At 38.7% G+C, this 72,089-nt stretch overlaps 1 protein-coding gene, 1 long non-coding RNA gene and 2 pseudogenes across 4 annotated transcripts; 1 reads left to right on the top strand and 3 right to left on the bottom strand.

The window, feature by feature from the left end:
- Window positions 1-10,138: 10,138 nt before the first annotated feature.
- On the top strand, window positions 10,139-11,025 carry LOC137210192 (ferritin light chain pseudogene; annotated as a pseudogene).
- Window positions 11,026-15,373: 4,348 nt separating this feature from the next.
- Window positions 15,374-23,292, bottom strand: LOC137210190 (endogenous retrovirus group K member 5 Gag polyprotein-like). 3 transcript variants are annotated; one of them, XR_010936326.1, is made up of 3 exons: window positions 22,350-23,292; window positions 17,826-22,148; window positions 15,374-17,205 (listed from the first exon to the last, which is right to left on the bottom strand). XR_010936326.1 is itself a non-coding variant. In XM_067711818.1 (2 exons), the coding sequence occupies exon 2, from the start codon at window positions 21,518-21,520 to the stop codon at window positions 20,525-20,527; it is 996 nt and encodes a 331-aa protein (XP_067567919.1). In that variant the 5' UTR covers window positions 21,521-22,148; window positions 22,350-23,292; the 3' UTR covers window positions 15,374-20,524. The 3 variants fall into 3 exon arrangements, 1 of the variants encoding a protein (XP_067567919.1); XR_010936325.1 differs by having other exon boundaries at window positions 15,374-18,149; window positions 18,310-22,148; XM_067711818.1 differs by having other exon boundaries at window positions 15,374-22,148.
- A 924-nt stretch (window positions 23,293-24,216) lies between these two features.
- Window positions 24,217-27,390, bottom strand: LOC137210189 (UDP-N-acetylglucosamine--peptide N-acetylglucosaminyltransferase 110 kDa subunit pseudogene; annotated as a pseudogene).
- Window positions 27,391-60,829: 33,439 nt separating this feature from the next.
- LOC137210187 (uncharacterized) lies at window positions 60,830-69,473 on the bottom strand. The gene is made up of 2 exons (XR_010936323.1): window positions 68,942-69,473; window positions 60,830-61,078 (listed from the first exon to the last, which is right to left on the bottom strand). It is a non-coding gene; the product is annotated as an uncharacterized lncRNA (long non-coding RNA).
- Between the last annotated feature and the right edge of the window lie 2,616 nt (window positions 69,474-72,089).

The following is a 72,089-nucleotide window of genomic DNA, read 5'->3' as shown; positions in this document are numbered from 1 at the left end:
GCATTTAAGAGATCTTTGACCTAAGGAGGACGTGAGATTAACAATCTATCCCAATGTGCATGAATTATTCTCCTCAGTGCTATCAGAAATCAGATGGCATCCTAGAGCAGGGGTCAGCAGATCTTTTTTGTAAAGGGTCAGATAGTAAATATTTTGGATTTTCTGTACCATACGTCTCCATTGCAACTGCCCATCTGCTGCTGTAGCACAGAAACAGCCATGCACAATACGTTAATGAATGAGTGCGGCTGGGTTCAAGCAAAACGTTATGTACAAAACCAGGAGTCAAGCGAGATCTGAACAGTGGGCCAGAGTGTGCGGACGCCAGTTCTGGGTCAGTGTTCACGGCTGAATGAGTCATGAGGCCTTAAGTTCCAGTTCTCATTGTACTACTTTCTACCTGGGTGAACTTGGGTTCGTCCTTTTATTTATATGGGCCACTGTATTAGTCAAGGTTCTCCAGAAAAACAGAACCAACAGCATGTGTATACAATGTGCCCATATATACTGACAGATATAGATCTAGATATCGATATTGATACCTAGATCTATATCCATATCTATATAAAGATAGAGAAAGAGAGAGAGATTTTAAACAATTGGTTCACACAATAATAGAGGCTTGGTAAATTCAAAATCTGCAGGTTAGGCTGTCTAGAGACTCTCGGAAGAGTTGCAGTTCAATTTCTGTAAGTCTTCTGGCAGAATTCCTTTTTGCGACAGGGAGGTCAGTCTTTATTAAGAGCTTCAACTGATTGGATGAGGCCCATGCATATTATGGAGGATAATCTGCTTTACTCAAAGTCCACCACAAATTTAATTATGAATTTCATCCAAAAACACCATCACAGGGACTACCCTGCTGGCACAGTGGTTAAGAATCCGCCTGCCCATGCAGGGGACATGGGTTTGAGCCCTGGTCTGGGAAGATCTCACATGCCGTGGAGCAACTAAGCCCATGCACCACAGCTACTGAGCCCGTGCACCTAGCGCCCATGCTCTGCAACAAGAGAAGCCACCGCAATGAGAAGCCCGCACACCACAACAAAGAGTAGCCCTCGCTTGCTGCAAATAGAGAAAGCCCACGTGCAGCAACGAAGACCCAATGCAGCCAAAAATTATAAATAAATAAAACATAAAAATTTTAAAAAACACAAAAACACCATCACAGAAATATCCAGAATAATATTTGACCAAATAACTGGGCATGGTGGCCCAGACAAATTGACATGGAAAATTCACCACCTAAGCCATAGTTTTGTCACCTTTTACTGAGAAATATGACTTATCTGAGCTATTTTGATACCTAGAAGATACCTTCTAGAGGTAACACCCTCAGTATTTTACATGGTAGGCAGTAGAGGGAATGAGCCCATTTGCCCAGTCATATGACACCTAAAGGATAAAATTCTGTCTTCTCTCTCCAACCCACAAGGATGAATGCCAAAAATACATCACTTATATCTGCTTTAGCTAACATAGGATAGGTCTGGAACAGACCTATGCTCCCAGTAAGTCTCATGAAATGCTGTTTCATTAAGGAGAGACTTTACTTGCTAAGATTAGAAGCAAAAGAGGGTGGTGGATGAAAAACTGCCCGAGGATATAAGCTCATGCAAGGAAGCAGGAGAGAGAATGGGTATCCGAAGATGTGCGCTCTGAGCCAACACTAATTCCACAGCATCAGGTTATAATTCAGGCAGCCCAACCGCTGGGTTTTTTTTCCCCTTCTTTTCCCCCAAAGAGGGACAAGCATACTGACAAAGGAAGAGCATCAGTCACCACAGATAAATTGCTTTTTAGAGGTGATCTCGCAAATGATTTGGCTCAGTGTAGACTATGATTTGGCTCCCCAAACCATAAGCTAGAGCATTTCATTCCAGGTCCCTCCTCAAATATCCATGATAGGTAAAACTCTGGCATCAAGTAGGTCTTGAAATCTCCCCAGGTGATTATAATATGCAACCAGGGCTGAGAATCTGGAGATGTAGAGCAAATTTAAATTGAACTTTAGTTAAACAGTAAAACAAGCTCTGACTCTACTGGCTGGAGCTAGACAAGGGATATGGATTTAGTGGGATGAGAAGATAAAGGACACCAGGGAGTAAATCAAATGCTTTACACCTGTGCTTAGCTAATTGTTACTCAGATAATTCAGACAATCTTACAGCACCTGAACCCTGAAATTCCTCAGTTCTGTTTAAAAAAAAGTAACTCTTCAAGTAACTGAACTCTGAGAATCATGCCAATCATAAAGAAAAAGAAGAAATCTTATTTTTTGAATTAGTTGATTTCATATATACTGTTTCACTTTCATGATATTAACTAGTTATCTTTCCTTCCATTTTATGTTTGAGGAAAGTAAGGCTTTAAAGTCTCAGTAATTTTCTCAAGGTCACTTGTTAAGGGTGTGGTAGGCAGCATAATGGCTCCTAAAAATGCCCTCACCCTAATCCCTAGAACCCAATAATATGTTACCTTACATGGTAAAGAGGACGTTGCAGATATGACTGAAGTTATAGGCCTTGAGATAGAAAGATTATCCTGGATTACCTCATGGAACAAATCTAAATGCATGAGTCCTTAAAAGCAGAAAACCATTCCCAACTGTAGAAAGAGAAAGAGAGAGATGTCCTAATAGAAGCAGAATCAGAGAGATGCAACATTTTGGGGTTTGTAGGTGGAGAAAGGGGACTCTGAGTCAAGGACTACAAGTGACCACTGGAAGCGGATAAAGTCCAGGGAACAGAAACACCCCTAAGAGCCTCCAGAAAAGAATGTAGCTCTGCCAACACTTTTTTTTTTTTTTTAACCATCTTTATTGGAGTATAATTGCTTTACAATGGCGTGTTAGTTTCTGCTTCATAACAAAGTGAATCAGCTATACATACACATATATCCCCATATCTCCTCCCTCTTGCATCTCCCTCCCACCCTCCCTTCCCTATCCCACACATCTAGGTGGACACAAAGCACAGAGCTGATCTCCCTGTGCTTTGTGGCTGCTTCCCACTAGCTAGCTCTTTTACATTTGGTAGTGTATATATGTCCATGCCACTCTCTCACTTCATCCCAGATTACACTTCCCCGTCCCTGTGTCCTCAAGTCCACTCTCTATGGCTGCGTCTTTATTCCTGCCCTGCCCCTAGGTTCTTCATAACCATTTTTTCTTTTTTTTTTTAGATTCCATATATATGTGTTAGCATATGGTATTTGTTTTCCTCTTTCTGACTTACTTCACTCTGTATGACAGTCTCTAGGTCAATCCACCTCACTACAAATAACTCAATTTCATTTCTTTTTATGGCTGAGTAATATTCCATTGTATATATGTGCCACATCTTTATCCATTCATCTGTCGATCCTGCCAACACTTTTACTTAATTGAGACCAATGTCAGACTTGTAAGGTAATAAATTTACGTTGTTTTGAGTCACTAAATTTGGGATAATTTAAATAAAAGCAATAAAAAAAAATACAGAGGTCCTACAAGAGCCAGGCTATATATTTATACTTAAGTATTTCTGAAATGAATTTAACCTTGTGATTGACAGCAGCAGCAGCAGCAGCTTCCAAGGGATCCCACCACACATCTGAGGCAAAAGGAGCCTAATACAAAGCAGTGACAGCAGCAGGTCACTGCCCCACACTTGGGGTAGAGGGGGACTTGATCTACTGTAGCAGCAGCATAGCCTGAATGGGAACCCATCCTCCTGTGGCACTAGTCCCATCAACATTAGTCTAATCTGCTAGCATCTGCTGTGCCAACAGGCCCAACATATACAAACCCTCCAACTCAGTAGCATTAAGTGAGCCAGGCTCAGTGTTTCCTGAAACTCATATCCAGTTGCACTGGAAATCCAAGATATCACCTACTGTTATGAAAACATAAACAATAACAGAAGACTGGGAACTTCAGAAAGAAAAGGGGAATAATGGAATGGGTGAAAACAAATGGGGTAAATATAAGAGACTATCATTAGCCTCATGAGTTTCTTAAATTCTATATGATGGTCAAAGCAAAAATGATGACACCATCTGATGGGGTTCTCAATGTAGAGAAAGGAAATACTACAGAAAATCATACTTTAACTTCACCTGAAGTAATGAAACACTGATTCCAGTAGGCTATGATGTTACATATGTATACTGTAATGCCAAAAGCAACCACTAAGAAAACTATACAAACAGTATACACAAATGATTATAAATGAATTAAATTAAAATGGACTTATTAAAAAATGTTTAAGTAACCCACAAGAAGGAAAAATAAGGGAAACACAGGATTGAGAAACTAAGGTAAAAGACAAAACAAAAAATAACATGGTAGACCAAATCTTTGACATGGCAATAATTACATTAACGGTAAATGATCTAAATAACCAAGTCAAAGACAGAGATTGGAAGAGTAGATTAAAAAATCGCAAGCATGGTCCAACTATATACTGTCTATAAGAAGCTTACTTTCAACATCATGATATAGGTAGTTCAAAGTAAAAGGATGAAAATGATATATCATGTGAACATTAATCAGAAAAAGCAGAAATGGCTATATTAATATCAGATAAAGTAGACTTCAGAGCAAAGGAAATTATTAGGGGCAAAGAGGGTCATTACATAAAGATAACAGGAATAATCCACCTAGATGACCTAGTGATACTAAATGTGTGTGCACCAAACAACAGAACTTCAAAATGCATGAAGCAAACACTGAAAAAGGTAAAAGGAGAAAGTTTTAAATCCACAATTATTATTTGAGACTTCAACACAGCAATTTATACAACTACCAGAGAGAAAAATCAGCAAGGATATGGAAGAACTGAAAACATCATCAATCAACAGGATATAACTGACATTTAAAGAACACACTCAGTAAGAGCAGAATACATATTCAAGTGTCCATGGAACATTCACTCATATACCATATACTGGTGATAAAAAACCATTAGCAGATTTAAAAGAATTAAAATCATAGAGAGTATGTTCTCTAGCCATAATGGAATCAGACTAGAAATCAATAAGAGAAAGACAACAGGAAAATCTTCAATCACATGAAAACTAAACATGACAATTCCAAATAACTCATGGGTAAAAAAGACAGCATCAAGGAAAAAATTTTTAAATGCATAGAATAAAAGAAAATGGAGATATAACAGATCAAAGTTTGTGGAATGAAGTGAAAGCAATGCTGAAACGGAAGTTTATAGCACTAAATTGGGAAAGAAAATATTTCAAAGCAATAATCTAATTTTCTATATTAAAATAGTAAAAAAGGAAGAGGAAAAACACTAAACAAGCAGAAAGAAGGAAATAATAAAGATGAAACAGAAATCCATGAAACTGAAAACAGGAAAATAGGGGGGAAAATCAATGAAACAAAAGGCTGGTTCTTTGAAATAAGCAATCTAACCAATAAAGATCTAGAAAGACTGATAAAGATTAAACAGAGAGATGGCACAAATCACAGATATCAGAAATGCAACCAGGGATACCATGACATATCCTGCAGGTTAATGAGGGACAAGTTACTATGAACAAGTCTACACTATAAATTCAAAAATGTAGATGAAATGGGCCAATGTTTCTACACCCAAAACTACCAAAACTCAGCCAAGATGAAATAGATAATCTCAATTTTCCTGTAACCATTAGAAACACTGGTTTTTCATTTAAAAACTCCCAAAAGAAATATTCAGGCTTAGATGTTTCACTTTTACCCAAGACTTAAAGAATTAACACCAATTTTACATGATTTGATAAGAAATAGAAGTAGAGGGAACAGTTTCTAATTAATTTTATGAAGCCAGTATTACCTTGATACCAAAACCAGACAGGGATAGTATAGAAAGAAGAAACCTACAGACCAATATTTTTTATGAAATTGGCTGAAAAACCCTCAGCCAAATATTAGCAAATTAAATCCAGAAATATATGAAAAGAATAATATACCATGACCAAGTGGGATTTATTCCAGTTATGCAAAGTTGGTTAAATATTTGAAAATTAAACAGTGTAATCCACCATATCCAATAGATTAAGGGGGAAAAGTCATGTGATCCTATCCATTAATGCAGAGAAAGCATTTGACAAAATCCAATCCCATTCATGATTTTAAGAAAAGAAGAAAAAAAACTCCAAGCAAACTAGGAATAGAAAAGGAGCATACTGAAACTCATAAAGATGATCTACAAACAACCTATACCGACATGATATTTAACTGTGAAAGACTGGATGCTTTCTCTGTAAGATCAGAAACAAGGCACCGATATCTGCTCTCACCACTTTTATTAAATATATCACTGGAGGTTCTAGTAAGAAAATAAAGCAAAAATAAATAAATACATAAATTTAAAAGTTAAATTTTTAAAAAGTTTATTTAAAAGATAAAAGGACTATTCCTACTACGTTGCATAGGAAGGAACATATCCTACTGAATGTTGAATAGTAATATATCCTATTATACTGAATAAGGAAAAGTAAAACTGTCTGTATCTGAAGATGAGATGATAATCTAAATGGAGAAAATACCAAGGAATCCACAAAAAGCTTGAGAAATAATATTAGTTTGTAAATGATTTAGAGTACAAGATCACCACAATTTTATCAAATTATATATTAATAACAAATGTGTAGAAGCTTAAATAAAACTATGTGATGCCATTTACAACTGACCTAAATAAATACTTAAATATAAGCCCAATAAGACATTTATAGGACCTCTAGACTGAAAATTACAAAATGCTGATGAAGAAAAATTTTTAAGTCGCAAACAAATAGGGAGACATACCTTGTTCATGGATTAGAAAACACAACATGATAAAGATGTCAATTCTCCCCAAGTTAAGAGGCTTAACACAATTACTCTTAAAATGCCCTCAAGGTTTTTGTGGATATAGACAAGCTTATTCTAAGATTTATATGGTAAGAAGAGGCTGAAGAATAGCTAATACAACTTGTAAAGGAAGATGAAAATGGGAGGAATTAATCTACCCAATTTCAAGAGTTTGCAGTAATGATGGAGGGTAGATACATAGATCAATGGAATGGAATAGAGAACCCAGAAATAGACTGACATCAATACATATAACTTGTTTTTGACAGCAGTGCAAAAGCTATCAAGGAAGAATAGACTTTTCAAAAAATGGTACTGAAACAGTTGGACATCCCTCGACAAAAACAAACAAAAAATGAACCTTAACCTCCACACCTTACACAAAAATTAAATCAAAGTGGATCATCATCTTAAATGTAAAAGCAGGACATTTTTAGAAAAAAAATAGGAGAAAATGTTTGTTATCTAGAACTAGGGGAATAATTCTTAGACTTGACACCAAAAGTATGATCAATAAAGGCAAAAACTGATAAATTGGATCTCATCAAAATGAGTTAAAAATGCTTCATAGAAGATCCTTTTAAGTGGATGAAAACTCAAATTACACAGTAGGAAAACATATTTGAAAATCCCATATGAGACAAATGACTTGTATCTATAATATACAAAGAACTCTCCAAACAACTTAAAAAAATCCAACTAGAAAACAGGCAGAAGACAGGAACAGACATTTCATGGAAGAGAATATACACATGGCAAAGGAGCACATGAAAAGATGCTCAGCATCATTAGCCATTAGGGAAATGCCAATTAAGACCATAATGAGATGTCAGAGAGTAACTAAAATTAAAGTATAGTGACAACATCAAATGCTGGCGAGTACATAGAAAAATTATATCACATCACTGGTGGGAAAATAAAATGGTTTAGCCACTCTGATCAACAGCTTGACAGTCTCTTTTAATCCTAAAAGTAGATTCACCCTGCAACGCAGTAATTGTACTCTTGAGCATTTATCCAAAAGAAACAAAAACTTAATTAAGTTCCCACAGAAACTTACACATAAATGTTCATAGCAGTTTTATTTATAATAGCCAAAAACTGGCAACTACCCAAATGTCTTTCAGTGGATGAATGTTGAAACAAATTGTGATAAAACCTTATGATAGAATACTACCGAGCAACAAAAAGGAACAAATTATTAATATACGCAAAAATTGAAATGAACTTCAAGGGAATGATGCCGAGGGAAAAATTTTGAAAAGCCGATCTCCGAAGATTAAGTAATTCATGATTATGTTTACATATTATTCTTAAAATAACAAAACCGTGGAGATGGAGAACAGATTAGAAGTTGCCAAGGGTTAGAGATGGGGGTAGAAGGTACAGCGGGGGAACTCTGTGAGGTTTTTGTGGTTCCAGTACAAATAATACAGCAATCTTGGTTTTAATCCCTAAAGATTTCTAAAAGCAATTCCTAATAAGAGGTGTCCAGATATTTAGCAATGGCAGATTAGAGGTATAGCTCCCCAACATAACAACTTCAAAAGAGAACATACTAATTCAATGCATATGTTAATTTCAAAAAAAAAGGCCAGTCACAATACTTAAATGGTATATATCTTAACTATATTATTCTAAGTATCCAGCTATACCAGACGGACTAGCAAGATTTTCTGTACATTCAACCTTATTTAAGACAGTAAATCTTATAATAAGACAGTTAGAAAAAGAAAAAAAAAACAAACCTCAACTACAGTTGGATATTCTCATAGGAAGATGAGGTGAAAATATGCAGCAGCGGTTCAAAAGCTTAAGCAGTGGCACCTAAATTTGGTTGTGCATTAGAATCATCTGAAGCACTTTTTAAAAACCCTCACACTGACGGTTGGTCATCGTAGACCAATAAAATCATTTTAAATCTCCTCAGACGATGCCAATGTCTAGCCAGACCTGAGAACCAGCGGACTAAGCAGAAGGGGATGTTTCTACAAAGATCTCTTAACAATAAGTCCTTTCACCCAATCAGATTTACCTCCCCGCAAAGGGCTAAAGATCGCTAGTGTTGTCCATACTTGCTTAGCTTTAATTAGCACTTGTGACTTGCCCAAAACCTAGATCATGTTTCCCCTAAATTTCATGTTATTCCCTATGTTTTTCAAACCCAGGGCTAAGGGGTTTGCCAGGATGAGATTTTAAGTGCTCACACAGGGCAAGTCCCTGGCAAACCAGGACAGCGGTCCCTCTACATTGAAATGTAAAGCATCCTAAATAACCCTGCCACTGCTCCCAGATCCTAGTCTGTGCCAACCAGTGGAGAAAAGGCATTCTCCATTACCACCACGGCAAATGCTGCTGTACTTGCCTTGGCTGGTCCCTATCTTTTCCAGGCACCACTCCCCTTCACCTGCTGGTGGACGCTTTGGCCAGCTGACAATGCAGATATTTTCAAACTTTAAGGTGAATAAAAATCATCTGGAGGGCCTGTTATAACAGAGATCACTGAGCCCCACCAGAGTTGCTGATTTCATAGGGCTGGGACAGGGCCCTAAAACTTGAATATCTGACACATTATCAGGGGACGCTGGTAAAACTGGTCAGGTTGTTACCGAATGCAGGTTCGTGTGTCTGAAGCACAGTGAGGCCAAACAAACCTAAAGGTTGGAGTCTGGAGCAGAGAAAGGTTTATTGCAGGATCGAGCAAGGAGAGGGGTGGCCCGAGTTCCAAAACACCCTGAAATCTCCAAAGGATTTCAGCAAAGCATGTTTAAAGGCCAGGTGAGGGAGGGACGTCCAAGGGAATGTGATCAGCTCGTGCACAATCCTCTGATTGGTTGATGTGGAGGCCACAGGGCAGGTAACATTATCCATCCTTAGGTGCCAGAAGGTCTGGGGGCTACATGCTCATGATCATCAAGGAGTTAATTTCTTCCATTGGGTGGTGGTTTTTAGCATCTGAAAACTCAAGAAATATGCCTGAGATACTATTATCTGAGTACTTCAGAGAGGAACTACAGCAGAGGATATGGGGGATGGGTCTGTCCTAGGAAGGCCCCATAGGGTACTGCTTGGTTACAAGGTGACCATACTTTGAGAACCACTGCTCTAGTGGCTTGGAATGTTCAGAAAGTAATGGAAGAATCCCTTCCCAGGTCTAGATTCTAGTATCGCCAGCTATTTTGGTGGGGGGAAGGGTAAGTTTTGTCCTTGTTTGGACTTCTTGTTCATTTATAGCAAAGCCTATTTGAGGCAGTGCGCTCGGCAGTCCTGCAGTTCTGTCTTTTGCTTCAACAGTGTTTGGAATGAACAGACCCAGGGACGCTCCTTGCTCCAGCCCCCGACCACCCTCCAACCTTTCTTCCTGTCGCAACCTTTGGAATCAGCCACTCAGCTATCCTCAGCCTCCAGGACAGGCCAACACCGTTTTTTGAGCTTAGCTCCTTATCACTGATCAACCACGAGTTCCCAGGTTCGTCAGAATTATTCCATCGAGGTGGAGGCCGCCGTCCACCGCCTGTTCAACATGCATCTGGGGACACTTACCTCTCTCTGAGCTTCTATTTCGACAGCAACAATGGGACTCTGGACAGTGTGGGCCACAGTTTTCGCCAACTGGCTGAGGAGAAGTGTGAGGGCGCCCAGCGTCTCTTGAAAATGCAAAACCAGTGCTGTGGCCGCGCCCTCTTCCAGGATGCGCGGAAGCCTTCTCAAGATGAGTGGGGTAAAACCCAGGACGCTGTGGAAGCCGCCATTCTTAGGGAGAAGAGCCTGCACCAGGCACTATCAGATCTGCACGCCCTGGGTTCCGCCCGCGCAGACTCCCACCTCTGTGATTTCCTGGAGAGCCGCTTCCTGGAGGAGCAGGTGAAACTCATCAAGAAGATGGGCGACCACCTGACCAACCTCCGCAGGCTGGCTGGTCCGCAGGCTGTGCTGGGCGAGTATCTCTTTGAAAGGCTCACCGTCGAGCACAAACAGCAGTCTCTGAAGTCCAGCGGCCTCTGAGGAGCCCCTCTGGCATCAGAGCTTCTGCCTGAAGCCCTGCTCTGCAGCTACTAGGCAGCTCTGTAACCGCCCTGGAGCCCTCTCCCAAGCCTTGGACCAAATGGAAACAATAACGCTTTTTGCAGAAGGAAAAAAAAAAAGCCTATTTGAAACACAAACAGAATAAAGAGGAAAAAAAGAAATATATATATATGTATATATATATATTCATGTTTTTTTTCCTTTTTTTAAAAATTTATTTTACTGAAGTATAGTTGATATACAATGTTGTGTTAGTTTATGCTGTACAACAAAGTGATTCAGTTATACGTATATATAATTTTTCATATTCTTTTCCATTATGGTTAATTACAGGACATTGACTATAGTTCCCTGTACTATACAGTAGGACCTTGTTGTTTATCCATCATATATATAATAGGTTACCTCTGCTAATCCCAAACTCCCAATCCATCACTCCCCCACCTCCCCCTTCCCCTCGGGAACCACAAGTTTGTGTGCTATGTCTGTGAGTCTGTTTCTGTTTCATGGATAAGTTCATTTGTATCATATTCTAGATTCCACATATAAGTGATATCATATGGTATTTGTCTTTCTCCTTCTCACTTACTTCATTTAGTATAATAGTCTCTAGGTCCAGCCATGTTGCTGCAAATGGCATTATTTCATTCTTTTTTATAGCTGAGTAGTATTCCATTTTATATATATCACATCTTCTTTATCCATTCATCTGTGAGTGGACATTTAGGTTGTTTGCATGTCTTGGCTATTATAAATAGTGCTGCTGTGAACATAGGGGTGCATGTATGTTTTCGAATTATAGTTTTGTCCAGATATATGCCCAGGAGTAAGATTGCTGGATCATATGGTAGCTCTATTTTTAGCTTTTTGAGGAACTGCCATAGTGTTTCCATAGTGGTTGCACCAATTTACATCCCCACCAACAGTGTAGAAGTCAGTCAGAAAGAGAGACAAATACCGTATGCTAACACATATATATGGAATTTAAGGAAAAAAAATGTCATGAAGAACCTAGGGGTAAAACAGGAATAAAGACACAGACTTACTAGAGAACGGACTTGAGGATATGGGGAGGGGGAAGGGTAAACTGTGACAAAGCGTGAGAGAGGCATGGACATATATTCATGTTCTTTTAACATATGAATTGCCCCACCTTATCTGTGTGAAATAAGTTTGTTCCCGTTATTGGGCTGCTTCTCAAGCTTTGCTGCTCATTTGAATGACCTAAAGAGCTTTTAAGAAAAACATTGGTGTCTGGGTCCCAGCCCCAGAGATTTTGATTCAGTAGGTCTAGGGAGGAGCCTGGGCACAGGGAGGTCTCAGAGTTCCCCAGGTGATTCTAATGTGCAGCAACTTTGGGAACCACCTCTTGGCTTCAATCCAGCTAGTGATCAGATATTAAATCTAAGACACATGGGCTAGTGCGTGAGCTCTAGGAAGATTCGTGCCAGGGAAAATGATCGATAGTTGTGTTACTTCTCTGAAATGGACTGAAATTTCCAATTAGCATGAACAGGGGAGGGTGAATGGGTGAATGCAATAAGGTGTATCATTTACGTATTGCCCTATGTGTATGGCTAGAAGCTTTTGCAACTGAGGTCTGCCCTACTTTTCATGCTAATGGTAATGCTTGTCCTCCTAATGCAGCTGTAAACTTTATAAGCCCATAGGTGGACAGCATCACAAAATATTTACCCCTCCCCACTGGCCCACTCTCAAGCTTCTCTCCCCTTCCCCAATACACAAATGTACATCAATGCTCTTGAGACCACTATCAACATATTGACCTTCAATTCTACTTTGCAGCTTCCCTCTTATCAGGAGATGTCAGCATTTAGTGCAAGGACAAATGCTTGCCTCTTGGTGAGTAATGTAGGCAATGCCTCCAAGAGACAAATAGCCCTTAGGGAGGGGGAAAAAGTCTTTCAAAAAGGTTGATGCCCAGAGGAGGCATTTTCAGTCATCTCAGCTTAGAGGTCAAATATCCAAAATTAAAAAGGTTAAAAAAAAGAAAAGAAAGCAAGGAAGAAAAGAAGGAAACAATTTTCTTATCTCACAGTAATAAGGCAGTTTTCCTTAAAAAAAAAAGACTTAAGCCTTAAATTCTCTTTCCTAATCAAAATGTGCTTTTCCGTCTTTAGACTATTCCTCTTATATCCTGTATTATTCATGACGTTTAATTCTTGAAATAGCACATGGCTGAAAACAGAAGCTAACCTCTTGTCCACTATGAATTAAATCTTCTTTTCCTAGGACCTGTCTACAGTGTACAATTTGGGGTTTGCCAACATAATTATTTTTTCTGAAATAAGTTACAGCATTTTGCCTTTTCAATATATAGTTATACAATATATTGTTAACACAACATAGTTAATATAGTCAATATAGTCAATACAACTATAACACACGTGATATGATGCCACTTTGGTGATTTTCTTCATCCATGTAATTCTGAAATTTGACAGTATAGTTTTCATATTCTAATGAGCTGAGTATTACCTTTGCAAGGAGAGAAAAATAAAATAAATTCATAATATTCTTGTGTGGTTTGCCCCTGGGGTGGATTACCATAATGGGGGGATATTTGAGCCTTTCCCCAAGTCATTAAAAAACCTCCAGCGAGCAGCCCCTTGTCCTCTCCAGGGAGTGGGGGGCAAGGATCTTTAATCATAATAATCCTGGGGGGAGAAATCTCAGAAATAAGACATCTGCTTCTGTGCCTTGTTGTTTTGCAGAATAGCAATGATTGCTTTAGCAGCTTCTATTGCCATGTGTGTACAATAAGTAAATGAACATAAAATTGAATGAACGCATAAAAGAAGGATAAACCCACCCAGCTTAACGAATCCACTCTCTCACCTGCTGTGCCCTGAAACATGAAAGAAAGAATCACGGGATCATAAGGATTAATAAAATAACAGTCTCTGTTAACAATATTGACAGAAGGTATAGGAAAATTTGTCTGATGTGGGACCAACAGCTTAACTGCTTAATCCTTTTTTTTTTTTTAAGGGCAACTCATTCATTTATTGTTTAAAGATTGCAGGAAAACTTCTGAATTTCTGTAGCACAGTTTAAATGTTTTACTTTTTGATAAATCAGAGTATAATAGAAAAAACAATTAGTTTCCAGTAATATCTATATCTCTATTCAGAATTAAGTCTTCCACAGACATGTAACCTGGAAACAAAAGCCTGTTACAATAAGCAAAGCTTCAACAGAGCTGCTACTTTTCGGGCCAGGGAAAGGTTCATCCCTATAGGAGGAGGATGTGCTATGTAAAATGGCTGCAAGGTCACAGCCTTGAGGGCGCTGGAAGTCTATTATCCTATCCCACATTAAGTAGTTTGGTGAACTTCAAACGACCGTTCATCTGCAACCAAGCTGGCAAACTTTAACTGATATTTCAAGCAGGTAAAAAATAAATTAAAAGAAATCCTTACACTGATGTTCCTTGATTCACACTGTTAAATGGTTCATTAACATGTAATTCTGGCTAAGAATTACATTTGAGACTCCTTGCTCAGATTTTGGTTAACAGTACAAATCTTTGAGAAATTCAAGTTCTTATTAATCAATAATTTGTCAGCTAGGCTACATTCAGGCATCAGCTGCAACTACAGAATAGGTGCACTGCCTCAGCGCTTTAGAAAGACATAATCTAGAACACTACTAGCAGACAAAATATCTGTTACTAGACAGCACAGGTGCAGTACAGCAAGACAAAAACATATATTCATGTGTGCCGCGGACCAGCCGGAGAAAGAGGATTTCACCGCCCAGGGTCAGAAGGGAAGGGGTAAGGAACTGAAGTGGCACCGACGAATGGGGTCAGAAGGACCAAGACAACTGATGGTTGCAAGGCAAATTTTATTGCTCTACAGTTGCAGATTATCTAGACTAGAAAAAGGAAGGTTGTCAGATGGTGGTTTACATTATCTACAGACTGTCTCGGCTCAAGGTTAACTTCCCTGGGAGGAAACCCATAAACCCAGAAGCATCAAAAATAACCTGCATGTGCAGGGGGAAGACAGCTTTGCTTGTCTCATTTTACATTCTTTCTGATCTCTGGGCCCTGGTGATTTATCTCCCATGGAATGGAACAAGGAGGGGAACAAGTAGGGACAGTCCCTTCGAGCAGCGGCGGCATGCCTGGCATGTCCTTACCTGCTCTCAAGGCTGGCTGCTTCCCACAGGTCCCCCCTTTTTTATTTTTTAACTTTTGCTGCAAAATAATTCCATGAAGTTTAGTGCCGAGAGTAGTGTACTGTTGCATGAGGATATGAAACAGACATGAGAAGATTATTATCAACAATAGGCAAATTATGGCCAGGGTAATAAATCCTGACAACCTTCCAGTAATCCAAGACTGAGGGTTTAACCACTTTAAATGATCCAGTAAAGTTTGAATTACATCTTCTGGTGAAACATCATCAAGATGTGTATTTTGTATATCCTGAATTTCAGCATTTAATTTCTTAAGATCAAGACTAATATTATTATCTGACCAAACACTCAGCAGATGCATTTTTACTTTTTCCCATTCCCAAATACAGTCACTGTACTTTTAAGGAGTAACACACATCCATGTATACTTTGCATGACAAGCTAAACGCATCCTCAATTTTAATGCTTCTATCTGATCTCCAATCCCCAACATTGCGTTTTTAAATTCATCTAACTTGTTATTAATCCGTAAATATATGTGACTTTGTAAAGATAAAGCAAGACTGGTATGTTGAGATAACCGATTAGCAAAGTGAGCATGATTAATACTCTGTGAAAGAGCAAGACCGGCAGTAGCCACAGTAGCAGACAGAGCACCCGAGGCAAGTAAACTTACTATTAACCACCCAAGAAAGCGTCTCCTTCTCTGCAAGGCTTTAGAGACTTCCACCCATGCCTGTACTCCAGTATCTTCATACCAAGGTTCTCTCAGATGTACAGGCACCATAACATACATGGGTTGCTTTAGTATAAGCACAGATTGCGTTCCTGCAGAAGGGAACATACAACTGCTAAAAATACAATTAACACAGCTAATATTATATCCTCCTTTGGAAGAATTACCAATGTTAATAGAACCAAACAAAAGTGTATATGGAGGAGCAACACAAGTTATAACAGGGGTATTGGAATAAGTTAGAGCTAGTTTCCATATATCCCAGTTCTTTTGAAATGTGATAAACCTATCTATGATGGGAAAAGAAGAGATAAGAATTGACACCTTGGTATAATCTATAGTACACCATATTTGGTTATTATTCCAAGATGCACTGCAATGTTCAAAAGTGGATCCAGGAAAGTTAACGGTCATAAGGGGAGGCAATTGATTTTTTGATTTTCTGTTAAGCATAGTAACCTTATGTCCAGCTATAAGTATCCCTTGTCCTCCAAGTAAATGCTTCATACAGAAATAATTTCCTGACTCTTCACCTGTAACCTTGGCTATAGTAATAGCAGAATCCCTAAGTGGTGAGGCGTATGAGATTTGACCTCTAATATTAATAGCTTGCCCATTTTATACCAAATGATGGTATCCTTAAGATCCTCTCGTCGGCTGGTAGCCTGGCATGTAAGAGTAATGTTGGTTCCTGTAAAACGAAGGATGCCTGGAGAGCCTGACAAACGAATTGATTGATCCGTTCCCTCATAAACATCTGTATGCTCATAACTAATAGCCTTTACACATCCAGTTTCCAGATTCAATGGGCTAAGACAGACAGGATGGGTACTAAACCAGTTAGTATAATTTACAGACATATTGATTTGTTTTATATTCCCAATAAGAGGCCCATAAACACTTATCATTGTAAAATACAGGAAACTCTGCTTCAGACCAAGATATGGGTTGTAATAGTGGAGGATCAGGTACATAGGCCCAGTAAGTTGCTGCATTAACAGAGGGAACACATGAAATGGTTGCCAACATAACCAAAAATAAAGTTACAGGTGTAACAGGATTATTCTGTTGTTTCACTGACTCTTGAACTCATGAAACCAGTTGTTTAATTTGTCCCCAAGTTGGAACATCACTCCTTTGAGTCGTCCTGGCAAGTGGTCTCCTCTTCTTCTTCTTTTTCTCAATCAACACTGTCAAATTTTCGGGAGAGGTGCAGAGCTTCTTCATCTTCTGAACTAGGTGAGCTGTGGCAAGCCATCTATTTGCTTGACTAAGCACTCAGGAAGCCAGCAAGGTCCAGGCGCTGATCTGGGAAAGATACACACGTGACCACGTCCCCAAATCAACACAGGATCAGGACCACGCCAAGTGCTGGTTAACGGATCTTTCCAGAGGACCTCCGGAGATTGAGAGGCCAATCTTGGCTCAGCCACCAACCTTCCCCCTGCAGAGCAGCCAAATTTGTCAACAGTGAGAACATTTAAAATAAACAGAGCATGATTTATAAGGTTATGTGGCGTTGTTCTATACAGTTCCCCCCTTTTTATTTTTTCAATAGTTAGCTTTAAAGATCTATTTGCACGTTCTATAATACCTTGTCCTTGAGGGTTATATGGAATGCCTGTAATATGGGTAATTTTGTAATGAATTACAAAATGTTGCAAAAGCAGCGGGCCCATTATCTGTTTTAATAATTTTGGGAAGGTTCATGAAAGCAAAACAGTGTAATAAATGAGTGATAACATGTTTAGTAGCTTCTCCGGTCTGTGCTGTAGCACAGAGGAAACCAGAATACGTGTCGATAGTGACATGAACAAACTGTAATTTCCCAAAAGACGGGATATGAGTAACATCCATTTGCCATAAATGTCTAGGTAATAATCCACGAGGATTAACAACATAATGTGGAACAGGAAGGTGAGGTAAGCATTGTGCGCATTGCTTAACAATTTGTGGGGCGGCTTCACGAGTAAGGGAAAATTGTGTGTGTAATGTGGCCGCTGACTGACGGTGTAAAGCGTGCAACTGCTGTGCTGCTTGTGAAGCAGTTTGATCATAACTTACCATAATATGAGGGTGTCCAGGACATGGACCATGAGTATCAAGAGTATGAAGATAATGAATGCAGTATATTAGCCATTCTTGACAGCATGACGAACGGAAAGGAGGAGTACGGTAAATTGGGACATGTCCTGCTTTAGGGAAAAGAGATTGAGGAGGAGGAGTAACTTCAACTCTATTCTTGGGAGGAAAATGTACAGGATAAAGATCACGTTTAGATCGAGTTAAAACATCTGCAGTCGCATTAAGTTTAGTCAATGGACCAGGCAAGTTAGAATGAGCACGGATATACAGACCTGCGACAGGACCATCATGGGAACGAATAAGCTGTTGAAGCAAACAAAAAGAGGATGATAATTCAGGGTCATTAGTATGTCCTATGCTCGCAGTCTCCAGAAGAAATCACAAGCTAATAAGATATTTACTATCAGAAAACAAATTAAAAGATATAGAAGGCAAATGTTTAAAAGACATAATGACAGCATACAGTTCAACACGTTGAGCTGAAGTCAAGGAAGTTTCTTTAATGAGGTTTGTTCCGTCGTCAATGATTACAGTAGCCACTCCTGAAGAAGAACCGTCCGTAAAAACCAAAGGTACATGAGGAACAGGCTGTTGCCTAATTATAGAAGGAAAGATATGAGTTAAGTTTGCTGAATTGGATCAATTTATCAGCAGGGTAATGGCATTCCAAGGTACCTGAAAATCCTGCAAGAGCAAGACCCCATTCATTACTATGTTGAAAAAGCCAATTTTGTTGACTAACTGAATAAGGGATAATAATTTGAGAAGGTTCTATACTTATAGGTTGTAAGCATCTAGTTCTACCTTGCATTATTAAATTACTAATAAGTTCATAATAAGGGTTAATAACTTTAGAGGGTGTAGATTTCATATGAATCTATTCAGTAATTCCAACAGTTTGCCATAAGGCGGCAGTAGGCACATGAGGAGTTGGACAAATTATTAAGAAAATTGGAAGGTGAGTATGAATTCTAGTTAATTGTGTAGAACTGATAGATCTATTGACTATTTGTAAAGCTTGAAATCCTTCTGGAGTCATAGAGCGTGAAGAAGAAGGATCTGAGTCACCTTTAAGAATATCAAACAAAGGCTGTAATTGAGCAGTAGTAAGTTTTAAGGAAGGCCTTAGCCAATTAATATCTCCAAGTAATTTTTGAAAAGCATTTAATGTTTTTAAATTATCAACTCGAATTTGCAGTTTTTGAGGCCTAATAGTAGTGTTATCAATATATTTTCCCAAATATAAAAATGGAGATTGTCTTTGAATTTTTTTTGAGGCAATGACCAAGCCAAATGATTGTAAGGACTGTTGTAAAAATTGAAAAGCAGTCTCTAATAAAGAAATATTATCAGTGGCTAAAAGTATATCATCCATATAATGTATGAGATATAACGATGGAAACCTTTTTCTCACAGGAGTCAAGGCCTGAGCCACATATTTTTGGCAAAATGTAGGACTATTTGCCATGCCCTGAGGCAATACTTTCCATTGAAATCTCCTCATGGGTTCCTTAAAATTTAAGGCAGGCAAGCTAAAAGCAAAATGTTTTCTATCTTCAGGAAACAAAGGAATAGTGAAAAAACAATCTTTTAAATCTATAACTAAAAGATGATAATTGTGTGGTATAGCTGTTGGAGAGGGTAGGCCTGGTTGAAGAGCTCCCATTATTAGCATAGTTTTATTAACAGCTCTTAGATCCTGTAATAACCTATATTTTCCAGATTTTTTCTTGATAATAAAAATAGGAGTATTCCAAGGACTACTGGAAATTTCTAAATGCCCTAATTGTTCCAGTACTAATTGTTCTGCAGCTTCTCATTTCTCCTTTGTGAGGGGCCATTGGTCCACCCATACAGGGTCATCAGTCAGCCAAGTAATTGGATCAGCAGTGAGTGGAGGAGAATCCAAGGCCCCTAAAAAAACCCAAACCTTGTCTATCATATTTTATTTTCACATCAATAGGATAGACAGTTCCTTGTTGATTTGTTCCCAGCCCTTTTGTGGGAAGAAATCCTTGCTCCAACATCATATTAGAGACTTGAGAGTTTGGACTATAAAGTAATACTCCCATTTCTTTTAATGTATCTCGGCCCCAGAGGTTTAAAGCAGCCCAGGCAAAACATAAGGCTGGAAATATCCTGAATGGCCCTCACTATCTTGCCATTAAAAAAAAACTGACTACTTTGCATAGGAGAAGAACTTTGTCCTATTCCGTGAAGTTCTGTAATAGTAGGACTAATGGGCCAACGTTTAGGCCAGTGTACCTGCGTCATAACAGAGACATCAGCTCCAGTGTGTAACAAACCTGAAAAAACCTTTCCATTAATGGTTCATTTCATTTCTGGACGTTCTTTCCCTATCTTCTGAATCCAGTAGGCAGCATTAGACGATCCAAAAGCCTTTGTTTCTCTCTTTTGATGTTGTAAACTTTGTCCATGAGGTACAAAGGGCAAAAGCAGCAATTGTGCAATTTTATCACCAGGAGAAATAGTTATTATATTTTTAATAGTTTGTGCCATGACTTTTATTTCTCCTTCGTAGTCAGAATCTATGACCCCTGGCATAACAGTTAAACCTTTCATGGTGACACTACTTCTTCCCAATAATAGTCCCATCAAACCCTTGCGTAAAGGTCCACAGATGCCCGTAGAGAGGGCCTGAGGACCCATTTCAGGAGTTAATACATATCGGGCGGAGGTACTGAGCTCCAGTCCTGCGCTTCCTGGTGTTGCTCTGGAGAGCGAGCATGTTGTATGTTTTTGTTTTTGGTTAATGTCTGATTGATAATTTGAGGAGGATACACAGACATTGCCCTTATTATTTGTTGGGGCCGGGGAAGGCCCCGGGAGGAGTTTCCCGACAGTGGTGGCCCATCCTTGTGGGCCACTGAGCAACAATCTTGTGCCCAATGTTTTCCCCTATTGCATTTAGGGCATAAACCAGGGATTTTCTGACCATCTGGAGGTTTCTGAGTAGGGAAGGAAGGACTAGGGTTAGAATTAAAAGATCTACATTCTCTAGCAAAAGGACCTGCCTTTCCGCATTTAAAACAAGTCTTTGTTTTCTTTTGATTGTTTTTAAACCCCACTTTAGTTAATGCTGCAGCCACAGCAGCACCCTGTATATAAGTAGGCCCAATGTCTGCACAAAGGTGAATATAATCCTCCAATGTTCCCCGTTTTCTCCAAGGTCGAATCGCAGCCTGACACTCATTATTAGCATTTTCAAAAGCAAGTTGCTTAACTACAATCGTACCAGTGAGTCCGTCCACAATGAGTCTCCCCACCGCCTGTGACAACCTATCTACAAAATCAGCATATGGTTCATCAGGTCCCTGTCTAAGTTTTGAAAGATCTTCAGTTTTGTGTGTAGAAGGACATTTCCTCCAGGCTTGTAATGCCAAATGATTTATTTGAGGATAAGCAACAAAGGGATAAGTTAATTGATCTTGTAAAGAAAGATACTGTCCTTCCCCAATCAGCATATGATAATCAACTGGAATATTATGGGCAGCATTCTTTTCTGCTTGTTCAGCAGCCCCTTCATAAAAATCAAACTTCCATATTAAATAATCTCCACCATTTAAACAAGCTCGTGCAATAGACTTCCAATCAGCGGGGGGAAGAGCTTCTCCTGTCAACCATAGCAGTAGTAAAAGGAGCAGTGGGCCCATATTGAGCACAGGCAGATTTTCAATCTTTCAAAACTTTCAAAGGGAGAGCCTGATGCTCCCTAGTAGCTTGTTGAGGATTATTAGGATCAGGTCTTTCTATGACGGGACAACAGAAAATAGGATCTTCTCCTCGTTTTATTGCTCCTTGTACAGCACGCTGCAAGGGACTGAGCATTTTTACAGATGTAGATTTTTGAGGAAGACAGTCCTTATTAACCTGCAGCTTTTTCACTGACTTATCTATCACAGCCATTAGAAAATCATCCTCAGGATATTTCTCTCTTTTATGTTTACAAGCCTCATCTGTTAAGTCAAAATGTTCCTCTTCATCTAAAATATTTAAATTAATTAGCTCTTTCGGTTTAGGAAGTGGCGACACAGTAGTTGATAATACAGTCTCTCCTTTTGTCAGAGGCTTATGTTTTTCTGACTTTACATTCAAATCAACACTATCATGAGAAGAATCTAAACATATTTTTATCAGATTCCACAAACTATATGTAACAACAGGAGTATGAGTAGGCCCTCGAGACTCGTAATAATTTTTTAAATCTTCTCCAACTTTCTGCCAGATTTCTATGTCACCAGAGCCGCCATCAGGAAACCAGGGAGATACACCATGGATATGCTGTAAAAATTCAGTCAACAATAAAGTTCAGAAACTTTATTACCCCGAGCTCTAAGCATCGAAAGTAAAACCTGAGCAAATAATTCATACATCTTTGAGCCCTTCTGCCCCATCTTATTTTACTTCTGACTATTGCCTTATGACTCTATTCGTTTCACTTTTACTGGTGGCCACACATATTTTGCATAAGGGTTCTCTTACCTGCACTTTCTTTTTCTTTTAATTGCCTTCACGCTTCAGGTCCCTGTTCGAGTGCCACTTGCCGCGGACCAGCCGGAGAAAGAGGATCTCACCGCCCAGGGTCAGAAGGGAAGGGGTAAGGAACTGAAGTAGCACCGACGGATGGGGTCAGAAGGACCAAGACAACTGATGGTTGCAAGGCAAATTTTATTATGCTACAGTTGCAGATTATCTAGCCTAGAAATCGGAAGGTTGCCAGATGGTGGTTTACATTATCTACAGACTGTCTCGGCTCAAGGTTAACTTCCCTGGGAGGAAACCCATAAACCCAGAAGCATCAAAAATAACCTGCATGTGCAGGGGGGAGACAGCTTTGCTTGTCTCATTTTACATTCTTTCTGATCTCTGGGCTCTGGTGATTTATCTCCCATGGAATGGAACAAGGAGGGGAACAAGTAGGGACAGTCCCTTCGAGCAGCGGCCGCATGCCTGGCATGTCCTTACCTGCCCTCAAGGCTGACTGCTTCCCACACGTATGTTGCCTTGTTTAAGCCTCAAGCCCTCGATCCTTTGTTGAAATACAATAATTTCATTCCTATGGTTTTCAATACCAAAAACTCAACCTCCAGGAGGGCTAAAGTCTAATTTGTACTCCAAACCAAGTAGCAGTGCAGTTCGCTACTACTGAGACTGAATCCATAAAGACTTCAAGACCACGTCCAGAAGACAAGTTATTATATATTATACCCTAGAAGGTCTGAAACATAATTATCATATACATAGCTGGTCCTTCAGAGCTTTTTACCTATAACATGTTTTTTGATGAAAGTTATTTAATGTACTGGAGATAACTGTGACTTACTGATCAAATATTTGAATACTTATACTTACCTGGGATTTCATTTCTGCTGAAAGAAAAAGGTAGAACAGGACTCACTAAAAAAAACAAACATTAGAAATGAAAGTAAAAATCTTAACACACACTATCACTTTTGGAAGCAGCATAGAGGGGCAGTCAATGGTAAACACTGGTGAAATAGGTCAAAACTCTAGGCCAAAAATCCATTATTATTATCATCAGTGACAGTACCACAACTGTGCCCTTCAGAATTAATAATCACTCCTAAGAATCTTCATTTGGCACCAGATGATGCGGTTAAGAGAAACACTCTGGGAGGTTTTGAATCAGACTTGGTTTTTTGTTAGCCAAGTTACAGGAGAATTTTTAAAGTGGGGGGAAGGGAAGAACGAAACGGACCAGGAAAAGAATTTAAGCCATCATCTATAAACCAACAAAGCACTGATAGTTCCAAACATTATGTCAGACACTAAAATGACTGATATAGGCTCAAGTGGTTTACAAAACCTATAAAAAGACTACACCAGCAAAGTCCCCATTTATCTGTAGAGTTCAGAAACTAATACAAGGAATATTTTAGCTTAAAAGCTTATCTCAAGAGAATCATACACACTTCACATGAATAAAAATACCTGAAACCAAACATTTTTAAAAGCTCCAATACCCAAAATATAAAGAAAAATATTAATTCAGAAGACTCAATCAATCCATGATAATCACAAAACGGCTGGGCAATCTCTATCTCCCTTCCACACTAACCATCCATCCCATGGAAGACCAAGGGAGATCAGACCTTCCAGACTTACCTTCCAGACCTTCCAGACACCTGGTTGCTGCAAAATTCTATGGAGACTCCTTCTGGAACAGCAGTTTCCCATCTCTTGTGTCTCTCCCTATCGTGATCGTGATCATGCAGGAAGCAAGTCTGTCTGTGCTATTTCTTATCATTGTCTGTCACCCATCTGCAGCATGGTATTGTACAGATAAGGAAAAAGTAGTTCCCTTTCCCCCAGAAGGTTGAGGCTCCGGTACAGGGTAATTCTCCTGTGCACACAGTCATTATTTAGGCCGACTCAGTGACTTCAACAGGCTTAATCATGTGATCAGGTTTGTTGCCAGCTGCGTAATGCTCCCACATCTGTAGATAGAGCCGCTCTAGGTCCATTGTGTATTGTTTGGTGTTGAACAGAGGGCTAGATGTTCTCTGCTTCCAGACTTTGCCACGAATTTTCTTCAGGTATTCTAGATCAGTTCCCAGTTTCACAGCTATGTCTTCATATTCTTGTCTATTTTGAGCAATAAGCTCAAGACAGCCTAAACAAGTGAGCTGGGAAGCTGCAACTCGGGAAGCAAGAGTCTCTCCTGGCATAGTCACCACGGGTGTCCCTGACCAAAGGACATCCATCCCTGTGGTGTGTCCATTACAGAGTGGAGTGTCCAAGCAGACATCAGCCAGCTGGCCTCTCCAAACATGTTCCTCTTTAGGAGCAACAGGTGAAAAAATGATACGCTTCTGGGGAAGGCCCATATTTTGTGCATACTGTTGAATATTAGGTTCTCCTACTGCTGGAAAACGCAACAGCCACAGTACGCTATTGGGAACACGCTTCAGAATATTTGCCCACATCTGCAAAGTAGATGGGTCAATTTTATATAACTGATTGAAGTTACAGTACACAATGGCATCTTCCGGTAACCCGTACTGAGAACGTGTGGTTACAATAATGGTACGGGGAACCTCCTCTCCAGTGGCAGCCTTAATGTTGATCTGGGTAGTTGCCAGTCCATTGCTAAGACTGAATCCATTAATTGTTATCTGAATTTGTCCTCTGTTAATCATTTCAATAACTGCCTCTGCAATAGTATTCATAGGAATGACAGGCATATTAAGAGCCGTATTACTGTTGTCTGCGTTGTCTCCTCCATCAGCACATTTCATCTTGACAATCTGCACATCTGGGAGAATATCAAGAAATGCTTTGAGGTCGATGCCATTCAGCACAATCCGATTGTCATAAATGTGCCCATTGGACTTAAAATCGATGACTGCCTTCTTCTTCAGGTGAGGGAACATATTAGCATGATCACCAATAAAGAAAGTATGGGGCATATAAGCCAGTTTCTCAGAATACTGCTCAGCAACTTCAGCAGGTGAAGTTTCCTGATCAGTGATGATATAATCCATGAAAAGCACGCCACTGGTCCCAGGGTAGCCCAGCCACATTGCCTGAATAGGAGCTGGCCTGAGAGCAAAGAGTTCATTTCGAGCACCCCTGGTATAACCATTCATATTTACAAGGATGTGTATACCATCTTGATGGATGCGATCAGCTGCTTTCCCATTGCATGGAATCTGAGAAAGATCAATGAAATGATGGGCTTCTGCCATCACCTTCGCTCGGAAGTTTGTGCCATCATCTGGGCTCAGGGCGTAACAGAATACCTCAAATTTATCAGGATTGTGCATGCCTGGAATAGACTGCATAAGATGAGAAGTAGGATGATTCCCAAAGTCAGAACTCACGTATCCTACACGCAGTCGACCATCACTGAGCTTCAAGTCTTTTGGATGTTCGTACGGTGGTTTATGAAGGACACTGATCTCATCCAAGCAGAGGTTCCCATGGCTCTCAGCAATAGCCTTCCTGAAGCCATGAGAAAGAGGATAGAGCATACTATGATGAGGCTGCACAGAAGGCAACCTATTCTTCTCCAGCTGGCCAGCCACAATGCTGACCAACTTCTTCATTCGCTCATCATAGTCTGTCCAATCACAGACAATCTGCAGGCAATGAGCCAAATCACAATAAGCGTCAGGAAAATCAGGTTCAAGCTTCAGAGCAGTGCGATAAGAAGCAACTGCTTCTGGAATATTCCCTGAATACTTGTGAATGGAAGCCAGATTGCTGTGGGCATCCGCAAGTGCAGGGTTAATCTGAATGGCACGAGTATAACACTGCAAGGCTCCCTGAACATCCTGCATCTCCTTTAGAGTGTCTCCCATGTTACAGTAGGCATCAGCAAAGGTAGGACTGATTCGAACAGCCTCCTTATAATGCATCAGAGCTTCCTGCAGTTTTCCCTGCTGCTGCAATACACTTGCTAAATTTGAATGGGCAACAGCAAACTCTGGGAAGACTTCTAATGCTTTACAATATAAGCGAACTGCCTCTTCAAAGTTTCCCTGGTCTCCTTTGATATTGGCTAGGTTATTCAGAGAGTCTGCATGGGTGGGACACAGCCGCAGAGCTGTATTATAACACTCTTCTGCTTCGGCAACACTGCCCTTCTCTTCCAGAGCGTTGGCTAGGTTGCAGTAAGCATCAGGGAAATGTGGTTGCAATTCAATAGCTCGCCTGTAGGTGTCTACTGCCAGATCATCAGGCCTTGCTCATAGTATACACAAGCCAGGTTGGCACGTACCACTGCATGATTTGGGCTCAAGCTTAGGGCACAAAGGTAAGCTGCCACAGCTCTGTCAAAAATCCGTGCCTCTTTCAAGACATTTCCTAAATTGATATAAGCATCCAGAAAATTGGGGTCAAGGGTGACAGCCTTTTCAAAGTGATGAATTGCAAGCCAAATCTCCCCTTGTGCATTGAAAACACAGCCAAGATTACTCCAAGCTACTGCAAAGTTCGGTTGCATCTCCATTGCTTTCAAATAACATGCCTTGGCTCCTTCCAAGCGACCCAGGGCTTTGAGCAGGTTCCCCAGGTCACTGCAAACACAGTACAAATCAGGATTGCACTGAAGAGCAGAGACGTAAGCTTGTACTGCCCCTTCCATGTCGCCTGCTGCTACCAAAGCGGCTGCCAGGTTAATATAACCATCGATGAAATCTGGTTTGAGATGCAATGCATGCCGGTAATGCTCAATCGCTTCCTGCAACTGCCCTCTTTCCTTGTACACATTCCCCAAATTCGAATAGGCTTCTGCCAGAAGAGGGTTCTGTTTAATTGCCAGAGTACTAAAGTGGGCAGATCTGTCCAGCCTTCGACACTGGAAGTGTAGAGATGAAAGTAATAAAAGTACTCCAGTATTGTCTGGCTCTTGTCTCCACAGCTGCATGCAGTGTCTCTCAGCTGCCTCAAAATCTCCTGCCTGATACTCTCGATGTGCCAACTCAGCTAACCCTTGGAAGGAAAGCATACGTTTCGTTGGTTCTGTGCTGTCGGCCACGTTGCCCACAGAAGACGCCATCTGGAGCTTCTGGAGAGAGTGAGAAAAGGGGGTAATTGAGTCCCGCTGCTGCCACTACTGGCAAGAATGTTTCTAGAGGTAGCAAATACGAGGGCAGCAGCCGTACCACTGCTTTGGCAGGCGTAAGCGGCGGCAACAGTTACACGCACTGAAACTTAGGAACTCTGGTTGGCCATCTACCTCTCACGCTCTTGAAATCTTAATTCTTAACCCTGCCCTCTTCCACCATTTTTCTCCTAATCAGGGAATAAAAATTACCTATACACTTGCCTTAGAAGAAATCAAAAGTCAGTAGTCCAAACACTTTTTAAAATTTTGTTTTCTGTCCAGTTGGAAAGGAAATACATGATTGACTTTACTTCATCATTCATATAGTCAATGTGGAAAACATTAGGGCCGTGAATTTCAATACAGTAAGATCAGAAAATTTTAAATTGGCCTTCCCAAACCACTAATAAGTAACCAATGTTGTATATAATGCTAAAATCTTAGAGACTGAGTTTGATATTTTAAAAGTTCTGAAAGGATTAGCTAATTTCTCCTCATCATACTTCTCATGCCTCAAACCTGAGTATTACTTTTTTAAAATTAAATTTATCTTTATTTATTTATTTTTATTTTGGCTGCGTTGGGTCTTCAATGCTGCATGCAGACTTTCTCTAGTTGTGGCGAGCGGGGGCTACTCTTTGTTGCGGTGCCTGGGCTTCTCATCACAGCAGCTTCTATTGCTGTTCCACAACTCTATGGGTTCCTTTTTAGGTCCTATGAAGAACCCTAGAAATTAGTTCATGGAATTATAAGTTTTTGCAAAATTGTCAAAAGTGAGATATTTTAACTTCCATCAGGTAAGACCAACGTCTCTTTCTTTGCCAATTTTCCTTCTATCATACTCCGCTATGTTGGATCATATTGGAATGGCCACAGGCTCTTTTGAAATCTGGCTAAGGAGATTTTCTTTTTTTCTGTGGTACGCGGGCCTCTCCCTGTTGTGGCCTCTCCCGTTGTGGAGCACAGGCTCTGGACGCACAGGCTCAGCGGCCATGGCTCACGGGCCTAGCCGCTCCGCGGCATGTGGGAGCTTCCCGGACCGGGACACGAACCCGTGTGTCCTGCGTCGGCAGGTGGACTCTCAACCACTGCGCCACCAGGGAAGCCCTAAGGAGATGTTTTAAGTGAGGCTATTATGTGATTTTCAGACACCGCCATATGTAATTGACTATATACTATCGCATTACAGGAATAACTTCCAGTACTCATACTGACTACTCTACTGACTTAACCTAGCACAAGACACAGAAGCATAAGGACAAAAACCACCTTACAATATAGCCATGTCTTGCACTTCACAGCTCTCAAAGCATGTGCGTTTGAAGAAGAAAAAAAGAACTGAAAAGTACAAAACCAGAAGCTAATCTGTGGAAAATTATTTCAATCATCAGGCATGTGAAAGATAAGTCAAAGATTCAGTTCTCATCAATGCTTAGTCAAAACGGAAATTTTCTTCTGTCAAGAATATACTCCAGGGGCTTCCCTGATGGCGCAGTGGTTAAGAAGCCACCTGCCAATGCAGGGGACAAGGGTTCGAGTCCTGGTCCGGGAAGATCCCACGTCACGGAGCAACTAAGCCGGTGTGCCACAACTACGGAACCTGCGCTCTAGAGCCCGTGAGCCACGACTATTGAGCCTGCGAGCCACAACTACTGAAGCCTCCGTGCCTAGCGCCCGTGCTCTGCAACAAGAGAAGCCACCGCAATGAGAAGCCTGTGCACCGCAACGAAGGGTAGCCCCCAGTCCCTGCAAGTAGAGAAAGCCTGCGCGCAGCAACGAAGACCCAACACAGCCAAAAATAAATAAATAAATAAATAAATAAATAGAATGAAATATACTCCATCAACAATGTGTGTAATGGAATGGTATGAATGAGTATTTTATCAGAATCCCTGTAATGCACAAACCTATAGCAGTACTGAAATCAGTAATGCATTTATAATAGTAAATACTTATGAGGAAGTAATCCATAGAGGTTTTCTCAAAGTTAACAATGAAAATTAATGTGACATTATCAATAATAAATTGTGAAGCTGAAATAAACTTTTCTAAACTATTAATAACTAGAAGCAAATTCTAATCAACCATGCTACAAGAAATCTATGTCTAAAAACTACAAAGTTTATTTCTTAAAATTTTATTTCGAAAATACATAAACTGTCATATGAGGAGGCAGTTAAAGAATATATAGCTAAAAGAGTGGGGGAAAAGTTTTATAGAGACACGTCTGGCAGTAGTTAATTTTTAAATGTCATTTTTCTAGATTATGTGACACCTATAGTATTGATATTTGAAAGCATTTAAAAAATTGTAATTTGAAGATTTGCTACTTCCAGGTAGAATAAAATATTTTGAAGCAAAACAACGTTTCCACTGAGAAAAACAAAAAAAGCCAAATAAAATAGCCAGCATTCAATCAAAAAGTTCTAGACAAACCAAGAGATAGAATCATATGGCTAAAATTCTAAGAACAGATAATACAAAAATATTTATATAAGATATTGTGTGTCTTTATCAGGAAAAGTCTTTATCAAGAAAAGACTTTAAAATCATCAGAATTAATATTATATTTTATTTATTTGTATATTATATTTATATATAGATATTTATATATTTATATAAAGAACTTAAAGATAAAGCCCTAGTTAAGGCAGTGACAATAGCAGTAGCAGTGGGAGTGAAAAGAAATGGTTAGATTCAAGCATATTTTGTCAGGAAAAGTCCATGATCAAATGTCTGACTGCATACATGGGATGGATAGACGGAGTGGGAAAAATCAAAGTTAACTATAGAGGTTCTAGTGAAGATGGGGTTGCCGTCACCCAACCCAAGGGGCTGCGATCATCCCCAAGGTCTAGGAGACTCAAAGGGAAGGTCATGGTCAGAGGCAAAGTTAATTGGTGGGAAAATAAGACTCCCAGTCTCTCCATCTCCTTATACCAGTTTTTTTTGTAACATCTTTATTGGAGTATAATTGCTTTACAATGGTGTGTTAGTTTCTGCTTTATAACAAAGTAAATCAGTTATACATATGTCCCCATATCTCCTCCCTCTTGCATCTCCCTCCCTCCCACCCTCCCTATCCCACCCCTCTAGGTGGTCACAAAGCACCGAGCGCATCTCCCTGTGCTATGCGGAAGCTTCCCACTAGCTATCTATTCCTTATACCAGTTTTGTTTTTCTGCTCATATACGTAGCAGCATTTCATTCAAGGGGAAAGTCATTGATCTGACTGGTCAAATTAAACAACATAGTTCAAGGCACATTTACAGTGGTTAGTTCCTCCACAATTTAGAAAGTCACATTCATAATTTCCCTCTTCCTACGCCGCGGAACACATTGGCCATTCCTCCAAAGTTTCCACTCCACAGAGTGGACCAGAGATGACGTGAGCCCAGAACTGAGAGCTTGGCATGAGATGGTGTCAGCCCCATGTAGAGCTCTGGCATAAGTTATAACCCAACCCAGCTCTACAGAGAGCTCTGCATGGAATCCTGGGAGTAAACTCAGCCATAATAATGTGATTCTGTTTTTCATTTGCTTTTCTTCCTTGCTTAACTTTCCCTGGCCACTCTGACAAACAAACTTTCAGGCATTCCTGGGCCACTCACTAACTTTATTCCATTTTATGTCATCCAGATTCCCAAGAAAATTACTAACTATAAGGAGGGAAATTTGGAACATGGTGAGTTTTAGATGCCTGAAATATGCAGGTCATTGAATCCAGTTAAGTAGCAAATTATCTGGATCTCAAATATGCCAGTAGAATAGCAGACTAAGCTCAATTTAATGTACTCTTACTGGAGACACATGTAAATTCTGGGTCAATTTTGAAAAAGTTAAAAGCACATAGCTGAGATTAAAAGAAAGAAAGGAACACCTGCATGTTTCAGAAAGTAACAGAGAAATTAAATCCAGAGAAAGAAGAGCGGACTGATGTCTGTGGGTTCCGTTCCTTAGTATAGGCCTTATGTAAATAGGGGCTGGAGCTAGAAATCTAACATTACCTTGAGGCCAGGAATTTATAGACTCAGGATGGAACAATATTGAGAAGTTGGTACAGATATCCTACAGAAATTTCATGAGGAACTGCTTAGTCCATTAAGAGGGCCAAGGGCGGTGGTGAGGAAGATTGATATCTCTTGAAAACCTTCAGGTACAGAAAACATCAACACCTCTGAAAAGTAGGCCTCTCCTTCCCAGCGTTGTGATGGCCAGGTTGTCACTAACCTGTAAGGCCCTGTATGAATCAGAAACTGCAAGGAGAGTAATTCAAAGAAAAACAGATGCAGGATGGGTGTGGCAATAAATCCTAGGACCCTATCAGAAACAAAATTAAAACCACTCTAAAGGGAAATTTTAACAAACCAGAGCAGATAGTATCCTAACCAGAATAGAATAATAATTCTGAGGAAGTTACTTTAGTTATTTAAGTAATATTCAACATCCAGAGCAAAATTCACTTAAGTACTGTACTGGTGGAAACTAGGCAGCACTATGGAGACAATAAAAAGTTGTTTACCATCAAAAAACATCAAGGTAAGAAAGATAATGTCTAATTTTTAATTATCCTGTGGTTTATTGAAATCTTTTGGAAACCCAAAATAGAGAAAACCTAGCAGGCAATGAAGACTTAAATCTTTAGAGATTTATCAACTCATCTATAAAAGCTTTATTAATCTCTTCTTTTAATACCACTCCTGAGAGGTATAAATGTGTCCAGTGATAGGGTTGAAGAAGCCTGAGAGAATTTCAATTGTTTACTATTCTTGGTCAGCTATTAAGACCTTTCAGGAGCATCTTGATTTTCATGGCATCATCCAACAAAAAGCAGGATATTTTACAGAAAGTCCTGGTCCACTTTTTGTCTTGCTTTTGTGTTTATGTTTTTGGTTTTCTCACATTGGGCGGTACATTAGGCTACCTACTGCACACTCCCTCATTCATGCATGCATTCATTCAAACAATATTTACTGAGTTGAGATATTTAATTAACACCCAATAAATGAGGTTTAGATGAATTAATGCGCTTTTTATCAAAGTAAGTGTAAGTACTGAGAAAAATTACAGAATGTATGATCCCAGCCCCACAAAAGCGTATAATTGTGTTGAGGATATAACATATGCTGATGAAATAACTAATATATCATATTGGACAGTTTCTAAGTTCAAAAATGAGTTTTTGTAAATAATCAGAGCCTAAGGAGGACAAAGAAGGGACAGTTCATTATGGGTTGAATCTATCAATAAATGTACATTTCAGATGAGATTTGAGATTGACCTTAAAGAAAGAAGAGGACTTAGATATATGAACAGAGAACAAAAAAGGCATGGTGATAGCATGTGCATAGATAGTGTGGCCAATATTTATGTTCTTCATTAAAGACAGTCAGAGATAACCCAAATGTAACTGTTTCCATGGGTCCATTCTCAGTATCCAAACAAAACGGCAAATCCTATCTTAGTAAAACTAATGAAAAACACAGTCTTTAACAAAGACATTGTGAAGGAAAGGGGGAGAGAAAGGCTTGCGTCCCACACCACACAACAAAACTTATTTAATTATTTGTTTCATTTTCTCCCTCTGAAAATTTCCTCTCCCTCTCTCTGTACGTCTCTCTTCTCCCACCACATCTGGCCACACTCTACCAGCCACCTTTCCAGATCTTTCCAGAACTCTCCATCCTAGTTTCATTATGCCACAAGTTAAACATCTCACAGGTCTCCAGGATGCATCCTCATCACTTATTCCACAAAGACAAACAAAGGACACTTCTCAGGATCAAGTTTCTTGGAAGGAAGAGGTCACGAGGAGTGATTATAAATAATATAAGGTGGAGAGCACTGACTTAAAATACCATTTTTCCTCTTAGAATGTGAATACAGGGAACTTTGGGAAACTAGAAAATCTAGAAAGGATTCATTGATAATTATTTATTTTCAATGAATAAAATAAAATGTAATAATACGGCTAAACTCTGACAGATTAACTTTTTCAAAAGTTGCTTTCACACACCTTCAGTATTGGGATGTTTCATAAACACATCTTTCTTCTTTCTTTGCAGATACTGGTACCAAACTTTCAAACAATAAGAAAATTCCCATAAGTCCCTTGCCAGGCAAGATTAAGGTATAACAATCCAAACAGATTTTTGAAGAAGATAACTGGTTGAAAGCACAGGAAAAGAGCTGGGTTTCTCTTTTTCAACAGTCACATAATGAGTAATGTGGGAATTGGTTTACAAAGTCTCTCTCCATGAGGGGCTAAGGTTAAGATTAGAACTTCTGAGGCCAGAAGAGCAAAATAACTACAACAACACACATAGTTTCAAGAGCCGCCCTTTGGATGTGAGGGATTGATTTTTCCCACGCTTTTTTCAGCAGCCCACCTGGTGTCTTTAGTAAATGACATAAGAGAATACAGTGTGGCCAAGAAGGCTTAGATTTCCTTAGCCCCAAGTCAGATATTCTCAAGTGACTGTCCACTCAAATTAAAAAGAGAGATTTACAAGAGGAAACTGGATACAACTGAGTGTACTTTTATTTCAACGCTTTACCTGAATGTTTTGTTTTGATTTCAGTTCTCCACTGAAGTTGCCTACATTAATATATTTTTAAGAACATTTCCTTAAGTTGAAGTATTCATTCAGTATATTCATTTACTATAATTGAGAAAAGCCAAATGACTTAGGCAAATTCATTTCTATATTGCCACAGCAGTGTACTGTGAACTAAATGACACCTGGCAGTTCTTTACTCAGATACTAACTCAATTAGAAGGCAGAACAAGGATACCTACCCATTCAGGGAAGGAAAGGTCACTTAGCCTCTGTAGCTGTCTTAGGTCTCTTATCATCACAGTAACAAACTGAAGACTAAAAACCATACGATCATCTCAATAGATGCAGAAAAAGCTTTTGAAAAAATCAATATCCATTCATGGTAAAAACTCTCCAGAAAGTGGGCATAGAGAGAACATACCTCAACATAATAAAGGCCATATATGACAAGCCCATAGCTAACATACTCAATGGTGAAAAGCTGAAAGCATTTCCCCTAAGATCAGGAACAAGACAAGGATGCCCACTCTCACCACTTTTATTGAACAGAGTTTTGGAAGTCCTAGCCACAGCAATCAGACAAGAAAAAATAAATAAATAAAAGGACTCCAAAATGGAAAGGAAAAAGTAAAACTGTCACTGTCTGCAGATGGCATGATACATAGAAAATCTGAAAGACACCATCAAAAAACTATTCGAGCTCAAACATGAACTTGGTAAATTTGCAGGATACAATAGATTTCTATATATAAATTTTGTATTTCTATACACTCACAGTGAACTATCAGAAAGAGAAATTAAGGAAACAATCCCATTTACAATTGCATAAAAAAGAATAAAATACATAAGAACAAACCTGCCTAAGGAGGTAAAAGACCTGTACCCAGGAAACTATATGACTCTCATAAAAGAAATGAAAGATGACACAAACAGCTGGAAAGATATACCATGGTCACGGAGTGGAAGAATTAATATTGTTAAAATGACCATCATACCCAAGGAAATCTACACATTCAATGCAGTCTCTATCAACATATCAAGGGCATTTTCCACAGACCTAGAACAAATAATTTTAAAGTTTGTATGGAAACACAAAAGATCCTGAATAGCTAAAACAGTCTTGAGAAAGAAGAACACAACTGGAGGAATCATGCTCCCTGGCTTCAGACTGTGCTACAAACCTACAGTAATCAAAACAGTATGGTACTGGCACAAAAACATCCATCACTGGAACAGAATAGAGAGCCCAGAAAGAAACCCATGCACTTATGGTCAATGAATCTATGACAAAGGAGGCAAGAATATGCAATGGAGAAAAGTCTGGGCTTCCTTAGGGATGGTTTCATCAATTAATTTGTTTTCTTAAATGGACCATACTTTTCCATGTCTTTGTATACCTTGTGAGTTTTTTGGTTGAACATTTGGCTTTCAAATATTGTAATGTGGTGTCTATGGAAATCAGATTCTCCCACTTTCCCAGGGTTTTCTGGGCTTTGGATTGTTGAAGGCTGTAGTAGTCTGTTTGTATAGGGACCTTTCCAAACTAGTTTTGCAATGACTGTACCCCTTATCGTATGTAGGCACTGAAGTCTCTGTTCCTTTAGTTCATGTTTAGCTAATGTTTTGACAGAGATGTCCTTGAATTCCCGCACCTAAGACAAACAAAAACAAATATACACAAGCACATCCACATGCACACTCAAAACCACACACCTCTCCCCATTGTGCAGATTGCTGGATCACTCCTTCAACATTTAGCTGACCTGCACTGAGTTCAGGGCTCAGCCCATGGTAAAAGCTTAGAGACTCCTCTGGTGTTTTCAGAGCATGCATCTTATCTTGAGTATGCATGTGGCTTTCTTAATTTCTCTGGACACATGTGTACTTTTTGTATGTTCTAAGTTCCCAAAGAATCTCCCCCAACTTTTGCTCCTGCATCTTATGTGGTCTATTGTATTTCAATGCACAGTCTTCTGCCCCAGCCATCTGTGCTTTGTCAGTTCACCTTGCACTTTTTTTGAGCAACGACCGCTGCTTTTCCAGACTGTGTTCCAGGTTAGCTAAGACAGAGATAAGCATCTTGTGTCAGTCCTTCAGGTAGCTCCCAGACAGGTTAGAACAGATACACATAATAATCCGAGAGTATGGTCTCTTCTGCTCCCTCCTGAAGCAGGATTGAGGGCCCCATACTACGAATGGTCTGCTGCTACTTTAAGACTATCACTGCATTAAGACCCCACCACTTTAAGACCATCACTACACTAAGAGTAGATGGGGCAAGGGCAAGTAAAAATGCCACAAAGCTTTCCTGCCATTTTCAAATTGCCTCTTCCCTGGTTCAGTATGTGTTTGCTTGCTGTAAATCTTTGCCTGATTTCAGGACTAAGAGAAACTCAAGGAACGCCACAACAAGAAACAGTATAATCAAACTCTCAGATGCCAAAAGACAGAGAAAGAATCTTTACTCCCAAAGGAGAAAGAAAAAACAAATTTGTTACAAAGCAGGGATCCTCAAAAAGATTCATAGCTAATTTCCTATCTGAAACCATGGAGGCAAGAGGCCAGACATATTTAAAGTGCTGAAAGAAAAAAACTGTCCACCAAGAATTCTATATTTGGCCAAACTGGTTTCAAAACGTAGGGAGAAATTAACACATTCCCAGATGAACAAAGGCTGAGGGCGTTTGTTTTACAACTTCCTAACACTGCCCTATGACAAATGCTAAATTGAACCTTCAGGTTGAAATGAAAGGACACTAGACAGCAACTCGAAGCTGTATAAAGAAATAGAAATCTCCAGTAAAGATAAATATATGGGCAGATACTAAAGCCAGTATTGTGCTACTGGCTTGTAACTCTACTTTTTATTTCTTACATGATTGAAAAAACAAATGCATAAAATAATCATAAATCCATGTTATTGGGCTCACAAAGTATAAAGGTGTAATTTGTGACAACAATAATGTAAGGAGGAGGAATGGAACTGTAGAGGAACAGAGTTTCTGTGTGCTATTGAAGTTGGTTTCAATTCAAATGATATTGGTTGAACTTTAGAAGGGTAAATGTAATCTTCTTGATAACCACAAAGAAAATATCAATAGACTATATGCAAAAAGAAATGAAAAAGGAATCAAGAGTTCACTACAACAAAATCGGCTAAGCACAGAAGAAGTCAGTAATGGAGTAAATGAGGGGCAAAAAATGCATCAGACATACAGAAAACAACCAGGAAACAGACAGAATTAAGTTCTTCCTCATCAGTAATTTTTGAAAAAGTAAGTGGATTAAGCTCTCCAATAAAAAGATAAAAATTGGCGGGCTTCCCTGGTGGCGCAGTGGTTGAGAGTCCGCCTGCTGATGCAGGGGACACGGGTTCGTGGAGGATCCCACATGCCGCGGAGCGGCTGGGCCCCTGAGCCGTGGCCGCTGAGCCTGCGCTTCCGGAGCCTGTGCTCCGCAACGGGAGAGGCCACAACAGTGAGAGGCCCGTGTACCACCAAAAAAAAAAAAAAAAAAAAAAAGATAAATATTGGCAGAATGGACTTTAAAAACATCCATAATCCAAGTATATGCTGCCCGCAAAAAACTCACTTGATTTCAAGAGACACAAGTTAGTTGAAAGTTAAAGCACAGAATAAAATATCCCATGCAAATAGTAACAAAAAGAAAGAAAGAGAGAGAGAGAAAAAGAAAGGAAGGAAGGAAGGAAGATAGATCTGGGATGGTTAATATCACACAAAATAAACTTTAAATCAAAAACTATCACAAGAGGAAAAGGAGGCCACTATATGCTGATAACAAGTTCAATCTATCAAGAAGATATAACAACTATAAACATATATGTACCAAACATCCCCCAAATATGTGAAGCAGACATTGACAGAATTGAAGGGAGAAATACATAGTTCTAAAATAATAGTTGGAGATCAATACCTTTCTTTCAATAATGGATAACACATCTAGACAGAAGATCAGTAGAGAGGTAGGGGGACTGAATAACACATTTAACCAACTAAACCTAACAGCCATATATAGATCACTCCACTCAACAACAGCAGAATACACATTTTTCTCAAGTACACATGGAACATTCTCCAGGAAAGACCATATGTTACACCACAATACAAGTACCAATACATTTTTAAGAAACTGAAATCATACAAAGTATCTTCTTTAGCCACAGTGAAAGGAAGGCAGAAATCAATAACAGAAGCATTGGTAGCCATTTCCCATCATGCCTGCCACACATGATATAAAGCAATGAAGGGAAAAACATAATTGACCATTTAGAAAAGTGGGAAAGAGGACATATCATTGACACAGAGTGTGTGCTGTTTCCCATTGTCAGAGATAGAAATAAATTAGCATCATTTATTCATTAGTGTGTTAATTTCTTGGTCAATCATTGCGCAGCCAGTGTTTCTGCCTGATGGGAAGATGTCCTATACTCAGTGTTGAGTGGAGACAACCTTGAAAGGGACATTTAAAAGGATTATACTGTGATGGGCTTAGCAGTACCCTTCCTCCTATGCCAGTATTTAGGCTGGGGTATTTCCATGCAGTGTGTACAACCGTAGGCCCCAGGTCACCAGAATTTAGTTGGATTCGTTTTGTTAATACATTCCCTCAGTACTTTGTCTTTTATTTCACTGTTGCATTTACTTCATTCTTTATTATCACTGCGAAACAACTTTGTTTCCTGTTCAGATGCCAAAACGTGGATATCAATACCTCCTGAGTTTTACACATCACAGATCTGTTTTACATATCAGAGACAGAGACAGCAACTATTTCCAATGACTTTGAGACATGCTTTGAACATGCGATTAACATGTTGAGTGTTGAAATGTGTGTCGAGCTCATTATACTTGCTCTAAAAGGTTTCAAACTGCAAAGATTTAAAAATCTTTATCTTTGAATAGTTTTCCTGTGCTGTCCCTTTGTGTCAGACTGTTAATGTGCAGTCTGGCACCTTCAAATAATGTGGCTTTGTAACCAATTATTTACATGTTGTTTTATCCACAGAGAATCTTTTTTTTTTTAATAAATTTATTTATTTTTGGCTGTGTTGGGTCTTTGTTGCTGCACATGGGCTTTCTCTAGTAGGGGCGAGTAGGGGCTACTCTACATTGTGGTGTGTGGGCTCCTCATTGCTGTGGCTTCTCTCGTTGCAGAGCATGGGCTCTAGGAGCTGGGGTTTCAGTAGTTGTGGCACACGGGCTTCAGTAGTTGTGGCTCATTGGCCCTAGAGCACAGGCTCAATAGTTGTGGCGCACGGGCTTAGTTGCTCCGCGGCATGTGGGATCTTCCCAGACCAGGGCCCGAACCCATGTCCCCTGCACTGGCAGGAGGATTCCCAACCACTGTGCCACCAGGGAAGTCCCCACACAGAGAAGCTTAAGGTAAAAACATACAACTCGATTAACTACACGTCCTCCTGTTCACATTTCCCTCGTCTTTTCTTCATCTTCTATGTTTCCTTGGCACTGTTTATATTAAGTGCTTTTGCCATTCTATTTGATTGTCTGTATTCCGGTGAGTTACCACAATGCTTTATGAGACACAGTAGGATATAAATGCATTTAAGATATATATTATATATATATTATATATATATATTATATATATATATAATATATATATATAATTTGCTTTACTGCAGTGTTTTTTGTTTTCTGTACTGAATTCATTAGCATGGGTCGGTATAAAATTTAGCATAGGTCAATATGTAATTTGTAAACTAATAAGGTCTTAAAAGTGAGGAATTAAGTCTTTTAAATTTAATTATTTATTGTAAAGAGCAGAATAGCATACATAAACAGGTGCCTAAGGAAAACTTGTATTCTAATATGGAACTCTCATGAACACCTTTTTTTTTTCTTCTAATGGTATGATAGTAGGCCATTTGATTATTTTTATGGCTTTAACTTTACAACAATGAAATATTCGTAAATTTTAAAAAGTATTTTTCTTTATTTGATGCGGGTGGGATACTGGAGAAATGGAAGGTCAAACACCTATTGAGGAATCCATACTTGTGTATATATTGTGTACTTTTATTTCAAGAACTGATTTAAAATTCCTAAAAGGATGCTATAGTAAGTTATTATGCCATTTTACAGACTGAATTAAGTGAATTTCAGGGAGGTATGAAACTTGCCTAAGGCTATCCAGCTACCAAGCGGTAGAAGTGAGAATTAAATCCAGGTATACCTATCGCCAAAGTTTCTGCTCATCTCTTTACATCATCCACTTTTAATAGCCAATGCTTTCCTGCTTACAAATATGACTGAGGTTTCCAGACAGTCAACAGTCCTTTTTAATCAGATAGAAAAATTACTGTTGATTCTCTAAAGACATATTCCTTTTCCATTAAGTGACTTTAGTTGTTCAAATGATACTTCCAGACAGTAGTAATCATACAGTTGGAGACTAAGAACAGAACTCAGGGATGTGTCTAGCAGTCAGTAAAGACCAACTGGGTTCACTGATGATATTTATGGTCATTTCCTCTAGACTAACATAATCTTATTATAAGACCCTAATAATTCACAGTACTGCCCTTGCCTGATTGTTTGTTCTTCTCCCTCTATCACTCTCTCTTTCCCCATATTATTATTATTTTTGGCAATTTTTGGTGAATTAAATTCAGGGATTAGTATTCAGGAGTACTTGTCACAAAAGCAGAGAATCTTAGCTCACACCAAAGGAAGAAAATAGAGAAAAAGTATAAATTATATGAATACACACACATACACATGTGTGTGCCAATTATATGCTGCACTTCTCCAAAATCTATTCAGTATCTGCACATTTACTGTATATTAGCAGTAAGACCAGAAATGAGCGTAACGCTCTGTTTACAAGGCACAGAAAACAGACCCAAATATGGAAATTACTAGCAATGAGAATGGGGAAGAAAGACTACAACAAGGAATGTAGATGATATTTTTGTTTCCTAGCTATGATGCCAAATATTGAACTTTCAACTTGAGACAAGGAGGCCATAAAAAGTTGTATTAGTTTCCTAGAGCTGCCATGACAAAGTACCAGAGACTGAGGAGGTTAAACAACAGACATTTACTCACTCATAGGTCTAGAGGCTAGAAATCTGAGATAAGGTGTCAGCAGGATTGATTTCTTCTCAAGTATCTCTTCTTGGTTTGTAGATGCCATGTTTTCCTTTTGTCTTCACATGGTCTTCTCTCTGTGCATGTCTGTGTCCTAATATTTTCTTTTTATAAGGACACCAGTCATATTGGATTAGAGCCCACCCATTTGACCTCATTTGACCTCAATTACCTACTTAAGGGCCTTATCTCCAAATACAGTCATATTACGAGGTATTGGGGGTTAAGACTTCCACATATTAACTTGAGCAGGACACAATTCAGTGGATAATAGAAGATAAGAGTAATTTAAGCAAGTAAGTAACTATTGTTTACAGTGAGTTGCTTAAGGATATGAATTTACTCAAGAAAAACAAGAAGAAATTACATAACACTGTACGTTATACAAAGATATTAAATTAATCATCATAACATCCTGTGAGATGGGCATTAAATTAGACTAAGCAAGATGAAGCAACTTATCCAGAATTGTATAGTTGGTACTTTCCAGAATTTAAACCAGGTATTTTCCCAGTTCCATTCTATGTTATATATTCATTTCATTAGTTGAAATGAATTTTGAGTCTTCATTTTGCTTAGTTTCTGAAGTTACATGGGGATAGAACGGAGTTGGATATTTTCAGTGACATTCACACATGGGGAAGGAAATTGAGTCCAGAAGCTTCAGCAATGTTTCCATGGAGAACACTAACAACAGAACCAGAAACACCGTTATCCTTTTGGTTCAGCGATCTTTCCTGAAGCACTACAAGAATCAATCTTAAGAAGCCCAGTGTTTTCCAAACTTTCACCAATGGGCTCTGTAGGGTCCTCTAACAGTATCTAAGAGACTAACTAGTTTCACATCCCAAGCCACTTAAGACAAGGAGTTCTGATTGTTCTCTGTGAGGAAATCAAGTGACAATCATAGCTGGTGATTTAGGATAGTTTCTTCAGGGCCCAGGCAAAACCTAGTACACAGTAATAATCATTGTTAACTGCATCTTTGACAAGGATTAATCAGGTATCAAAGAGGTCTATAAATTGGGAGAAATTATGATCAAAGAGAAACATAGACCACAGATATTTAATTAATGCTCAATTTTTTATGAGTTTAACTTCGGTTAACCTAATTTTCCTTCTTCTAGACAATTTCCAATTCGTCTCCACAAAGAGACCAGAATAAGCACCTTCCAATACAAGATTTATTGTGTTGCTTTAATTTAAAGCATACAGTGACTTCTACATTCACTCCACCAAGTTTTGCCAGGAGAGAAAAGGAGATGTTATATAGTTTGTCTTGAATTAGATATGCCACCATACTTGACTTAGCGCATCCTACTGGAAGCACTTTGAGGGCAGATTCTACAGTCTTGTCTTACATCCTCTATGGAATCAAGCCAAGGGAATCACACACAGTTACAGCTGGAAAAACATTTGTTCTGGGTTAATACTTTTAGCCTTTACCACCAAGACTTTATCACCAAGACCTACCTTTACAGTCTCTAAACAGGAGACCTTCTTGCCTTCCCTTTTCATATTGACTAGGAAGGTAAAGGGAAGAACTGAGAAGTACCCAAAGTCAGCTAGCAGCCAGCACAGATAAATCATCTGTGGAGATATTGTTTCTTTCAAAAGATATAAACATAAGAGGAAGTCCTAGTGTTTGAAGCAACTGTGCATAATAAAATTCCATGAAAACCTAGAAATCCAGATGCAGATCAGTAACATATTGGTTAAATAAGCTGTTATGTTCATGCAATGGACAAGTGTACATACATTAAGAAGAACGAGATACTCTTTTCTATGAGATTCTCTTTTCACTGAATTCATCAGTGCTGCAAACACAATGTTACATAATACTTTTTCTTTAACATTATATCAGGCATCCTCATCTTGTCCTGCATTTATTGCCAGTGTTACTAAAGTCTATCACTTACCTCTTTCTCTTTTAGACATATAATTTCTTCTTATTTTGGAAGCATTCATCAATCCCTATTTTACTCTTTCTTTTAAATTACAAATGAATATTGAATTTTATAAAATATCTTTTGGGGGATATTTCAAGTGATTGTATACTTTTGCTCTCCTTTGACCTTGTTATATGGTAAATTATATTTTGTTATTTTATATTATGCTATTTATTATATATTGTATTATGTTTACTAATGACATTTATTATATTATAATTACATTGTTTTTAAGGTAGCATTTTGTTTTAGATAGACAAAACAACCAGTGGAATAGGAAGCATCTTAAAATTAGATGCAAGATATAAGGGAATTGAGATTAAAATAAAATTCACGTTTTGGATCAGCAGCAAAAATCATTCAACAAAAGTGGGAAAATATAGCTATCATAGAATTACTAAATTCTAGATACAGCAACTAGTTAAAAGTTAAAAAATAATGAAAGTGTAAAAGTATCAGAAACCTGGGAGACTTGAAATAAATTATTCATGAGGAATATCTTTCTAAGATACAAAGAAAAAAGGATACATTTAATTATATAAGAATCAAAATTTTCCTCATGGCAAAATGCACTACAAAGGTCAGAAAACAAGCAAAAGAAATTGGGAAATATATTTAGAAATGGATAAGCCTTCTTTACAACTTTTGAGAGAAGCACATGTTTCTTTTTCCTTTAACCTGTTATGTGGGTATTAATCTATAATGTAAGTGCATGGTTCCTTTCCTTTAACCTGTAATGTGAGATTTAATCTATATGGTAAGTGCATGGTTCCTTTCCTTTCATCTGTAATGTGAGTGTCAACATGGGGCACTGTTTCCAAGCACAGACTTTGGATGTTCCTGTACTGGTCCCGTCACTGACCATCCACAAAAACTTACAAATGTTGCTTTACTTTCCTGGGGGTTAGAATCTTAGCTAAGAAATGGAAGCAAAATAGAACTTTCCCCCGGGATGATAGAAGGTTTAAAGGAGTAAATATGTAAGTGACTTGGCACAGTGCGTAGTACAGGAGAGATCAATATAAGTACTTAGCAATTTTTTAAAGAGACAGAGGAAAGAAATAAAATGTGGTGATTTCAATCTATTGATATATATTCTTGACATTAAACTACCTTTTCATTCATTGGATGACCTAACTTGCTCATGCTTTTTCTTACTCTAGTGAACGTGGGTAGCTAATATCATAGTTTAAAATTTTTCCTTTTATATTTACAAGTAAATTTGACCTGTAAATTTCTTTTTCCTTACAGTCCTAATCTATTTTCAGTATTAGGATTATATAGACTTCATAAGATGAATAAAGGAGCATTCTTTCTTTGCTACTCTCTAGAAGTTTTTCTTTGTTAATATTGATGTTATCTGTTTAACAGAAGTTGGATAGAATTCACCTCCCAAATGATCTGGCCGGGTCTGGTATTTTCTTGGTGAAAGATTGTAAACTATTGACTTAATTCCATTACTGGTGCAAGAACTCCAGCTACAAATTTCCTCTTGTGTCAGTTTTGGTAAACTTTAGGAGCTAGGAAATTGTCCACTTTACAGAAATGTTCAAATTTACTGGCATTTCATATATTCTCTGTTTGTACTCTCTGCTATAACACTGTCCTGATTCTTTCTGTATATTGTTTACTTACGTTTTTGTTTTGCTTAATCAAAGTTTGTTTTTTTAAATCTTTTCAAAGAATATTCTTTTGACTTACTAAATCACCTCAATTTTATACTTTTTTCTGTTTTATTAAGTTCTGCTCATATCTTTATTGTCTATTTTTCTATGTTCTCAGGGTTTATTGTTTTACTCTTCTGATGTCAATTAAAACTTGGTTATTAATTTTAATAACTCTTTTTACTTATAAATAGTTGAACTTTTTGAAGGTTCCAGTTTAGTTGTACGTATCTAAGGGTCAGCTCCTCCTCATAGTTGCTGGCCTAAGGTTTAGTTCACCCTATAGCAATGTATATATTGACATTTTTTCCCCTCAACTTTCTGTGTTTTGCTACTTCTCACTTCTCTTTGCAGAGAAGCCCTTTGAAATACCCTTAACTTATTTTACAGCCAATAAATCTTTAAAATACTGTGTATTTTTTAAGATAAATCAACTTATATAATTAGGCAGGAAATCTGATCTGCCATATTTTTAAAAACAGCATAAATTCACTCTTCTCCACGATTAATCTGCTGTATTACACGACCTTTGAGTTTTTAGCTTTATCAATGACATGTACTTTAAAAATGTTTGAAAGATCCTACCCAGTCTTTTAAAACATCCTTGCTCCTTGTTTCAGTTCTAGTTTTATGTATATTTTCTGCCTGGCACCTGATAATTCCAACATCTGATGGATGGTCTTGGGAATTTAATTCTGGTATTGATTGTTTTTGCTGATTCTCTCCACTTGTAGCTGATTTCTTCACTATTGTGTAAATTTAGATCATGAGCTCACGTTTAGCTAAACTTTATCTGTGGGAACGCTATAGGCCTGTGTTGAAGGTCTACCTCTCCAGAAAGGGTTTAGTTTTGTGTTTGGAATACCACAGATTTAGGAGCATTTTAAGTTAATTTTTTAGCTTCTGTTTGCAAGACCGCAAATAAATTTGCAACCCAAACACTGTGAACACAGATCTGCGGTTCAGAATTCTCAAGATTTCCTACCTGTTTCCTACCCAGAGCAGAGGCCAAGAGAATTTGCTCTTAGTCTCCCTTTGCCAGCAGATATTTTTTTCTCCTGGCACAGCCTTTCATTAAAGATGAAGCCAGGGATAGGTAGGTTTAGTTCTAACTTCCCATCTAGTAGGGATAGAGTCTTACCTCCTGCCTCCCATGTGGTCATGGCCATTTAAAAACAAGTCTCTATACCAGGTGTGTCATTCAACTACGGCCTGTATTCCAAATCCAGACAGCTGCCTATTTTTTATGGCCTATGAGCTATGAATAATTTTCACATTTTAACTGGTAGCATTTTAAATGGTTACCTAAGTACCTAAATAACATCCTCAATTTTGCCTCTTTGGTCTACAAAGCCTAAAATATTTGCCATTTGGCTCCATAAAAACAGGATTTCCAGCTTCTGTTCTAAGCTATCAAGATCTTCAATGCACTCTTAATAGAGCTATCACTCTCACACATGGACCACCCTTCCTTCATGGGTCCTGGAAATTTCGACTGCACACTTCCAAAATCAACCACGCACTTAAAAATAAGTTGTGTACATTTAACCTAGCATACCTAACCCATTTCTGTTAGGAGAATTTTTCAAGTAATCTTGCCCACCGTATTCTTCAGAACTTCATTAATAATGGCAAAAAACTGGCCTTACCTGGTGGCACGGTGGTTGAGAGTCCGCCTGCCGATGCAGGGGACACGGGTTCATGCCCCGGTCCGGGAAGGTCCCATATGCCGCGGAGCGGCTCGGCCTGTGAGCCATGGCCGCTGAGCCTGTGCGTCCAGAGCCTGTGCTCCGCAACGGGAGAGGCTGCAACAGTGAGAGGCCTACGTACCAAAAACAAACCAAAGAAAAAACAAAAAAAGGCAAAAAATTAAAACAACATTCAACAAAAATGCGAAATGTTCATAACAATTATAGAAGCACATACAGTAGAAAACTATAAACTGTTACTGAAACAGTGAGACATAACTTTTTATTCTTAAAGAACTATATTTAGGTCCCTTTTGTTTAAATAAGTATATTTCTGTGTATGTATGTATACAGTCATGTGTTTATATACACATACATTATTTGTATATTTATAGAAACATATGAAATACATACCTATACACATACCTTTGATTTATATTTGTATACATAGACAGGAATATAATTATATATTATATATTTATATACATTGAACTGAAAACTGGTAGTATACATATATATCGCGTATAAACGTGTGTCTACGTGCATGTGTAGAAAAGCAGGTTGACAGATATGGAAGCATGAGTTAGACAGGGTTCAAGATTTTAAAAGTACTTATGTGTAGGTAGTGAGGTTAAGGCCCATTTGATTGAAAATATTGCATATTTTTACATCAATTGTTATGATGACCAGATTCCTATGTCAATAAAATTATAAATAGCTATACATACTCGTATGTGTAATGTATAACTAAAAGATATATAGTTTTATATATGTATTATATTTATATTATATAATACAATTATACTAATACATTATATATTGTTATATAGAATATATTAACTATAGTGTATTATATCAGATAATAATAATTATATATTTATATATTATGATATAATTGTTTTATAATCAATATTACAGGATATATCATATTAATATTATGAACATATTAACCATAGAAATACATTTCATTACTCATATATTTTGTATATAATATATGCTAGGCAAAAATATATATTAATATAATACATGTTATACACTAATATAAATATTAGTATATTACACTTATACATCAATATAATATTTAATATTGGTACATTTATATTATTTTTAATATATACATAGCTAATGCTCTTTAAAGCCATCTGCTACAAGTAGAGTAAGACCAGGAGTATGGCCAAAGCAAACTGTAAAAATATTAGATTACTTATATTCATTTATATGTCATTTTCCTGGAATCTGCATCTGGCTACTAGAGAGGACACACAGCAAAATCAACAAAAAGTGCCCAAGACATAGGATCCTTTATTCATTGGAACCGCAAAGGAAACACAGTGCTATTCAGTCCCCCTTCAAAGAGCCAAGAGCAAACCTTGAAGCACCCAGTAAAAGCCAATTCAAACAAAAAAGCTTTTCCACTTAAACTGGAAAAAGTTAAGTTCCCAAGAGACCCCCTACATCAACCACTGAAGCTCATTTGGCAGTAAAAACAATAATGTTCACCGAACAACAAGAAACGCAAAACAATAGGTGTTTTACCAAAAACACAAAAAAGCAGCTAATTAGTGTCTTTCCTGTTTGAAAGAAGGGGGTGGGAAGTGGGCAGACGACCTGATAGGAAAGATAAAAAGAAAAGGAAAAGGAAAATAACAGTTTCCAATTTGACACTCAAGCTGTCTTCTGCATCCATTTCGTCAAGACCACCAAGTCAATGTGGAGGCTTTTTCCTCCTTCCCTTTGCTTTTCATGAGACTGATCACAACCAGCACTGCAGATTCCATCGAATTAAGGAATGCTGTTGCCTACATGTGTGAATGAGCTGTGAGTAAAGTACTGAAGTAGAGGACACCTAAAGTGAAACGTCTTCATGAATGTCCACGTGGCTGAGCAGCAAGTTAACCTTTCATAGATGTGCTAAAGAAGAAGAGTTGGGTTTTATTTTATTTACTTTTCCCTGGACTGTGTTGAATGACTATCATCGACAAGTTCAGGCTACTTTTTGCTGAGGATTAATGCACTGGGAGAGCTGAGAGAACACTGAACAGTAGAGCTGTCTTTTTCTTGACCAGTTCACCTTAGTTTCCCAAACTCTAAGTCTTTCCCTAATTCTTTCTCCTTTTTATTGTAGTAAAATGAACATAACACAAAATTCACCAATTTGATCATTTTACAATTCACTGTACCATTCAGTGGAATTTACTACTGTCACAATGTTGTGCAACTATCACCACTGTCCAACTACAAAACATTTTCATCACCCCAAGAGGAAACATACACCCATTTTGAGGAGTCATTCCCTATTTCCCTCTCTTCCAAACCCCTGGAAACCACTAATGTATAATATTTTCCGTGTGTATGGATTTGCCACTGCTGGACATTTCATATAAATGGAACCATACAATATAGAGCCTTTCGCGCCTGACTTCTTTCACTTAGTTGCATCCGTGATGTAGCATGTATCAGTAATCCATTCACTTCTATGGCTGAATTCCCTGATCCTGTTTTCTTCATACTGTTTGAATACAAAATTTAAAATAAGTTGAGAGTGAAGCTCTGTTTTAAGGGCACATCTACGAGGCCAATTCTTTAAAAAAAGGTGAAAAGGGAGATATTGTTGTGAAATGATAATCGTTGAGAAGCCTCAGCCAATTTGATAATGAAAAGTTTGGGAAATGTTGCAAAAAATTATCTGCTTTATATTAAAAGCCTTTTAAGCAAGGATTCAGGAGACTGTCTTTTTCTTGCAGGTAACTGAAATGAGTCAGAAGGAAATAACTGCCCTTTAAAACAGATTTTGAAAGGATTCTATTTATTCTTAATAGACGAATGGGAGTACAAGTAGTTCACATCCAATGTGGACTCCCTGTCCAAACACTGTTTATCGTTTTAGCCACCACTATCGAATTATATTTCTTGAGAGTAAGGCAGCTCAATTCCTGCATATTACTTTTTTTTCCTGCATATTACTTTTTAAAATTCATCTATCAAATTCATCAATCCATTAATACAGTATAAACAAGAGATGTTCATGTTTCAGTGCAGTTCAAATATCAGGTATAAAGAACCACCAGCAAGAAAAAGAATCCTATATCTCTTGCCAGAATGTGGTCAGCTCTGGGGTGCTTTGCTAGCTGAAACACACTTTCATTGTTAAGAGGATAGAGGCTGTTTAAGAGGGATGAGAGCCAAAAAATGTTAACTACGTGTATGTGTTAAGAACAGTGCTAGGTTATTTCATATTCTATATCAGCCAAGGCTCACCATTTTACATATGTGAAAAGCGAAGTTAGAAGTGTTTTAGTAGGGCTTCCCTGGTGGCGCAGTGGTTAAGAATCTGCCTGCCAGTGCAGGGGACGCGGGTTTGAGCCCTGGTCCGGGAAGCTCCCACATGCCACGGAGCAACTAAGAGCATGTGCCACAACTACTGAGCCTGCACTCTAGAGCCCGTGAACCACAACTACTGAAGCCCACACACCTACACCCCGCGCTCAGCAACAAAGAGAAGCCACCACAATGAGAAGCCCGCGCACCGTAACAAAGAGTAGCCCCCGCTCACCACAACTAGAGAAAGCCCGCGCATAGCAAGGAAGAGCCAACGCAGCCAAAAATAAATCTATTTAAAAAAAAAAAGTGTTTTAGTAACTTACTAAAAGGCACACAATCAGTAAATTTGAGCAAGAATTCAATCCCAAATCTGTCACACTGAAGTTTAAGCTAATACATGAGATTAATAAAAACAGCACTAAATTAAAAGTTCAGAGATATTTTTAATTTCATACTCTTTCACTAACGCTCTTTGGAGATAAATCATTTCTTTTATATGGGCCTTAGTTTTCACAACTATAATAGTTGGAAGCTTGACTAGATGATCTGTATGTAGTCTTCCAATTCTAAAATGTTCCACTCATTTGGATTCCTACAATAATTGCCCTTGCAATACATGCATGCTGCCACCAAGCAGCCGCAGAGACTATTAGTTCCTTTTATATCCCTAGTGGGGAGTGCATTTTGACATCAGACTTACCGGTCAATAGTACAACCTGTTACTATAACTATAAAATAACAAAATAATCTGGTATTATTTCCTGTAAAGCAGAAGCTTTCCATTGTCTGTGAATCATATCAGAATCACCTGTAGGTTTGTTTGGTTGTGTTTTAACATCTTTATTGGAGTATAATTGCTTTACAATGGTGTGTTAGTTTCTGCTTTATAACACCTGTAGGTTTTTAAACACAGAGGAAATCCATAACCCATTGAATGAGAATCTTCAGAGACAGGACATGGGCATCTGGATTTTTGGGCTCCCATCATTCGTATATTTTATTTTATTTTATTTTTTGCCTATGTACAATATTTGTCACATCCTCTTGAATCTTTAAATGTTTCTTTTTGTTTTAAAATTTTAGCATATTCCATAATCTTCACCTACTTTTCATAAGGTGTTATCTGTTATGTTTATTCGATCTTGTGCTTCTCCTGGTTAAGTCTTCTTTTTTTCCTTTTTTTTTGGGGGGGGGTCCCCTGCCTCATAGCTTGCAGGATCTTAGTTCCCTGACCGGGAATTGGACCCCAGGGCCCCAGCAGTGAAAGCGCCAAGTTCTAACCACTGGACCACCAGGGAAGTCCCAAGACTTCTGTTTTAAATGACTTTTTTTCCCAGTCTAATTCATTCCTGGGATCAGTTTCATGTTTGAACATTAAACCAACCTTGCATTACTAGAATAAAGCTACTTTGATTGTGATATATGATTGTTTTACATACCATGGATACAGTTTGTGCTTCTGTTTACACATTTTGCATGCATGTTCAAAAGAGAAACTGGCCTGTGATTCTATTCTTGTAATATTCTTTTTAGTTTTGATCTGAAGCTTATGTTGGCCTTATAAATATTTTGAGCAATATATACTTTTCTGTTTCCTGGAAGATTTTTATGTAAGATTACCAATATTTCTTCCCTAAATATTTGGAACAATTTACTTGGAAAGCCATTTATCCCTGGAAATCATTTTCTGTAAAGGTACTTAATTATACAAACAACTTTTGCAGTAGATATAGGTTTTTGAGATATGTTTTCTTTCTTGCGTTAGTCTTGTTAGCTTGCATTTTTAAAGAATTTGTCATTTTCGATGAATTTTCAAATTTATAAATATGAAATTATCATAATTTTAACAGCTTTATTGGGATGTAATTTACATACCATAATTTCAACACTTTAATGTATACAATTCAGTGGTTCTCAGTGTAACCACTAAAAGACTTGTGTAAGCATCACAACAATCCAATTTTAGATTTCTGTCCCCCCACTATAAAACCATTACACATTAACAAGCTTTTTTCAATCTCCTCAACCCTCTCAGCCCTAGGCAACCACTAATCTACTTCCTGTCTCTACAGATTTGTTATTCTGGGCATTTCATATAAATGGGACCGTACAATATGTGATCTTTTGTGAGTGGCTGCTTGTACTTTACATAATGCTTTCATGGTTCATCCATGTTGTAACATGGATCAATAGATCATTCCTTTCTATAGCTGAATGCTATTCTGTTGTATGGATATTCCACATTTTGTTTATTCATTTATCCGGTTGTCATTCGAATTATTTCCACCTTTTGTTTTTAGAAATAGGCTTCTATGAACATTCACGTACAAGCTTTTGTGCAGACATAAGTTTTTATTTCTCTTAGGTATATATTTAGTAGTGGAACTGCTGGGTCATAGGGTAACTCTATGTTTAACACTTGCAGGAACTCTCAAGCTGTTTTGTAAAATGGCCGCACCATTTTACATTCCCACCAGCAATGTATGTGGGTTTCAATCTCTTCTCTTACAGCCTAGCATGTCATCTATGCTGGAAAACGTTTCACATGTAGTTGAGCAGGATGAGTATTTTACTGTTTGGTTGAGTGTTCTGTAAACATTTATTAGGTCTTGTTAATTCATAGTCTCGTCCAAGTCTTCTATATCGTTGTTGATCTTCTGCCTAACTGTTCTATCCATTATTGACTGTGGAGTACTGAAGCCTCTACCTAATGTTGTGCAATTATCTATTTCTTCCTTCAATTCTTCATGGATTTTGGTATTTTCTTCTTCATGTATTTTGGTTTTACCTTATTCAGGGCAAATATGTTAAAGATTTTTGTATCTTCCCTTTCTTTATCATAAAATGTCCCTTTTCATATCTAGTAACCTTTTTGTTTGTTTTAAAGTCTATTTTTTCTGGTATTAGTATAGCCACTTCAGCAATGCTTACGGTTGCTATTTGCATGAGGTATATTTTTTCATCCTTTTACTTTGTACACATTAGACTTTTGAATCCAAGCAGTGTCTCCTATAGAAAACATTTTTTAATACCCAGTTTGACAATATCTGCCTTTTGATTGTACTGTTTAATTCATTTACATTTAGTTTTTATTATTGATATGGTAGGATTTATTTATGTCTATCATTTTACCTTTGGTTTTCTACATGTCTCATGTTTTTGTTTTTTTGTTATTGTTGTTGTTCCTCCATTTTCCTTTTATAGTAAGTAGATATTTTCTACTGTAACGTGTAATTCCTTTAATGATTTTTAACCACATTGTTTGAGTAATGGCTGCACTAGGGCTTATGTAATACATCTCAGAATCTCTTCAGATTTTTAGTAGGTTCATTCCAGATAGAAACAGAAACTGTACTTTTATAGAGCTGTATGCCTTCCCCTCTTTTTTGTTTTTATTACATTTATATATGTTACATACTTAACAACATATTATAATAATTACTTCTCACAAGCTTATTTTTTCAAAGAGCTTAGAGAAGTTGAGCAAATAAATATTTTTGAGTTTGTCGGGTAATCTATTTACCATTGCTGGTTCTCTTCCTTTCTTCCTGCGGATTCAGCTTATGATCTACTGTCATTTTTATTCTAACACAGCTTTGTTCTCACTGCCTTCGTTGTGCCATATCATCAAATATATGATTTTTTTATGTTATATAGAGAACAATCCAAATATAGTCATATTGGTTACGCACTTACTTTTTAAATTTGTTAAGAGAAGAAAGGAGAAGAAATTTGAAATTACAGTATCTTTTATAATTCCCTACACAACTGCTCTAGTCAGCATTCTTTGTTTTGTTTTTATGGCTTGAGTTACTGTCTGCTATCATTTGAAGAACTTCTACTAGTATTGCTTGTGAAGCCCGTCTGCTAACAATGAACTCACTCAGTTTCTGTTTCTGTTTCTGAGTTATGGTGAAGTGCTGATGATAAGTTGTGGAGTGGTAGGAAAAACTAAAATGCGATGTGCTGTATGATGTATGTTTCACTGAAGTGTCTTGGTCAAATTCTAATGATTTATGATAGAAATCACATAAAGCAAGCATCACAATTCTCCAGGAATGTTCTGTAGAATGCTAATGTTAATGATGAATATGTGATCCCAAATCTTTCACTTGTATTGACCTTATCTCATTAATTCTTCTCCCAACAATGCCATAACTAGAGTTGAGTTCTAAAGTGTACCTTCCTCTTTTCCAATAGAAATGGTCCCACAATTTCAGAAAGTTCTCAAAGGTGAAAAAGTGCACACGGCGTTTATCACGTTTGCAAATGCCAATGAAAATGCTAAGGTAACACTGTCCAAAAAGCAATATTCTTCTGTGAGGGCACCCAACTTTAAACAAATACACATATTCTAAATACAGCTTAGATCTGTGACATGTTTTGGCCAATGAAGTGTGAGCAGACATGATGGCCTTCAATGAGCAGCAGAGGCCTTACATGGGCTTGTGCAGTTGGGCTCACCTCTTATGTTTCAGTGAACTTTGTGAGAAGACAGGGCCTGGGAGCTGCGGCCTCACAGTTGGGCTCCAGAGGAACATGTGTGTTACAGACCTCAAACTGACCCAAAACACGGAGCAAAACCAGCCATCTAGAGGTCTAAAAGAGAGCCACTGCAGCTAGCCAATAGGTCCAAGAAAAATAAATTCTTGTTTATGGAACTGAGTTTTGGGTCGATTTGTTCCAAAGCATTATCACAGCAAGAGCTGACTAACACAACATCCTCCAAATCATTGTTATGTAAATGGATGCCACCATGCCTACAAGTAAGGCAATTGTGTACTCAAATTGTGAGAGTCCTTGAACTCTTGGTGCCTCTCCAACACAATGTACATGGCTAAATTTCCACAAATAAGTTCACTAATATACCACAAAGATCTCCCTAAGCTTTTATTAAATGTAATGCAAACTTCTTTCTTTTCATTTTCTGCTTCTACATAGTTAAAATGCTTTTTATCAATGTAAAATGGCTCTTACCTTTTGGCTTCTGTCGTGAGAGTCTTTTGAACTCTGAAACACTGTAGGATATCACCTATATATGGAATCTAAAACATACAATTGAACGAATATAACAAAAAAGAAGGAGAGTCACCGATATAGAGAACAAACTAATGGTTGCCAGTGCGGAGGGGGAGGAGGGGGCAATACAGGGGTGGGGAAGTGAGAGATGTAAACTACTGGGTGTACAACAGGCTCAAGGATGTATTGTACAACACAGGGAATATAGCCAATATTTTGTAATAACTGTAAATGTAAAGTAACCTTTAAAAAGTATATAAAAATTTTTTTAAAAAGAAATCATACTTAAAATTCGAAACAATTTAAATGTCCATCAACAGGAAAATGCACATATAAATTACTGGATTTCCCTACATGAGAATCCTACGTAGCGAGGAAAGTACATGAACTAGACAGATCTTTACATGTCAGCATGGATGAACCTAGCAAAGATAACACCAAATAAAGCAAGTAACAAGAGAAAACAAAATAGAATACGATATGCAGTTTAAGAATACTTAAAATTGTAGCCTACATAGAAAGACATCCATGCCACTGATGGAGACCAAGTTCAGAAGAGTGGTTACCCAGGGTCAGCTGGGGAGTGGCTGTGTTTGGGAAAGTGGTCACACCAGAGACTCTTCAACAGGAATGGTAATGTTTCACTTCACACGCTGGCTGGAGGACGGAGGAGTGTCTGCGGATGTTATCATGTGAGCACGCTGCATGTAAAAGCCATTGCTGACCACATCTAGGGGAACTGATGCGTGGGAGCTGGTAGTGGGTGGAGGCATCCAGAAGGTGGTGGTAGAAGAGGAACATTGTACACGTAACGCCTAAGGCCTGACCAGAGGACGACCACTGCTCTAGAAACTGGACACAAATCCAACCTCTACGGCCAATCTTAGAAGACAAACTGAGGCATATTTAAAATTTTAACACTTTATGTGCGCAAAAATAGATTCAATTCAGGCAGCACAAAGCGGAAGAGGTGAGGAGCACTCCAGCCACAGGAGCTGCAGAGATGTTTATTTTAAAAGGGCAGAAGCAAAGCAAGGAAAAGAGTGATTTGCTATGGCTTTAACGCCTAGTTGGTGGTTTGTGACTGGGTGTCCTCAGCGCTGTTCGTCACCCTGAGGCGCTGACAGGCTTAGATTTTGGTTGGTTTAAGTAGGCGGCCGCATCGCTAGAGCCACCGCAGGCTAACGGCCTCCTTGCAGGGTTAATTTACTAACACCAATTGTCTGAGTCCTTCCTCTTACTCAGTCACTTCACTTCCTACGCCTCAGTTTCTCTTCTCTAAAGTGGATATTCAGTAATAAATTCTCTGTGGAGGTGTCAGTACAAAACAAAGTGATTATTAGGAACCACGATCATGTCCTGAATGCACGGAACACGTCACCGTTTGCCAACCACCGTGTCAAGTCAGCAGAATCGACAGAAATTAAGAGCTCTCCGCAGAAATTCACACACCCGTGCACCAGGTAAGGGACCACAGGCAGACGTTCACTCAGCCTTTCCTGTGTCCCTCACGGAGTTCACGCTCTCTCCTGGGCGGGGCGAGCACAGACACTTTGCGGGAGTTTAACTACTTTTAAAATGCACTGATACAACCATGTCTCACTTTTGTTTGGATCAGTCAGCAAACGCTTTTTGGAAACCCCAAATTCTCCACACCTCCTACCTTTCGCGCTGCCGTAGTCTCGAAGCTGCCGACATCGCTCCTCAGGCCGCGTCGTCAAGGGAGGCGGGTCTGAGTGCTGCTCCTCAGGCCGCGTCGTCAAGGGAGGCGGGTCTGCGTGCGGACGCACGGCGAGCGCGCAGAAGTCCTCGAGCCCCGCCCCTACGGGCCCGCCCGGAGGCTTAAACCGCAACCCCGCGGCTCGGGAGGGCGTTGATGCCCGCGCCAACACCAGGCCGCGCGTGGGCTCCGGAGCGCGGCATGGAGGGCCCGGCCTAGCTGCGGCCCGTGGCCCTATGTCTTCGGGCCGCAGCCGCCGGGCGGTGGGCGCCCGAGGGGCCGGGAGGCGAGCCGGGACCCACAGGCGGGTGTGGGCATCCTGTCTGCAGCCAGTGTCCCCGAGGCCGAGCTCAGGCCATGATCACTCGGTGAAGCTGCGCCCGGACAGCACGGCCGACTCCTTCTCGCGCTCTGAGGACCTGTGCGCGCTGCAGGACTCGGTGCCTCTGCCCTCCGTGCGGGCTTCCCTGAGGGAGGGCCTGCTGGACTTAACGCCGACCGCCTCCGCGGGGTAGACTGGGCGCCGCTCCTGAGCACCCTCTGCCCCTGATCTGTATCCAGAGCTTCTTCCAGCCACGGCTTGTCGAGACAGGTTTGTACTTCCCGCTTCCAGGGGCCCTCGTGTGGGCGCTGAGAAGCGGGGTTTTAAATGGTTAAAGGTGGAGGGTGGGCACTAGAACCGGTGCCCAGTGCCTGGCTGTGCGTGCACTAGACGGGGCGTGCGGCCTAGGACTCCTGCCAGCTCGGTGACCCCGGCCGAGTGCCTTAAGGCTGCAAGGTCTCAGTGTTCTCATCTGTAGCACGGGCTTAACAGGACCCAGCCTCCGTGGCGGTTACAAGGATGCACTGTGTTAATGCTTCTAGACTCTACAAAGTAGAACACTTAGCATAGTTTGGAGCATCGTTAATTGTTGCACAGATGTTACCTGGTCTGTTGAATGACTTTGCCTGGTACACACCAAAGCGATTAGGAAATGGATATATCCCAGCTTCATTTCCTTTCCATTCAAACGGGGCTCAGGAAAAAAAAATTTTTTTTCAATAGATGTATCATATATAGTGGAAAGAGCACCGGTGTGAAGGCAGCTTAGGGTTTGAATTCCAGGGCTTATGCTCTCTGTGGCCTGGACAGGTTTCTTTTGCACTACAATCCCCACACTTGTAAAATGACATTAAAAACCACTCTTTCTGTGGGTTCTTAGAATTAATTAAGCAGGTTATGTGTGTAAAGTATCCTGGCACTTGAATGAGCTGTCAGAACCAAGGGCTGCTGGAGACCATGCTTCTGCCCTAGGTAATCTTCCCTTCTACTGGGCAGCAAGTAAACACAAGCACAGGAGTCAGTGCTCTGGAAGAAGTGAGTTCTGCTGCTACAGAGCACAGAATCTCTTTTTTCTTTGATTTAATTTTTATTCTATATTGGAGGATAGTTGATATACAATATTGTGTTAGTTTCAGGTGTACAGTAAAGTGATTCAGTTATACATATATCCATTCCTTTTCAGATTCTTTTCCCGTACACTTTGTTACAGGATATGGAGTAGAGGTCCCTGTGCTATGCAGTAGGTCCTTGTTGATTATTTTATATATAGTCGTGTGTATATGTTAATGCCAAACTCCTAATGTATCCCTCCCCGCCATCTTTCCCCTTTGCAGAGCACAGAAACTTGGAAGGGCAAGTTCAGGGTAGGATTCTTGGAGGAAGTGCCGTCCTTTCTAAGGATATGTAGAAGCTCCTGGGGTGGCAGGAGAAAGCAGTGTGTGTTGAAGTTTGAGAAATGTAAGAAAATATGGCAAAACTAATGTACAGGACTGGAACTCAGGGTTTGGGAAAGAAATGAGAGTCGATACTGAAAACTTAGTGGGGCCCAACAGAAAGGTGCCTTGTTTGTCCTGTCAGAAGTTTGGATGTTTATCCTGAAGGCTGCGGGAAACACCAAAGAACAGTGAAATGGAATTCTAGTTTAGAGGCTCACTTGGACCTCCATGTGGAAGGCAGTTGATTGGGTGCAGAGTGAATTGTAATCTAAGGGTCCCACTTAAGTTATAAAAGGTGGGACCGGGTTTTGCAGATCTGAGAGAGAATGGGTGAGGCCTGGTGACCAGTTAGAAAAGGGAGGGCAGCAAGCGTGGGTGACAGTTTACAGCTGCATCTTTTTGAGAGATACAGAGCACAGTAGAAAGGGATTGGGGGTGGCGAGAGGATCTTACTTCATCTTCAGTGCTTTAGAGGGGCCTGGTAGACAGGTCTGGGCCCAAGGTACAGATGTGGGCTTTTGGGAGGACAGGTGTTTGAAGGCATGGTAGAGACTTAGGTTATCCACAAGAATATCCAAAGAATCATAGGTCTGAGAGTTTTTTTAAGTGGGTATATTTGAGGATGTTTATAAGCTGAGAGAAAGTGGCCAACAGAGGAAGGGTGTAAAGATCTAGGAGAGGAAGTGATTGTTCATTTGTTTTTGAAAAGCTGAACACTTATCGTGTGCCTGGCCCGTTTCTAGGATCTGGGGTTCACACCATCTGTTATCTCTTCTGCAAGGACAGTTCAATTCATGCCCCGGTGAACAGAAGTCAGATTATTCTTTGCATCCCATTCAGGTGTAAGAACTGTTTTGTACCTCTGAAGGGAAGCAAGCTCTATCCTTTGGTCACCTGCTGATGATAATAGCATTGGCTGAGACCTGACCATTTACAACGAAGGCACTTCTGTAGGTAATAAGTTCCAGGAGGGCCCGAACTGAGTATGTCTGTTTCAGCATTTAGCATGGTTTAGCATCTGAGAGGCCGGTACATTATTGGCATATAGTAGACTTAAAAATGAATATTTGTGGATTGTCTGAATGAGTGGATGTGTGTGATTCACATCCTATTTGCAGGTCCTATGCCCTGCAATGGATTTTCAGTGTCAGGTTGTGAAAGTATTTATGACGGGGATTGGCATTGTTCCCTATCTAATGGATAAAGATTACACATGAAAGGACTTTACATTGACATCCCAAAAGCCTCATAGGAATTACATAACAAAAAATAAAATTGGATTCTGTATAATTTCTAATTTGTTAGCTGGCCAGAATACTGGTATTTCAGCCAGTCCTCTGGTAGTTCCGATGACGTCCCCATGATCACCCAGGCATAATAAGAATGGCTTTAGGATTTGGGAGCCAAAATGTTCCTCAGTATTTACTGCTTTGCTAGTCCATTTAAGAAAATGGACTATTGAAAAAATAGCTTCAGACACAATATGGCATTTTATGATTTAGCATGAAATCTGAGAAATATAGAGGTTATCTGAAGCCTGCAATGGTAACGTTCCCTCTGCTATTGAAGTTATTGTCTTTAAACAAAGATTCTACATCACTAATGCTATATACATATATTTTATGATATTCAGGTTAATTTCCTCTTTTCTCTAAGGAAGTAATTGGTTGCTTGGTATGAGAGATGGTGTGGCTTCCAAAGGTGAAAAGTATTATTTTGTTGTAATTTCTGGCTACCTAAGGATGGGAGAGGCCCAGGACACTGCAGTCAGTATATTATGTGGAGCAGGTTATATTGTGGTTTATTTATGAACTTTTACATGTTTATTTTCTTTTTTGCGGTACGCGGACCTCTCACTGTTGCGGCCTCTCCCGTTGAGGAGCACAGACTCCGGACGCGCAGGCTCAGCGGCCATGGCTCACGGGCCTAGCCACTCTGCAGCATGTGAGATCTTCCCGGACTGGGGCACGAACCCGTGTCCCCTGCATCAGCAGGCAGACTCTCAACCACTGCGCCACAAGGTAAGCCCACATGTTTATTTTCTATGCAAGTTTGTGTGCTCCTTTTTGAGTTTTGGTAGATAAGTGTTTTGTAACTTTGGAATACTTGGAGTTTTATATATATATATATATATATATATATATATATATATAAAAAACATATATATATATTTTTTTAATGTAGTAGTTAAAGCCGTGGAGAGTGTACTAGTCTACCTAGGTTCAAATTCTGGCTTTACCCTATGACTTCCCTGTGGCTTCCTCTGCTCACCTATTAAAAAGGAGGGTAATAAGACTGCTGTGGTGAGTTACATACTAAGTGCTATTTAAGCATTTGCTATAATGATCATGTATACTCAAAGGCAAGGAACTTGCCCCTTGATCGTCTCTGTATTCCTAGTGCTTAAGAATTCCTAGTGCTTTCCTAGTGCATTGTCTTAGGATAGAGATAGCTCAGTATAGCTCTTCTCACTATAAAGTACTGTTACGTTGAAAGTCTTTGCTTATGTACTAATAATCTATGACATATCTGCTGAGGACAAGGAAAGGAATAGTTTTAAAACTGCAATGGATAACAAAAGATTGTATGATGTAATGCCTTTATTATGTAATTATAAAACTAACAAATGATCATGGTAGAAAATTTGAAAAACTCCTAGACAAAAGAGAGATCAACAAAATTTGGAGTAACTTTCAGAGTGTAGAGTTGTCCATGAATATTAGTGCTTTCATATTTTCTAGGACTTTCAGTAGACTCTGCTTCTTAAGAGTGTATTCATGATATTTTATTTTAATGATGTTTTCATCATGGGGACACACACACACAGAAATCTGTTAAAAAAGAAAGAAAGAAAGAAAGACATGTAAATCACTGATGTTTCAGATGGCCACATGAAATAAAGTGAGAAAGGTCAACAAGCTGAAAGAATGTGGAGTAGCATCTCCTTAATTGCTTACATAACTCTGATAATTATCTCTTTGTGGATAAAGTAATTAATGGGGAATCTAATTCAAGAAAAATGTATGAACTTCAAGCCTTCTCTAAGCCAAGTATTTCTTTCCACAAAAGGTTACTTTCTACAGCCGTGCTTCCTTATTACCAGACAGGGAAAGAGTATTGTATGGCAAAGGATCTTCCTGAAGGAGGGTGCTTCCCACACCGATTGTCATAAATGACTTTGGAATTACTGTTGCTGTATTACCAAAATCTTAAACTAGGATATTTTTGACAAATGCGGTCCTTAGTTAATTTTTAGAGCTACAAACTGTCAGATGGCTCTGAAATAACAATTGTCTGGCTATTCTTCAGGGTGATCACAATATGGTAATGACCTTGAGGTATCACTAAAAAGCAGGAAGGTGTGAGTCCTTTGGTGCCAGAGTGAAATGCGAGTTGGAGTTGGAGTTGGAAAAGAGGCCCACAACCAAGTGATAGAGAAGGAAATGTGAGGTCATTGGTGAAAAACCAGGTTGAAGTTAAGGTGAAGAGGCATGAGGAAATGGTCAACTGTTACAGTATTACAAAGATCATCAAGAAGCATATCCATGAATGTGGTTTGTATTGCAATCTGCTGAAAAAGAGACAAATATCCTGGCCTGGCCTTCATGGAGATTATATATTATTGATTCTGATAATAAATTATTGTTGAAAAGGGCCTCCTATAAATTATAACCATGCAAAGGCAGCAAGATAATTTTTTTTTCTTTATGTATGTGTTTCTCATTCCTACTCACTTCTCTCAGGGGAAGAGAAAATCACACACACAAAAAATGTCAAGTCTCAGCTATTCCTTTTCAAAATAATTTTTTTCCAAATTCCAGTGGAGACAATAGGTTAACTGTTAAGATTTGTAAGGCTCAGAAAGCTAGATTTTTACATAGTGTAGCCAAATTTTATTCCATAAATAATAGCTTTGGAAAGAATATATGATGATGCAAATTTGGCAAAAGCTGGTTTTCCTTCCGTGAATGACTTCACTGTGTTGGGAGAAGAGGCAGAGAAGAAATCAAAGTAATTAAACATGGGGTGAGTTTTCCTGATAGGGGACGCTAGTGCTTTAAAATAGACTAGATAATCCTAGAGATAATCTGAGGGTAGAACAGACCAATGCCTCATTTCCAATCTGGTACCCTGGAAGAAAACAGTGTATTTCCTTTGAGGTCTTGAGAGGTTTTTCTTCTGTTTTATTTTGGTTTTGGTTCATTTTGTAATCAACCTTATTAAGGTATCATTTACATACAATAAAATGCAGACATTTTTAGTCAACGGTTCAGTGACTTTTAATTAATGTATACATTTGTTTAACTACCACCCCCATAAAGATAGATAACAATCCTGAAACCCTAGAAAGTTTCCTCCTAGGCTTTTGCAAAATTATCCCCATCTCCCACCCCAAGGCAACCACAGATCTGTTTTTTATCTTTAGAGATGACTTTTGCCCAGTTTAGAATTTCATGTAAGTTGAATAATACAGTAGGTGCCCTTTTGATCTGGCTTCACTTGCTCAGCATATGATTTTTGAGATGCATTCATGTTGGGATGTTTTAAACCAGGACTTTAGCCTGGGTGGCTGATGTTGTCTGAAGGCACCTATAGGTACATCTGAGTCCCTGGCATTGTCACTGTCTGTTCTTGGCTCAGTATTTTCAACTTTACTAAGAAGCACAAGGTTGAAGTAAGGAAGATCATTGTCAGTATAATGGAGGTGAAGTGAGTTCTGTTATATAATATTCTCAGCATTAATTGATCTGCTTGGAATCATTGTGTTGATAATGGACAAGGATACTCTTCCTCCAAAAACCTTGATACTATAAAACTTCTAAAGGACGCTGTCCTAGGACTCTTTTAATTTTCATTTTTTGGGAAACATTTCTGGAAAAATCAAATGCTCACAACCTGAAAGAAGCAATTATTCACCTGAAGGCTGACTCTGCTAAAGTTGAGTTGTCCGACCTTTACATGCTGATAGAACCCAAATAGCCTTGCAAAACAATGCTCTCGTGTTGGATATAAGCATATAGATTGGTGAAGATGGACGTGTATATGCAGTAAAGTGAAAAAACAAAGAATCTTTGAGTTTCCCTTGCTGGGTTTTTTAAATTTTTTCATTTAAGTTTCTATAGCATATGCTAATAGTTCAGGGAAACCTCAGTTTAGTTTTAGTCCACTCTATGTAAATGTTGAAGTACTCCATACCCACCTTTTTTCTACCTTCCTTCTTTTCTTCCATCTTTCCTTTCTAACTTCTTATAATCCATTATACTTAATCCTGCATTTGTTGAGGTGGCAATTAGTGTAGGAAAATTGAAAGCACTGTGAAATTTTGCTGTTCAGAATGCATGTTGACCAAATTCTATATTGAGAAAAGGTCTGAATTTACCCAGAGTAACCCTTTCTCAGCATCTTTGAATAAAGGCTGTAGAAACTGGGCTATATATAATATCCTGACAGGTATGTAGAACTCATAGCAATTGCCCTAAAGAGCTTACGTAGCGTAGATGCATATGAATGCATTTAATGATTGTTTTATTGGCAGCAGTGCCAAAATACACAGTCTGTTTTGTTTTATATCATTCTCATTACCTGCTGTTTACCACTGTATACATTGCTAATGGCGTGGTTTCTATGGCTTGTGAATTTCACGGCCAAATAATATGTAGTTTATTGCACACTTCAGTGTAGAAGATGGAGACTCCATAACTTTTCGTGTGCTCTTTGCCCCTTTGGAATGTATTACACTGAGATCAGGCAATGTAATAAATTTATTTGAAATGTGCATGATAGGTAAACATCAATTAGGACTGATGGGCAATATTTCTTCTTCCAGCAACATAACAGTTTTTAAAGACTAAGCCATTGAACGTGGAGTTACTGAACATGGGACTCAGTTCACTGGGATCCTTCTTAGAAAAATAAAGGAAAACTTGAATTGGATTTGTGTGGTTTATTCAAGTAGTAACTAATCACCTACATCTTGGTGAACTTAATTTGTCACAATCGTTTGGTATTTTATTAACTCTCTTCCCCTTCTTCCCCTGACTCTCACGAGAACGGATCATGAGTATCTTAAAACATACTATGTCGTCTTCCATCCCTGTTAATCTAACTACAAAAGCACACTTTCCTTATCCCATGCAATTTACTGTCTTTTAGAGTAGCTGTGCTTTTAATTCTCTACAAAATTAAAACCAGCAAAGAGAAACATTTTCAAGGAGCCACACATTGTAGAGCTTTAGAAAGAAGACTTTAGAATTAAGGGCAAATATATCAATTTATAGCTAAAGCACCTGAGGCTTAAAGTAGGAAGGTAACCATCGAGGTCAGGGAAAGGAGTGGAAGATCAGGTTTCAAGCTGAGAAAGAGTCTACAGGAACTCAATCTGAGCAGTCAGAAACTGAAAGGAGACCACGAATATTCTGGGAAGGCTGGCATCTGGCCTCCAGTGTGGGATTCAGACAGGGAGCGGACCCGGGGGGAACTGAGCTTCTGCAGTAGTCAGAGAAGTCCACCTCATCTCCAGAAAGTGCCACTGACATCAGGGAGTTGAGGGGAAAGATCAATGAATTCCAGTCCACCTGAGAAAGCAGGCCAGTCTGATTAACTCTGAATTTAGGCTTATTTCAGATACTTCTTGAGAAAGAACTTGGACAAGAGCAAGTCCCACGCAGCCTCTTTTAAATCCATGCCCAGTATTTTCTGGTGGAGCTGCTTAAACCCTCCAAGTGACTCCAGTATTTTAATTTCACTCTATATTTAATTCTGACAGTTCTATGATTGATTATTTAATGGGCAAATAAGTAGGGTCACAAAAGAGTGTGAATGTATTTTACAGGATGAGGATGGGCGAAGTGGAGCAGTCTGGAATAGGACACCAATAAAAAGGGATCTTGGTAAAGAAGAACGTCTATTAGAGATGGAGAGGAATTCGCAAGGCAATTAGTGCCTGACACCACGCACTTCTCTCTGCATGTTTAGAAGCTAGTTTCTAATTCTATTTTCATAGGAGATGTGCCTGTGATGAATTGTCTTTTACCTCCACTCTATTTATCACATGGAGATACTGTGAAGTTTGTGTGAGAGAAAGCAAGTATTAGAATTTGTTTTGCAAGGAGCTATAAACACTTCCTGGAACTGTCTAGGGTAGAAGGAAAAGGAAAGGAAGGTGGAAACAAAGGAGGAAGACAGCTAATGATGCTGGAGTCTCTCGCTGGGATTTGTGGTATCTCTTTTTGAAACTAAGTACAGAAAGTCAGAACTTGACTGATTGTTTCTTGATCATGGTTTGTTTTCATTTTTGTTTTTTTCTTGCTCTCTCATCAGTTACTCCAGCCAGTGCCATGTCATTTTCAGTTTCAGTAAGCATGCCTGTCTTGTTTCCATTTGCATTATTCATGCAAACGTTGATTGAACTGATGACCCCGAGTTATCACGGAAACATTAGATACACCAGTGGATACATTTTTTAATTTTAGAAAAAAATTACCGAGTGAAGGTTAAAATAACTCCTCTTCAATTTGTCATTAAAAAAAAACTTTTCCTAACATACAATACTTCATTGCCTAATAATGCCAGATAAATGAAGAATTCCTATGAATTCATGAATGCAGGCTGGTCTGTATATTTTTTGGCAGGTATGACCGTTACCAAGGGTAACGGCCTGGTTTGCTGGCCATGTCCTGTCTCCTAGAAAGTTGTACTTTCTGTTGTCTTTCAGTTGGTCCATTGGATATCAGAGGTGAATTTATAAAACTATACTTCCCTTTACACTTACTTTGTTTTGTTTTGTTTTGTTTTACTTGAAGTATAGTTGATTGACAATGTTGTGTTTCAGGTGTACAGCCAAGTGATTCAGATATATATATTTCTTTTTTCAGATCCTTTTCCTTTACAGGTTATTACAGGGTGTTGAATATAGTTGCCTGTGCTATACAGTAGGACCTCGTAGTTTATCTACTTTATATATTGTATACACTTACATTGTATGATCCACGCTGGTCAGACCACATAATTATTTTCACTTTTGATATAATATTTTCCAGTCCAACCTCAAATCTTTGATGAGAAGATATTTTAAAATAAGTTTAGCATGTGTGTGCTCTAAATCCAACAGTAGTTATTAGAGATATGATTTTGCACTAGGTATTCCTCTCTTTTTTGTTCTTGGCCAACCAATTGAAAATTAGTTTTTATTTTCTGGTTGGTTTGCTAGATGTTTATGACTATAATAAAAGTCTTAAATTTTGTCTCATATCTTAAAACACAATCTGAATTAGCAATGGATATTGTGCTATACATAGGGGCTGTGCTATAAATATAGTTTCTAACTTCAAAAACATATAGCCTAGAAAGGAATACAGACACATATGCAGCAATTATGGCAACTGCATTTGTTTACTAAGTGAAATAGTACTGAGATGGATAAAGTGCTAGCAAGCCTTGAACAGGCAAATCAGCTTCAAAAACAGATGCGCAGTTCTTTAAAAATCTTTTTAACATTTTTCCAGCTGCATGTAGAATATAACTTAGCATAAAAACGGTATGGGTTTTATTTTAAGTAATTTAGCATTTTGACATCCTCATAATGAAATTAAATCCAGAAGGAGGTTTCTCTCCATGATCTCTTGAAATGGTCCTTGATCATCCACAATATTTCTCATCATCACAAAGGTGGTACCAAGGGCAGGGAACTCCAACATTATGAAAGTTTCATAAAGCAAAGTGAATTTTAAGAATATAATGTCCCCAAACTGATAAAGGTCTTGACAGATAATTTCAAGGGAAGCATAAATTATTTTCTGTTTGTCAGAGGGCAAAAATATTTAGGTTGAGTTAATGAATGGTAGAGTTTTTGAGTGGAGAGCGTCCTTAAAATATTATGTAGATCTGTACTGTCAACAGATGCTAGCCATGTGGCATTATTTATATTTAAACAAATTTAAAAATAAGATTAAAAATTCAGTTCCTCATTTGCATTTGCCATGTTTCAAAGATGTTTGTTAGCTCCATGTAGCTGTTGAATACTGCTTTACATAGTACAGATATAGAATATTTTCATTATCAACAAAAATTTTATTGAGCAATACTAAAATTATACCCAGATATGCACAGAGAAGGCAACCAAGTCTCAAGGAAATAATATAACTTCCCCAAGATCGCACAGCTGTGTTTTTAAAGAAAAACAAAATGACACAAAGGAAATAGTAACAGAGGTATTAAAGAAACCTAGTAAGTTTCTGGAGCAGTCAAAGTAGGGTTTAAAAGTGCATACTTAGCTGTTAGCAGGGTTGAAGCTCTTGATGGTTGGTAAGATCTACCTGCCTGAATTTGGACATTAGCATTTTATGCGATGAATTAAAAGCAAAAAATAATTTCAACAAATGGCTGCCAGCTCCGTATTTTTAGCCACTGCCGTGCTTCCAGGTTATGTTTATCACTTTCATATACAGGGCACCACTGTGAGATGTGATGGTTTATTTGACCCCAGAGATATCAAGAAATCTTGTGGGGGTTATGGCTATATTTGAAAAGGTTGATTTTTAAATGCATCATGCAGACTGGCCCTGTTTTAAAAGGGATTCCTGCCATCAAATAATCAAAATGTAAACTGTCTTCTCACCTTGCAAAAGTCAAAGATAGCCCCTGCATCTTTATTATTTCATTGAAATCCAAATATTATTTTTCCATTCTCCAACTTGTTTTCCTCACAGTGTGATCAACTATTGCCAAGGAAGGAAAGGTTAGATTTATCAATCAAAGATTGCTAAAGGCCCCCTATGTAACTGAATCCTCAGGAGAAACAATCGTCATATATTCATTTTCTATTGTTTCAGTATCTTCGTAAAGAGTCATTTCAATATGTTTGGTTCTGTAGCAGAGGCTCTGTGAAGTGCTTATCTTCCTCAGAGGTCCAGAAAGCCTGCGAGTCTGTGGGTAAAGATGGGTAAGGAGAGAGAGGGAAGGGGGCTAGATAGAGGCTCAGTGCTGAGATAAGGACAGTGTTCTAAAGCCTCCTGGGGGTGAGACTGGGGTGCACAAACACCCACGACTAATCTAGACAGAAACTGAATAATCAAGGGGACGACCAGTGTGAAGTCATGTGGTCACCTCTCCCTCTAGAAATAAGCATTGCCCTCAGTAGGTCTCCCCCCGCCCCAGAAGAGCATTAGGAAGGTCTGGAGAGGGGGATTATTGGCAGAAATGGGAAAAGCAGGTTGAAGGGATTAGCCTGGAGCAGAGAGCCCAAGAAACCCAAGCCAGTAGATGGAAGGCAGACTTTTCCTGGAAGTCTCCAAGCCCACGTCAAGTTCTGGGACCACCAAGTACAAGTCAAAGAGTGCTCATTTAACCCCTTTGGGCCCCCACGGCAGTGGAGGAAGACTGGACAGAGAGGGAGAAGGGGCCATTGAAAGTACAGTATTTACTATGGGATTTAACTCCTCAAAGGCCTCCCAGTAGCTTCAGATCTGCTCAAGAATCTTTCATGTCCTGCTGGTTTGCAGTGAGTGGCTCACAGCTTCAAGGCCTCCTCTGCCAGATGGAGAACTATTTCAAACATCCTGCCTCTATTTTGTACTCTAGCGATGCAGACAGGAAACCTGACCCCATTTTCAGGTTCTAAAGAGAAATTCTAAGTACCTGAAAGACTGAGGAACATGGTGGCTTTTATTTAAGATATGGAGATAGAGAGCACGTACCTGGACTTGGGCCTGCAGCAGCACCAAATTGCACCAAGAGTTCCCTTTATTTTCTCTCGCATCTCTGTTTCTCCTTTTATCTCTGCTGGATTAGCCACGGGGACTCCAAGTTCTTTCTTGTGTGGTCCTGGTACCAAGATTCTCCTGGGAATTATAAAGCTATTCACCTTCTACATCGAGCACTTATTTTTTCCCCAGCAACATAAGTCATCCTTAAGAGGGGTCAGGGTGCTAGCTCTTAAATATATTTTAGTCATCCCTTTGTACATTAAATTCTCTTTCTTGGAGACTGCTCCTGACATGGTGTTCACCGTGCTCTCAGCTGGCCTCCTGAAGTTCTGCCCTGCCTTCCCCAACAGGTACAGTTCAGGAGCTGCCTACCTCAGGGTGATAGGTTATCTTCTAGTTGCTTTATTCCTTTCCCTTTTACATTTAGAGAGTATAATTGGAATACATAAACTTCTCTGTGACCACAGCTTTATTTGCAACCCACAGGTTTTGTTATGGCATATTTTCATTATCATTGAATTAGTAAAATTCTAATTCCCATGGCAACTTTATCTTTGACCTACATAATGATCAGAAGTATGTCTTTAATATCCAACTGTTTGCTAAAATATTGGTTATATAGGTTTAAATTTCTTGCTTATTCGGAGTCTTGTTTTATAACCAGAGTATATTCAATTTTATAAATGTGCCATGTGCACCTAAAAATTTCTGCATAATATATATATTCCATCATTGTTGGTGCAGTGTTTTATGTAAATTTAGGCCAAAGTTTTTAATGATGGTATTCAGATATTCTATAATCTGCTGATTTGTTGTTGTGGTTCTATGTTACTGATCTAGGTAATTTAGATTTTTCTATTTCTACTTAGATTTTTGGAATTTCCCTTCATATATTGCATTGAAGTTTAGATTTATAATATATTCCTTGTAAAGTAACAGTGGGTTTTATTATCCTGCCTTATCGCCAGTGATACTTTTGCTTTGAAATCTATATTAACATTAAAAAATCTTCTTCAATTTTACTTACTGTTGTTATGACATAACCTTTGAATCCTTTCATTTTCAATCTGACTCTTGTCTCTTGTAGGTGGCATAGAATTAGGTTTTTTGTTTGTTTCAATAATCCTTGTCCTTTTATTTGAGTATTTACAGTTAATGTATTTTCTTATAGACCATTTACTCCTTGTTTACTATTTCTCCCACCTTGTTATGTTCCTTTTGCTCTTCTTTCTTCCTTTGAGATTTCTTCAAATTCCATTTTCCCTTGTATTAGCTTGTTACTTTTACACAAGTAGCAGTTACACATGTACCATGACTTATTAGCTCTTTTACTGCTTCTCAAGCAATGCTGATGTATTAAATTTCTTTTGCTACTTTTTCTTCTTCCTTTTGTTTTAATGCATTCTAATTTTTGATATATTTTATTATTACTCTTTTGTGCTGTTAGATTGTATTTAGGTTTATCCACTTATTTCCGTGATAACTCGGGGTCATCAGTTCAATCAACATTTGCATGAAAGATCAGAGTGATGTGAGGTGAGGACTCCACCAACCCTAAAAGGTCTCTCCCCTAGAATCTCCAGAAAGGAACACAGCCCCGCTAGTACCTTGGATTTAGCCCAGGAAAAGTCCAAGCTACAGAAAGGTAAGAAAGTTTGTGTTCTTTTAATCCACTAAATATGTGGTAATTTGTTACAGCAGCCCTAGAAAACTAGAACAGTGAGATTAAACCAGATTTTTGCTTTATGCTTTTATTTCTTTGCTTCTTTTTCTCTGTATTCAGTGAGGGGGTGTTTATGGGGAAAAAAATCAACTCAGTTATAGAGTAGTAGAAAGAAATGTGTTAAAAAGTAATCATTCTTTTCAAAAATCTTCATGTTAATTCATAGATTTTACACCGCAGTCAAACAGAAACATATATATACATACATAAATATATGTATGTATATTTGAAATGTCAGAATAACCCAGAACAGTACACAGTAGGCAAACTACATTATCCTTTATTGTTAAAATATTGGTTTCCTACTTAATAACATATTTAAGGTTCTTACTTAATCCCTCAAATAATTTTAAGTGAGTGTATTTATTTGTTCTGATGGTTTTATAAATATGATAATTTAAACCAATACATTTCTTCTTTTTGCATTAAAATGTCATTTATTTGTTAAATTTGTCTAACACGCTGGTAAAAGTAAGAAATCATTTTGTGTAGCATGCTGGTAAAAGTAAGAAAAGCTCAGTTTGAAAGAATTATGTTATTTCACGTTAATGTTTTTAAGAAGCTAAGCCTTGCAACTATACTACTTGTGGCAGATTGATCTTTCTTTAAAGAGCATAATTAGATATTACAAGCACTCCTTTTTTGTTTTTCCTTTTTTTAAACATTTTTATTGGAGTATAATTGCTTTACAATGGTGTGTTAGTTTCTGCTTTATAACAAAGTGAATCAGTTATACATATACATATATCCCCATATCTCTTCTCTCTTCTGTCTCCCTCCCTCCCACCCTCCTTCTCCCACCCTTCTAGCTGGTCACAAAGCACGAGCTGATCTTCCTGTGCTATGTGACTGCTTCCCACTAGCTATCTGTTTTACATTTGGTAGTGTATATGTCCATATATACGCTACCACTCTCTCACTTTGTCCCAGCTTACCCTTCCCCCTCCCCGTGTCCTCAAGTCCATTCTCTAGTAGGTCTGCGTCTTTATTCCCGTCTTGCCCCTAGGTTCTTCATGACGTTTTATATATATGTGTTACCATACGGTATTTGTTTTTCTCTTTCTGACTTACTTCAGTCTATATGACAGACTCTAGGTCCATCCACCTCACTACAAATAACTCAATTTCATTTCTTTTTATGGCTAATAGTCCATTGTATATATGTGCCACATCTTCTTTATCCATTCATCTGTTGATGGACATTTAGGTTGCTTCCATGTCCTGGCTATTGTAAATAGAGCTGCGATGAACATTGTGGTACATGACTCTTTTTGAATTATGGTTTTCTCAGGGTATAGGCGCAGTAGTGGGATTGCTGGGTCGTATGGTAGTTCTATTTGTAGTTTTCTTTTTGTTTGTTTTTTGTTTTTTTGCGGTACGCCGGCCTCTCACTGTTGTGGCCTCTCCTGTTGCGGA

The sequence above is a fragment of the Pseudorca crassidens genome, chromosome 17 (genome assembly GCF_039906515.1).
Source record: "Pseudorca crassidens isolate mPseCra1 chromosome 17, mPseCra1.hap1, whole genome shotgun sequence".
In the NCBI taxonomy this organism is placed as follows: Eukaryota; Metazoa; Chordata; class Mammalia; order Artiodactyla; family Delphinidae; genus Pseudorca; species Pseudorca crassidens.
This window is presented reverse-complemented; position numbering and strand designations above follow the sequence as displayed.

Excerpts from the sequence above, each read along its gene's own strand:
- LOC137210190 (XM_067711818.1), bottom strand. The coding sequence starts at position 21,520 with ATGGGCCCACTGCTCCTTTTACTACTGCTATGGTTGACAGGAGAAGCT.